Here is a 53,459-nt window from a genome sequence, read left to right as displayed (position 1 = left end):
TAGTTCATTTGCTATAGTAACAATAAATGTGGTATTTTGTTCCCAAATAATATTGGCCAACGGCAAACTGAAATTGGGCATTTATTTTTCTCAGAGATAGGAAATCACATTTCTGGTCATATTCCTCATTAGAATGCTCCGTTTGACTGACTCAAGCACTTTAATTACATGCACAGGTTAAGCGAAGATCAGCGTTTCAATACTCTGTCCTGGAGTCTGACCTGAGAGCAGTGTGTAAAGATCTCCAGCGGTGAAAGGTAAAGGTGAATCCCTCTGACTCTCACAGGATTGTCAATTGCATGTTCTCCTTCTGAGGTGAAGAATCGATTCCTCCGTAAGCCCCTCAGAAGTTCCCAGCTTCACATTTGGTTTCTCATCTCTATTTCTACACCCACAGTACTTGTGATGCCCTGGGAACTGCGGAGATGTGGTCACCGCAGACCACCTCGTCCACAGACAATCATTTGGGTTACAAAGCACATCAATCTTGCTTAATAGGGAAACATTGCCAACACAGCTGTATTAATGGTCTAGAAAGTTCTCAAAAGAAAAATTAAATCCCAGAAGTTTCTGATGAACTGAAAATGCAAATTCTGTCATTTACTCACCTGAATGTCACTTAAAACCCATAAGCCTTTCTTTCTCACATGCAGCACTATATAGAAACATGCTCTTTTCTATTATAAAAACAGTGTATGTAAGTCTTCGGAATTGCTTAACTTTAGTAGTGACAAATTGAAGTCACTGCTACATGAAACTCTTCCGCTGTAGCTCTAAAATCTCATTTTTGAGTTACACTCAAAATACGTTTGCATTCAGGAATAAGCTTTTGTGTTTACATTTCTATCAAAAATGACAAAAAGTCATTCAAAAACGATAAAAAATGTAATAATATCAAGTAACCTAATCCAAATGATTCACGCACTACAAGACTTCTGAAGCTGAACAACAGCTTTACTGTGAAAATGTTCCTCTGCTGACGCTCTTAAATCTCATTTGTGCATAAAGTCACATTTTTGCCACACTCACATTTAAATAATGTATTTCATCAGCAGCAAAATCTGACATGAGCTGTCCCATAAACATTGTTTCTTACGAACAAAAAAAGCTTGTATTTTGGACTACATCAGCCATGCGCATGCACTGCCCGAAGCGCGCGTTTTAGAACCGTTTATTGCACTAAAAAAATTGTTTCATGACGCACTGACTTTACAAACTGCCGATTGGCTCTTTTAATTATAAGGCGGGACTTAATTCACCATTTTGCGCTTTCTCCCATTCGTAAGTAATATGAGTGCACCATCTTTTAAAGTCTTTGTTTCAGCTCAATCGTTTGAAATCTTGCCGAGCAGTTTGTTCAAGTTAGTTAAACTGTTGACATGTTTACAGCAGCTGCCTGAATAACAGCACACCAGGTCTGATGGCACCGCCAATTGCAATGTCTCTAGGTATCTATTAGCAGTGCCGTCCTTAGCTTACCGAGGTAGGGAGCAGGGCCCCCCTCGGTCCGTTCGTGATCGCGTTCCGGGAGGAGGGGGGGGGGTGTCCCTGAAGCTCGGGGCCCGGTGCGATCGCACCAGTTGCACCCCCCTAAGGACGGCCCTGTTTAATTAGTATTCATAAATTAAAGGTATTACGATAACAGCAAGCAAAGAAGTCATTACATGCAAATTCCAGACAGCTGCACTGATTCATTTTCAAATTTAGATTAGTTATTGTCGGTTCGTCTGTAACAGGTGCTTATGAAGGATTTGTGCAGCGCAAGCAGTCTGAGTCGGGTTAAAATAATTACCCTCAGTCCTTTCAGTGTCATATTACTGGAAGCCGGAACATTTCACATATCACGGTTTATTATAAAGTAGCATTTACACCGAGCGATGCGCTGCATTATTCATTAGTCTCTCTCTCTCTCTCACCTCCTGGATCTATGGATCAGACCAACTTGGATCGAGATTCACCGGAGAAAATCACTGCACACAACAAAAACATGATCAGCATTGATGATAAGTGAGCAGCAAATATGTATATCAGAGTGATTTCTGAAGGATCATGTGACACTGGGGACTGGAGTAATGATGATGAAAATTCAGCTTTGATCACAGCAATAAATTACATTTTAGCCTACAATATATTCACATAAAAAACACTTATTTTAAATTGTAATATTTCACAATTTTACTGTCTTTACTGTATTGTTGATCAAATAAATGGACTCGGTAACAGCAGTCATCATATCTGTGGCCCATTTACAGTACAGCAGTGAAGAATTAGAGCTCACAGGTATTGTTCTCGTGTCCGGAAAGATGTATCACCCCACCATCACTGAGTGCAAAGGGACGGAGGTGTTTGTGTTGTGATGGAACGGGAGCAGCTGTCCTGCTGTTTTCACATTCGTCTAATACTTGGGCTCTTAAAGGGGTCACATCATAAAAAAAAAAAAAAATGTTTGAAATAAGAGTTCATTGAACCTACTGTAAGTTTTATTCTTACTGTAAGAGCATGTAGTCTACTGAAACCAACAGCAGTGGCTTTAGGACTGCACAAAAGTTTATGCATTTATTAAATTATTCATGCAAAAATTACATACAGTATATCATTTTCAATTTCAATATTCTAGCAAATAAAGGCACAGTGATAAAGTGCCTTAGTGAAGAATTATTTCCATTTTATTTTTTTTAATTTAAAATTAATTTTTTTTTGTTTATGGCAGTTTTTGTATAGTATCAATAAATGTGGTATCTAATAGCATGTTTACCATAGTCATTTTTGTCTGTTTTTCTTAATTTTTATTGCTTTTTTTTCTGTTTGTGGTAGCAGGAAATGCGGTGTTTTGTACCAAATATTATTTTTTATATTATTTTATAGGCTATTCTAGCACAATAATATGGAACCTCATTAAAAATCACAACTATCCATTTTATAAACATAATTAAAAAATAAAATACTTCCAGCAAACATCTGGTCCTCATCAGCCGACAGACGCGTTCCTAAGTAAAGTTGATGATGTTTCTGTTATTATGAATAATTTGCACTACAAGACCCGCCTTCCCTCTGAACACAGACCGGAGAAAACACAAACAAAACCGCCTTAAAAGAAAGATCAAACTATCGCATCAAAGGGAAATCAGTGTTTACCTTCTGTTCCTGAACAAAGACTTTGTCATCACTTTTAGCGAAGCGGCGGAACTCCAGAGGTGTTCCAAAGTCTGTTTTGATGTCCGTATCTTAGCAATGCAAATGTTTAAGCTAATGGCTTCGGGAATGGCCTATCTCCTACAGCAGGCTTCTCAAAACACGGATTGTAATAATTTGATGGAGTTAATCTGATTGTGGCACTTCAGGCCGTTGAGAATACGAGCACTGATCTCGTATTCATGAGAGGAGCCGAGATTACAAAGCATCCAATCAAAGACACACAAAACATCTGTAATACATGATCCAACAACCGCTCTCCATCAGAAACGAGAATCATTAGCACAAATGAATAATCTGCTAATGTGTGAACGTGTTTGCTGAAAACCATTTTAGAGATTGATCGTATCCTGCAAGATCCGAGATTTCATTTAGGATGTCTTTGAATGGTTTTGTTTTTTTTGCCTTCCCGATAATAGGCGATAATAGTGGCCATCTGGCCATCATGCTGATCATTTAACAGCTCAGACAGAGTCCTTTATCCTTATGATGTGTCAACAGAGCTGACGTCCAATAACTTTGTTCAAACACAAAGCAAAAATAACATTAGTCGTTGCAACCGACTCAAATCTGTTTCTGTTTGCAGTCTGAAGAGCAAAAACTCAAACCCAATCCAGAAAGCACCCATATGTGAATTAAATGCAATTAAAATCTGATTTTTGTAAATGTGTTTCCGATCAGATTTGGTGTGTTATTTTCTTTTTATTATTATTATTTGTTTTTTATGGGGGTGAGGCGTGTGGGCCTGCATTCACTCACATGTGGCTTTCGCTACTGAGTGATAAATGAATGAACGAGTGAGCGGTTTTAGATAAAACATGAATGTGCAAACAAAATGAATACTTGTCAAGCACTAAACGCAAGTAAAATGGCTTTGTTAAATTAAAATGGAGCCAAACTGCAAGAATGACAGTTTAATCATTCCACGCATAAACACGTTTATAGTTATACATGAGCAATATCCCACGAGTACCCGTGCAATATCGCTCTATATCAGAATGGCTGTGATTCGGCCGTAGGTACTGCGTTCTTACAACAGTTAAATAAATAGTTAAACAGTTAAATAAGTGTGTAAATAAATAAGAAACAACCACGGAGTGTCTTAAAAAAACATTGTGTATGCAGAAATACCTTCCGCCACGGATTCAAATCTCAGTTTGACAGTTTAACAGCTGAACCCAAGATCCGTCTAATTCAAAAACGTCACTTTAGAACTAGTAACGAAGGAACGTTGAGTTGCTTCATTACAAGCTTACTGTATCACTGACACTGTATCAAAAGCTCTCTGTATTGTGTAGAGTCAAGTATTATGAGAGAGAGATGAACTTAGCGAGTGTGATTGCCTGCATCTGATACAGCATTCATTCTTCAGCTCAATCTCATATTCACAATAAAACATGAGTTTGACTGTCCGCTGAGGAAAGTGATTTGTCGTACTGTCCTTTCATCTGTTAAGGGTGATTTCCGATGACAGCGCTGCTCACTTTGTTGGCTGTGTCTAACAAAATGTTGAGAGTAAAAATAACTGCCTTGTTTACAACAGCGTTTTTGTCTCTTTCAATATAAAAGTCTTTACTGCTGACTCTGTCGCCATCTAATGTAAATACTAATACTCAATAATAATACTAATACTAAATACTAAATACTATTATTAAATAGCCTGCTATTCATATAAAATACAATTTATTCAATAATATTTAATAAACAACAACAACAACGGCCATCATAAAAGTTGCTAGGCAATTCAGTCAAAAGTACAAAGGCAGCACTATGATATACAGCATTAAAGATATAAAGTTATGAGACTTTGCCCTCAGCCACAACTATTTACTCTGCAACAAATAATAGATTAATAAGACGAAAGACTGCCCGTTAGATTGACCCAATACAAATTATATCTCATGTTGAACCACTATAGAAACACCAGAGCCAGGGCAAATTCCAGAAGATCTGGCCGAGGTGAGGCTGCTCTCGACAGGTTCATGAGCGCTGAATGGCCGCTGACACCCTGGAGCTCACATCTCCGAAAACGTCACATTTTCAAATAGACGTTATCTTTATTAACAAACCAAACCGCATATTTGAAGTCTAAACAAGTACATTCTCACCTAATGAACTCTTAAAACTACATTCCGTGACACAAAAACTGTATTATTTATAAAATTGTTGTGGATTTGTGCGTCCACCATGACACTCCCTGTGAAATACAGGAAGCGGAGTGATACAAACAGTGAAACGGCTCCCGTGTGATATTGGGTGAATATTTCATGGGTGGAAAGACCTCTCAGGTCCAGGGGCCTCATTTATAAAATGTTACGTATAAACCATCCTAAATTTGTTCTAAGATCATGTCTAAAAAGTGTGATTCAGAGAAAACGAACGTGCAGACAAAAACACGTGTGTACGCCTCTCTTCCAGATGTGACATTTATAAATCGCAAATGATCTTGAAATTGTGCGCAGCTGACTGGTGTCAGATCTCCGCCTTGTAAACGCCCTCTAATTAATATCATTACCATATAAAAGAGCACACGCTAATATCCTAATTTCTATGCTTGAGAATGACAAGCACAAAGAAAAGAGTCTGAAATTGAGGTCCTGCTGGCGGAGGTAGAGGTTTAAGCGGGGATGCTTTTTGGAAGTCTCTCCAGTGGGATTTCACACAAAACAAAATTTGTGGCATGGCAGTGTGTAGCGCAGGTTGTGAATGAGGTAGGGGGGGAGCAAAGGTCCCTAAAAGAAGTAAAAAAAAGGTCTGACTTGAAATTACAGTCCAAAAAGCGTGCTGCACGACACAGAAGCAATGTGCAGGCCAAAGGAGGTGGTAGTGGCACTGTACCCCTCACACCGGAGGACAACCGAATAGCTGCCATCATGGGTGAGACTTCTGTTGTTGGCGTTTGTGCAAAAGGTTATACAGATATTTTGTCTGCACCAGCTTCAGAAGGTATGCTGGCATGTGATAAGTTATAGATTCTCGAAACCAAGTGTGGTTTTGATTGTGCAATTTTATTACTTTAGACGATGAACATTTACAAGGGAAAACAGCCCCTAGTAGATCTGTCTCCCAAACTGAGACAGCATCAAGTAACACTCCCGTTCAGGAGGAATCTCCCAGGCCATCAACATCCACCTCGAGCTGTCCTTGCCAGGGGAGAGTGCCATCTGTGGCCATCCTGCAATCACAGAAAGAGCTGAATCAGTCAGTTTATGATGTTGTGACTGAACTGCGCCATGTGCGGCAGTCCCTGCTTCAGATGGACCAGATTCCGTGCGCTCTTGCTGATTGTTTGAAAAAAATGGTGTGTGTGAATAAAAGTTTCGAGTTTGAAATACTTTTAAAGTTTGTTTCTCTACTGCTTCTCATAATTTTGCATTGTTGCAAAGCAACTGTAGGCCTATAGAACTACACAAACTGGTATAAAATATAAAACATAAATAATGTAATGTAGCCTATTAGATTATGTAATGCAAGGTATTACTAGCATGGTGTGGTATTAAAAAAAATATATATATTTTTTTTCCATAAAACGGGTAGTCTTACCTGTTGAAATAACCTGTGGATTAACTGCCGTCTTCTCATGATCGCAACAGCATGTGCGTTCCAGTCAGCGGGTAGTGGAGGGGGATCCTCTGGAACATCCATGCGCATTTGCTCTTCTGGCAGCCCAACCCCATAACTCAAGCAGATATTGTGCAGAACACAAGAAGCCAAAATAATTTGGCAAACTTTGCCTGGATCATATAGGAGTCTCCCGCCCGATGCATCCAGACATCGCCACCTTCCCTTTAGTAGCCCAATTGTGCGCTCCACGACTGACCGGGCGCAGGCATAGGACATGTTATAGTAGGCTTCTTCAGCTGTCTGTGGGTGCGCTATGGGGGTGAGAAGCCATGGCTTCAGAGGATAACCTCTGTCACCTGTAATTGTATAGAGAATTATTTTTGAAAATGAAAATGGAATAACAGCTAAACACAAACAGTTATTTACCTTGAAGCCATCCATCTCTACCTGCTCCTGCCTCTAGACGATTGCCCACGCTGCAGTTGCGCACAATGAAGGAGTCGTGCGTCGACCCTGGTCATCTTGCAACTGCATTAAGAATTGCCATTCGAGCAATGCAAATGAGCTGTACATTAATTGAATGGAAATTTTTCCTGTTAACATACACATATTCATGTGCATGAGGTGCTCGTATGGCAACGTGAGTGCAATCTACTGCACCTAGGATATTGGGGAATCCTATTTGGCACACAAAATCATCCATAACATGCTGCTGCTCGTCGGCAGTGTATGGGAACTTTATGTATCAAGTGGACAATCGGACGATGCCTTGAAGCTCAGTTGGCATAAGTCTACTCACAGATGGCTGGGATATTCCTGATCGGTCATCGATCTCTCTTTGAAATGTTCCCGTGGTCAGGAACCCAAGCACGGAGAGCACCTGTACCTGGTTGCAGTTGGTGCGTCTCTGTATATTAGGGCCTATCTGGGCACAAAGATGTAACAGTGCAGCTGTTGGCAAACAGTACCTGCTTATCAACCATTTGTCGCCATATGCAAAGAAATCTGCCCGATTTCTAAAAATGCGTTGTCTTCTCATTGTGCGGTTTGCAATATCTTTAAGAAGCGCTAATGCTGCCATTCTGCCTCTTGCAAACTACTTCATCATAGGCCATTTTATAAGCCATAGATGCATAGAAATTATTAACACGCGTGGACCTAAATTATTTAATAATGTGTAATTATTCTGTGGACAAACAATGTGTGTGTGGTTATATTTTTTCTATTGACTATTATCAAAATTACTACTTCTAGAAACAACAGAAATAATAATAATAATAATAATAATAATAATAATAATAATAATAATAAAACAATTAGGTTTCCAAAAGTAAGAATATAAATCTTCTTATAAATCTTATTAAAAGTGAGCCATCCTACTTTTAAAATCACTTGGTATGACAACTAATAAAAAGTTTAGTATCACGAAATTCTTGCAAAACTTTAAAAAACATTATTGAAAAAAAATGACGTTTCATATCATAATAAAATAAATTATTACACGATTATAGTCTCCGGTCTGAAAAAACCTGCATGTGATTTAGCATTTCTTTATATTTACACAGTTTACTAATGCTGCTCAAATGTGCCATTAATGTACTGACGCAAAAATATATAGTGTATTTTATACAAATATAACTGATGTACATGGCAAAAACAAAGTTTAAGGCTGATGTCTCTATTCATTTTCACAGAAGCAAAGCAGCAGATGTTATAAATAAAAATAGTTAACAATGTTATTAAATAGAATATATTAAAACTGTTATTGCACGATATAGGCCTATTCTTATAGGCTACACAGACAAAACAGTCAGAGATGCGTTTATGCATTTCTTTTCTATTTTACGCATTAGTAGTAAATCAAGACTTCGCAAGTTCTCTTGTAAAATAAAATAATAATAAAAAACAACATGGAATAAACTATGTAGGCCTACAGAAAGCGAGTAAAGAACTCTCAACATTAGGCTACTAAAAAGGTCAGTTTAATTTCGCAAAAACTCCCGTTAATAAAAAACCTGACAACACTGCACAATTCATCTCTTACACTGCATCTTTGTTGTTTATGATGAATTCGGTGCTTGCACGTACACCGCTTTTATTATTATTGCAGCTTAGATGTTCAGATAGCGGCAGTACTCCGACTTTGCCACAAGGAAAAGTGCGTATGTCTGCTCAGACCCTGACGTGGCGGTAAGTACTTTTGCACGTCAAAGACCGTTTTTATAAATATGGACGTTTTCGTGGATTTTAGTGTACGCACACTCTAAGATCAAATCTGTGCGTATGCATGTTTTATAAATGAGGCCCCTGATATGTATACACACTATAAAAATTTCCACCTACTTCAGCTTAAAAACTTCATAATGTGTAATAATGTAAAATGAATAATATACCAGTAATTTCAACTTATATATGTGTGTATTTCTATAACTTTTATTATATGCACTCTTATTAAACAAAGATGCATTATTGTTGATTGCAATTGTTGAAAGTGACAGTAAAGACATTTGTTAAAACATTTTTTATTTCAAATGAATTCTGTTCTTTTGAACTTCCTATATATCAAAGAATGCAGATGAATAAAATGTATCAGTTCCAGAATACATTTGAGAGTATGAGAAAATGAATCAGCACAACTGTTTTCAACATTGATGATAATCAGAAATGTTTCATATCAGAATGATTTCTGAAGGATCATGTGACACTGAAGACTGGAGTAATTATGCTGAAAATTCAGCTGCGCATCACATGAATACATTACATTTTACAATATATTCACATAGAAAACAATTATTTTAAATTGTAATAATATTTCACAATTTTACTGTTTTTACTGCATTTTTGATCAAATAAATGCAGCCTTGGTGAGCTGAAGACATTCTTTCAAAAACATTAAATATGAATTATAATTAGTCTCTTTTCTCTTTAATTTGCAAGAAAAAGACTAAATAATTCAAATGTCATATATAGGGACAAAAATGCTTTTGTATAAAAACTATACAAATAAGAGTTCAGGTTGGTAGGGAATAATGAAGGTCGTAAATACTCAGTACTCAGTAGTTGTACTTATTCTGTCAGACCGTGGTGGGATGTCATGATGTGCATGACCAGAGGCAAGATTTCCAGTTTTCCATCCTCTCTTTCCACACTAACAGCTACTCTGACAGGTTAGTCAATATTACAGCAACTTGTGTTGATATCCAGATATTGACCACACTGAATAAGGTCCGATTTCATCACCTAATGACTGCGTGGACAGTCAAAACTAAAGATCGAAATCGGAAAAAAAAAATGCAGTGCCTGTTGGTAGACGAATCTGCCCACAAACAACTGGATGACACAATTTACTGTTTCTAGTAAAGGAGCGACAGCCGCAGTCCTTCAAGTTAACAGCCAATCAGAGGAGGATCTTTCCAGCCTCTGAGAATCACTGAAATACGTCTCATACGAATCCTGCTGTTGAAGATTAAAAAGTGAAGAAGCTGTCACAGTATCTCTTCCCAGCAGCACAGTTACGCTGAAACACAGCCGGGTCATAAATAAATCACAAACACAGAAAAACATCAACTACAAGGACTGAAACACAAATACATGTAGTCATCATTGACAGCTTTTGTAAAACCACATGGAAACTGAAAAGCGGTTGCCTGGAATAAAAGGAAAACAGTGCACAATAATCAAATTCTGATTGGATATAAAAAAATAATAGTGTTACAGTAGAACACAATGGAATTAAGTCTATAATAAGTGTTAAAATACACATTGTTTCATGACTTTTGTTAATATGAGATTAGTGCAATAAAATCACGTACCTAACTTTCCTTTGCGATGTTATAGCAATTTGCCACTCATCATAATCATGTAAGAAATGCTAAATAGCAACTGCGAAAATGATTTACACACTTTACAGCTTATGTGCACATTGTAAAAGAAAAAAATTATGAAATTGCATTTAACTTTAAAACAAATGAAAGATAAATGAATACAAATAAGAAATTGTTTTCTGTCGTTTTATTTTTTTAATTTCTTTTAAAGACACTCCTTGGTTGTTTCTTATTTACAGGTACATCTAAAAAAAATTAGAATATCATGAAAAAGGTCAATATTTTTTGTCACCCATTTCAGAAAGTGAAGCCCATATATTATATAGATTGATTACACATAGAGTGAAATATTTCAAGCCTTTTTTTTCTTTTTTTGATGATTATGGCTTACAGATAATGAAAACCCAAAATTCAGTGTCTCAGAAAATTAGAACATTGTGAAAGATTGATTACACATAGAGTGAAATATTTCAAGCCTTTATTTCTTGAAATTTTGATGATTATGGCTTACAGATAATGAAAACCCAAAATTCAGTGTCTCAGAAAATTAGAATATTGTGAAAAAGTTCAATATTGGAAAGACATGGTGTCACACCCTAATCAGCTAATTACCTCAAAACACCTGCAAAGGTTTCCTGAGCCTTTAAATAGTCTCTCAGTCTGGGTCAGTAGGCTACACAATCATGGGGAAGACTGCTGACTTGACAGATGTCCAGAAGACAATCATTGACACCCTGTCACAATGAGGAGTCTCGAGATCCAAGTGTGCAACGAGGTTTATTGAGAAACAATAAACAGAGAGAACAGCTGGAAAATGACCGCAAACATGAGCCTCAGCGAATATCAGTCAGCATGCTCTTGTAACAGTGAAGAGTCTCCAACCCAGTGCAGGTGATACCAAGGACTGCGGAACAATCCCAAATAGGCTGGACAAGATCTGGAACAAGCGGAGAGCTGACAGAGAGACAGGACATAAGTTAACGAACCGACAACACACACTGAAACGCCAGCCAATATATAGGCAGCGCGACAAGCTGCAGCTGGAGCGCTCTGATTAGACCGCCAGCTGAGGTTACTAGGTAACGGACATACACACACCAGACAGAGACGCAAGACAAACGCACAGACCCATGAACCGTGACACACCCTCCACAAGGAGGGTAAGCCACAAAAGTTAATTGCTAAAGAAGCTGGTTGTTCACAGAGTGCTGTAACCAAGCATATTTATATAAAGTTGAGTGGAATTTATAATATATGGGTTTCACTTTCTGAAATGAGTGACAAAAAATATTGACCTTTTTTGTCATATTCAAATTTTTTGAGATGTACCTGTATTTACACACTTATTTGATAAAGTTTAACTTGCATTGAACTTTCAACCTGTTTAAAAACTTTCAAACCTGTGTAAATGCAGTCTATTTTATCATCAGAAAATATTTGGTCATATGTGACACAAATATTTTAATGCCACTTTTAACCCAACATTTCCTAAACTGAAAAAACAGTTGTCAAAGCTTAAGATAGGGGATCTGTGGGTGACCTTCAGCAAATCATACATTTCATTAAAACTTTACTTCTTAAAGGGATAGTTCACCCAAAAATAAAAATTTGGTCATTAATCACTCACCCTCATGTCGTTTCAAACCCGTAAGACCTTCGTTCAACTTCAGAGCACAAATAAGATATTTTTGATGGAATCTGAGCGCTTTCTGACCCTCCCATAGACAGTAATGCAACTGAAGTGTTCCCAAGTCCAGAGACGTAGCAAGGAGATCGGTAAAATAATCCATGTGACATCAGTGGTTCATTCGTAATATTACGAAGCTACGAGAATACTTCTTGTGCGCAAAAGAAAAAAAAAACGACTTTATACAACAATTCGTCTCCTCCGCATCACCCTGTAGCACCATTTTGGAGAATATCCGCTGGACGTAAACAGCGTATGCTGTTCTGTGTCAGCTGCGTCACGCCGGATCTGTTTCCTACGTTGTTGTGATTTGATCTGAACGAAAACAGCGTATCCGTGTGACGCAGCTGACACAGAACAGCATATGCTGTTTACAGGGAAATGCGGAGGAAAATAATTGTAGAATAAAGTCGTTATTTTTTTTTTTTTTTGCGCACAAGAAGTATTCTCGTAGCTTCGTATAATTGCAGATGAACCACTGATGTCACATGGATTATTTTACAGATCTCCTTGCCACGTCTCTGGACTTGGGAATATTTCAGTTGTATTGGTGTCTATGCAGGGTCAGACAGCTCTCAGATTCCATCTAAAATATCTTAATTTGTGTTCCGAAGATGAACGAAGGTCTTACGGGTTTGAAACGACATGAGGGTGAGTAATTAATGACAGAATTTTAATTTTTGGGTGAACTAACCCTTTAAGAACCAACACAATGAAAACAGCACAAATCCCCTTTAGTGTTGTGCCACACTATTGCAGACCATCATCGCCGTGGCAAAGCATCATGGGAAATCCTTGATGGACTGATAGTGAGTATTATAGAGAGAATGCTGTTAATTAATATCCTTCTCAAGAGTAAGGGCCATTTGATTTTGTATAATAGCTTATTAAATGCATATCTTCCATTATCGTTAATTATCTGTAGAGTTGGGGTACTCAGACTCGAGTCCGGTCTCGAGTACAGTTAGTTAAAGGACTCGGACTTGTCATGGACTCGGATGGATTTTTACTCGTACTTGACTCGGACTCGGAAAATATGTCCGAGTCCAACCGAGTCCAGGGACAATCGACGGAAATGTCACTGACACGAAAGTGATATTCAGTATTTGCATGTGTTTTTAAGTCTTGTCCAGTACTTGAAAGTTCTCTTAAGTTCTGTTATTGCTACACACTTACACGTAAGGTTGTCAAAAGGCCCGTCTTGGAGACTATTCATGTAAATGCAGTCGGTTTTGTCTTAAGTGTAAAAATAATTTTTCGAACATCTTTGCAGCAATAGTTTTTATGGGTCCAAAATCACCTTGATGTGCACTATTTTCTAATAATTCAATGGCCCGTCATCAGTTATTCCTTACAGAATGTAATTTACTGTAATTAACTATAAATGCATTCAAAAATAAAACAGGTGTGAGTTGACTGTGACTTATGGAAAGTATATGTAGGGCTTTTATACACAGTGTCTGTACCATTGTACAGACTAGGTTTATCCCTCACAGCCTCATTTTCATCCAAGAAAAAATAAAAAATGCCCTGTCTAAGGGGTCTGTGTACTTTGGCGTACATTCATTTTTAGTTTTAGTTTTTACCCAGAAATTAAAATGTAGTTTCTTCTTTAATGGTTCAAACACTGATGAATAGAATAAGCAGACACAAACTAATTTTGATTATTCAAAATTCATATTTCATTAAAAATCGTAAAAATTATATAACGTTTTTTTATTGAGATAAAAGGGCCCATTCACCAAGATACCTACTCCTCTACCCCCACCCTTGAATTTATACATTTACTTTAACGATTAATAAAGTCAAGTCCCGCCCTTTAACTTTTCACGTTCTAAAACCTGTTTCACTCAATATGTCACAATACATAAATCAATTCAGCCATAACTTCTGTTATATGACTAATCACTAATTATTAATCAAAAATCAAAATGGCAAGATGCAATAGAGGTTTCCTTTTGTTACATTTAAATGGACATTGTGTTTTTCTAGTTGTAAAGGTTAAAACAATGTTAAGATACTAATAAATAACAACTCGGACTTGTCTCGGACTCGATTGGTTAAAGACTCGGACTCGACTTGGACTCTACTTTGGTGGACTCGAACCCAACACCAATTATCTGTTGCTCATTTCCTTATGATTACGATTACAATATTCTTTCGATTGCTTTTGTCTGTTTGTTCAACATGTTAGAGATGTTGTGTCAGATAATCATGAAAAAAGGTGATTCCTATTTCAAACTAGCAGACAATACGTACGAATGGCTGAATCAACCAAATTTATTCACCATTAGTCTACAAGTACAGATTAAAAAAACACACACACACACACGTTACTGTACACATTTGTGTTGTCAAATATACTTTGGGTGGGTTGATTATGCTAGAAAATGTCTGAATGGAACCAATGAAAATGCAAAAAGCAACCCATAACCCACAAAGCCAACTCACTGTTTAACTGCAGCTAACCGAGCGTATTTACAAATCACCTACGCCGAATGAAACATTCAGTCGAATCAGTCACAGGTGCCTCCGACGTGACGTCGAGAGTGACCGACTGAGAGGGAACTCAATGGCTGGCGTATCGTAGAGGAAACCCAGAAACGAAACAGAGATAACCCAGCTAACAAAGATACTTTCAAAGAATTTTGCTAACGTTGTCATTAAGCTGTAAAAATGTTATTTCTGAACGTTCTCTAAGTGTCCAGTTTTTAATATGTTTAAAAATGTTGTTTCCTGGTTGTATGAACGGAAAGGGAACATTCCATTTTGTAATTTTGAATATTACTTTAGAATATTCTTTGAGCATTCTGAAACAAATAGCATCATTTAAAAAATGTTAGCTGAACATCCAACCAAAACGTTTAGTTTTATCATTTTGCAAACATTACTTCTGAATGTTTTCCGACATTCCAAAGTAACATTTGAAAAACGTCCAACGAAAAATGTTTCAGAAAACATTCCAAAAAGTTTCAGAAACAAACGTTCCAAGAACAACGTATAAATAGTGTTTTTGTGCTAATATTTTGAGAACATTATTCAAATGTTTTATTAACATTACTGGAAAAACAACTACAAATTCAGTTGATAGAGCTTAATTTGAAAAACGTTAAGGGAACATTCCATTTTATTTTTTTGCAAACGTCATGGGAATGTTACTTTTGAACGTTCTCTGATATTCAAAAGTAACATTTAAAAAATGGTATAGGAACATCCAACTAAAATGTTTCATTTTATCATTTTGTAAAAATTATGGGAATGTTACTGTTGAATGTTCTCTGACATTCAAAAGTACCTGGTAGACAAACTTTCAACTAAAACATTTCAGGAAAAAATGTTCCATGAACAATGTATAAATAATGTTTTTGTGCTAACATTTTGAGAACAGTATTAAAGACCAGATGATGTTGAATGAGTGTTCTATTAACATTACTGGAAGAACAACTACAAAATGCAGTTGATAGAGAAAAACGTTAATGGAATATTCCATTGTATCATTTTTCAAACATTATGTTCTCTGAACATTCTAAAAACAACTAGTAACATTTAAAAAATGATAGACATACGTCCAGCTAAACCATTTCAGGCATAAAACATTACACGAATGGTGTATTAATTATGTTTTTGTGCTAACGTTTTGAGAATGTTATTAAAGTCCTGATAACTGTAAATGAATGCTGTTGACAGAACATAATGTTCTCAGATATTCAAAAGTAACATTCAAGAAATGTTTTACAAACATCCAGCTAAAATGTTCCAAACGTGCAAAAATTATAGGAACATTACTTCTGAATGTTCTTTGAGGTTCAAAAATAGCATTTAAAAACATTTCAGGAAAAAAAAAAGTTCCATAAATGCTTTATAATGTTCAAATTAATGTATAAATAATGTTTATGTGCTAATGTTTTAAGAACATTATTAAAGACCAGCCGACGAATGTTCTATTAATGTTACAGGTAGAACATTAGTTCATAACTTTTTCAGAATGTTAGCTAAAGTTCTAAAACGATCCCTGTTAGCTGGGAATGTGACAAAGGAAAGAAAAACAATGTCAGTCATTTATTGTGCTTTGAAACCCTTTCCCCACTTCGGTACATTACTTCTGAATGTTCTTTGAGGTTCAAAAATAGCATTTAAAAACATTTCAGGAAAAAAAAAAGTTCCATAAATGCTTTATAATGTTCAAATTAATGTATAAATAATGTTTATGTGCTAATGTTTTAAGAACATTATTAAAGACCAGATAACGTTGAACAAATGTTCCATTAACAATACTGGAAGAACAACTGCTGTTGACAGAGCTTAACTTGAAAAACGTTAAGGGAACATTCGATTTGATCATTTTGCAAACGTTATGGGAATTTTTTGAATGTTCAAAAGTAACATTTGAAAAAATGTTAGACGGACGTCCAGCCAAAACATTTCAGGAACAAACATTCCATTAATGATGTATAAATATTGTTTTTGTTTTGAGAATATTTCACCAGATAACTTTGAACGAATGTTCTATTAATGTTACAGGTAGAACATTAGTTCATAACTTTTTCAGAATGTTAGCTAAAGTTCTAAAACGATCCCTGTTAGCTGGGAATGTGACAAAGGAAAGAAAAACAATGTCAGTCATTTATTGTGCTTTTAAACCCTTTCCCCACTTCGGTATCGAAATGGGACTTGTTTTGAGAAGAGGCACTAGCTAAAGTGCTTACATCAGTTTATATTCAACCGCTATCGCTATTGTTTAGGACTCAAGTTAGAAATCATAAATCTATATAGGTTCTGATTCACTGTATGTATAAACAGTGCAGGTTTTGCAGCAGTTCTGGAAAAATAGTTTCAGGTTTGTAGTCCAGCGTCCACGCATGAAGCCCTTGCGTTTGCTCTACGTGCGAGAAGAAAGTCTGGATCCTTCCCAAGCCGACCCGGAATTGATGGAGTGGAAAGCTTGCGCTGGAAGCGGGAACGGGTCAAGGTGGGACGCTTAAAAAAAGAAACCTGTTGAAGTGGGACACCGCTGCAAATTCCTCCAGTTGGATTGTTTGTTGACATCATTCGCTCTCTCCCGTCTCGCTCTCTCAGACAGTTACTTCAGTCTTGCTGGCGGTTCTGTACTGATGATGGTGATGTCCAGGTATATACTGCAGGTGGTCCACTGTATGCATGCGGCGGCTGGCGAATGCCTGCCTTTTGTTGCCCACCTGCGCGCTGTTCACAGTCAGTGTGTTGTAGGACTCGTTGTTGCTGCTGCTGGGGTGCGAATGCATCTTCATCATTTTGTAGTGCCGGTCCATGACCGGTGTGGTCGGCACGAACATGTCCGTATGTGACAGCGCCCGCGACATGGCCTTCTCCCGGAAATCGGAGCGCCGCAAGGACAACATCTTATCCGGTGAGAGCAGCGGGTCCTGGGAGTGCAGTCGGTCAGCTGACAGCAGCTGCTCCTCGGAGAGGATGCGTCCGTGGTACGGGGACAGACCGCCTGCACCGCCGCTGTACGATGTTAGGCCGTAGTCCCGGTGCGGTTTGGAGTGTGCGGGCGAGAGCACTTGGTCCTGGGACATGGCGCGCTGCACGCGTTTGGGCTTCTGGCGCTGCGCCGGTGGATCCACGTTCAGCTTGATCATGTGTGTCTGCAGGTTGCCGCCGCGAGGCGTCGGATCGGGTAAATGGTGCTTTCGGATGTAGTACTCGTCATCCTTACCGCCTGAGAAAGAGAGAGGAGAGCACTGTGGTTACCGGAAAACTAAAACTACTGAAAAACATTTATGCTTTATCAAATACAATAAACATTAATACTAAAATAATATTTAAAAAATGTTATCTTAGTTTTTCAGTTAGTTGCCAAGGAAACACTTGTCATTTTTCTTTAGTTTAAAACTTAAAATAATTAACTAATGAATTATATGAAATAAAATGATAAAAAATGAACATATACAGGGCCTAAAACTAACTTTTTGCCACACCTGCCAATGGCCGGTGACTTAAGGAAATTCACCGGCCAGAAATATTTCTTACCAGCCATGGAAAAAAAAACAGCAGCAGTGAGTGATTGTTTTTTTTCGTCTTTGTCCTATTTTCTTTGATCAACATTAAAAACGCAGACAACAGCAGGATTATTGGAATTCTGAGTCTATCACTTAAACACCATGTCTACACCGCAGCAGCTTGAAGTTGTCAACACTGGATGCGACAAAGTGGCCGTTGCTTGGACTATTTCAGAAACAGAACGGGGAATCCGTTTACTCTCAGGGATTTGTTGTGTCGCGCCGCATCCTGTGTAGACATTATCACTGATTATAATGGGTTCTACTGTCTTGTGACACATTGCGTCGTGTGCAGTTTGTGTTCGGTTTCTTTCTAAAACACAACACAACTGCTGACAATCATTTGTGATAGATTAAATAAAATGGACATTCACTGAAATAAAATCAAATATAAAAACGTTTTATTTCAGTTAACATGTCCAATTTAGAAATGCAGTTTAGTTTAAGTACTAAAAAACACATACACAAAAAAAACATTTTAAATAAAAAACCTTAAATAAAAAAAAAAAATCTATATTGAACAAGAACAAAAACTAATGAAAACAACAGAAACACACGACAAAGATACTTAAAATGAAAATGGAAAATATACAAATGTAAACTAATAAACAAATAAATAAATAATAAATACTATTATACTATATTAAGTATACTAAAATAACACTGGATCAGAGTCAAATAAGCAGAAAACAAACACAGAACAAACTCTGACTGATAAGAACAAAAGTCTGTCCTGAGTTGAATTTTATAACTTAGTTTGGAAGAAAAAAAATGCAACTGATGCCAAAGCTACAAGTCCAGCAGAAACTATTTTGCTGATGGAAAAATGCGGCACTAAATTGTGTTTTTATGTCTTTGTTTCCTCACTTTATCAGTTTTTATCGCTCTGTTAATCTTTTTCTTGTTTTTCTCAACAATGGCTCTGGAAACACAAAGTCGGAGTCTTTTGCTGCTATTATCCTGTGTAGACATTATCACTGATTATAATGGGTTCTACTGTCTTGTGACACATTGCGTCGTGTGCAGTTTGTGTTCGGTTTCTTTCTCAGCTGTTCATGTTCACTTAAGAACCAACTACTTTACTAGGATACTCACAGAGACGGGCATTTTTGACATCATTTTGTGTGAATTTGTCCGTTCAAGCGCGGGAAGGAAGCAGAGCTCAAGACGTGGCTTTCAGGCCGGGGCTTCAGATGTTTAAACTTCCCACAATTTCATATGTTCTAGCTCTTGAATATTTACATTGCAAAGGCTTAAACTTTTGTGATGAAGCAGCACTGACCTTTTAACTGTACAGAGCGTCGTTCATATTTGTTCACGTTTATGTTCTCACAACATTGCACAACATTTATACAAATATTACCGGCCATCTGGCGACTGACACAGTTTCATACACTCGCCAAAGCCAATTTTTACTTGCATTTGGCGCTTGGGGAGTGTAAATTTTAGGCCCTGTATATATATATATATATATATATATATATATATATATATATATATATATACAAAAACAACAAAAACACAACACAACTGCTGACAATCATTTGTGATAGATTAAATAAAATGGACATTCACTGAAATAAAATCAAATATAAAAACGTTTTATTTCAGTTAACATGTCCAATTTAGAAATGCAGTTTAGTTTAAGTACTAAAAAACACATACACAAAAAAAACATTTTAAATAAAAAACCTTAAATAAAAAAAAAAAATCTATATTGAACAAGAACAAAAACTAATGAAAACAACAGAAACACACGACAAAGATACTTAAAATGAAAATGGAAAATATACAAATGTAAACTAATAAACAAATAAATAAATAATAAATACTATTATACTATATTAAGTATACTAAAATAACACTGGATCAGAGTCAAATAAGCAGAAAACAAACACAGAACAAACTCTGACTGATAAGAACAAAAGTCTGTCCTGAGTTGAATTTTATAACTTAGTTTGGAAGAAAAAAAATGCAACTGATGCCAAAGCTACAAGTCCAGCAGAAACTATTTTGCTGATGGAAAAATGCGGCACTAAATTGTGTTTTTATGTCTTTGTTTCCTCACTTTATCAGTTTTTATCGCTCTGTTAATCTTTTTCTTGTTTTTCTCAACAATGGCTCTGGAAACACAAAGTCGGAGTCTTTTGCTGCTATTATGAGTCTCTCCGGATCAGGGATATGTGTGTGTGTGTGTGTGTGTGTTTATGTGGGATGTGTAGAGTTTGTTAAGGAGCAGATGAACTCAAGAAGAGGGCATTTCTCCTTTGGGATGCTATTGATGATTATAATGATGATGATGATAATCATAATAATAATAATAATTTTACTATTGTTATTACTAAATACAATATATAAAAATATTACTATTGTAATTATACACTGTAAAATAAAATTAGTATTTAGGAATGATAACAATAATAATAATAATTATTATTATTATTATTATTGATAATATATATATATATATATATATATATATATATATATAACAATCTATAATTAATCTTATCTATATTAATATCTGATCTATATGCTTTTTTCTCACAGCTGAATTTTGTGTTAAAATGTTTTAAGTTTTGGCAGTCCAAGCTAATTTGGACTCAAGAAAGGTTCATTCATCACACTAAAGATTAAATATTAAGTATTAACTTCTAACTCTAACGTAAAAAAAAAAAACTTGTCTAAAAATGAAATAAATAAATTTAACAACTTCTTTTACTAGCTTGTAGTGTAGCTAACAACTTTTCTAAAAGTTGTAACTACTTGAACTGATGACACGCTCCAGTTTTTAAGTCGCTTCCCCAAAATCGATGACATCATTTCCTTCCTGAGCAGCAGTGGACAGAGACTGCAGCTGCAGATGAATGTGTTTGTGAGCGTTCAGTATGAGACCAGCTATCGATTCTCCACTGAACTGTTTATCTTGGAGCTAATGAAGACAGGTTCAGATAGCTGGCCGGCTGGTGTAGTTCAGAATTACCATCACTGACAGCGCAGGCTTCTGGCAGACGCCGATGTGAGGGCATGACATTAGACGTGAAAAGGTCAGGCGAACTGCCTACGGGCCAACGGTCACTCCGGACCCCAGAGCTCAATTATCCGCTCAGATACGACGGCTTCAGATCAGCATGCAGTAATGCAATCTAATGCCACAGATGTCCAGTATGAGCTACTGGCCATCCGGGATGAAGTCCACTGGACGTCCCATCACAAGAGGAGGATGAATGCTAATCTCTCAGGTCAGCTACAATATGAGCCAAAGGGAGCAACCTTTTTATTGTCTTTCTCTTATTTATCATGCTAAATAACTGGAGTGGAAGGACCTGGGGGTGGGGGGGCAAGGTCGGGAGGGAGTTCAGCTTCCTGACTGCCTGATGAATGAAGCTGTCCTTCAGTCTGCTGGTCCTGGCCTGGAGACTCCGCAGTCTCCTCCCTGATGGCAGCAGCCTGAAGAAGCTGTCTCGGGTGGGGGGGATCACCTGCTATGCAGAGGGCTTTGCGGGTGAGACGGGTTCCATAAATGTCCTGGAGGGAGGGGAGAGAGACACTAACGATCTTCTCAGCTGCTCTCACTATGTGTTGAAGGGTCTTCCGGCAGGACGCGATGCAGGCGCCATACCACACAGTGATGCAGCTGGTCAGAATGCTCTCGATGGTGCCTCTGTAGAAGATGCACATGATGGGGACCAGGGCTCTGGCTCTTCTCAGTTTGCTAGAGACGCTGCTGTGCTTTCTTGGCCAGCTGGACCAGTTTGTGAATGAGCTGTTGAGGGATGATTGTGTTAAATGCTGAACTGAAGTCTATGAATAGCATTCTGACGAATGAGTCTTTTTTATCCAGATGTGTGAGTGCTGAGTGGAGGGCAGTGGCGATGGTGTCATCGGTCGAGCGGTTGGACCGATATGCAAACTGGAAGGGGTCCAGGGAGGGGGGGGGGGAGGACAGACTTGATGTGGTGCATGACTAGCCGTTCAAAGCACTTCATGAGAATAGAAGTAAGTGCAACTGGATGGTAATCATTGAAGCAGGATGGAGACGGCTTCTTCGGGACTGGAATGATGGTGGTAGCTTTGAAGCATGTGGGGACAACAGCCGGACTTAGCGAGATGTTGAAAATGTCTGTGAAGACATCAGTGAGTTCCACTGCACAGTCTCTCAGTACACACCCAGGAATGTTGTCAGGACCCGGAGCTTTGCGTGCATAGATCCTGCTGAGGGATCTCCTGATGCTGTCCGGGGTCATCTCCTGGTCGCCGGGAAGAGGTGGAGTCTTCTGTGCAGCGGTGCTGTTTTGTGCCTCAAAGCGAGCGAAGAAGGCGTTCAGCTCGTTCAGCAGGGAGATCGTGCTGTCACAGGTCCGCGGTGGGGGCTTGTAGTCCATATTGTATCATTGGCTTGTATCGTATTGCATTGCATTTTTCAAAAGATATAATGCAATGAAATGCAGTGATGACTGAGAGATGAACAAATAAACATTCCTCTGAAGTCTGATGATGATCATATTTTATATTTTAACATGATTTTTATAAAAACTGATGTTTGAATAATCAAGTCCAGTATGTGTTCATCCTGAACTATTACTAGCAATATTGATATTATTCTTACATTTACTTTATAAAAATCAGTAAAGACACACAGCAAAATGACACGTGAAGCACAAGCTGAAGGTGATGTTTGTACAATTATATTTAAACACTTTTTGCTTGCTAAAACTATAAATCAGACGACAGAAGGCATGTAGCAGATTGTGTGCAACTGGTTTTTCAGCAATGTTTCATCATGTTTATCATTTAGAGACCTTAGAAATGTGTGTATCAAATATGATACAGTAGGAATTATAGAGTTAAACCTATAAGCATTGCATATTCTCTTTCTCTCCCTGCTTTGTGATCCGTCTCCCTATTAAAAACCTGACTAATTGTTCTTCATTACTGGTCATTACTCTCCGGTCAGCTCACAGCAGGTGAAGCCCTAAATTACTCAAACAGCACTACAAACTGGCCTTGTGATTTAAGACACCAGAAGCACCATTATTTTACATCCCACAGCAAATAAAATCAATATTAATGCTCCAACATGTCTATAACAGGTCTATGTCTAATGTCTAACTTGTCTTTTTGTGATTTTTATAGTCTGTAAGTCATGGCAAGTTTATTTCTTGCTCTTAATTCATGGTAAGTTTGCTTTTGAGATCAGTCTCCATTTAAAACTTCATTATTAATTCATTTTGGTTTTCAATCTTGTAATTTTCTTCATTCTGTGTTGAATTTCATTGATTTAAGAGCTGTTGTGCCATCCATCTGATCATAATAGCTCTGGAATATGTTAACACAGCATGTCAATAATTTCATGTTTCATTTATCCTGCCCTTTGCATTTAATGAAAGCCAGTTGGCTGGTTATTTTTCATTTAGCAGGTGCTTTTATCCACAGTGCATGTATTATAGTCGCAGTCCCTGTGGGGATGAGCGTCCTGTGCAAGGGCACTGAAGTGACAGCAGATCACACAAACTTTCTAATTTAAGAAACAACCTCCAACGAGTTTAAACCTATAACCTTTGGATTGCCCACTGAGATATTGTGATGTGTGCTGCTGTCAAAATATGGGGTCAAAATATGTTTTTCAAGTCTCTTCTGCTCATCAAGGCTGCATATTTTTTATTAAAAATACAGTAAAACAATAATATTATTTAATACAATTTAAACTGTTTTCTATTTCAATATTTGTTAAAATATGATTTATTTCTGTGAACAAAGCTGAATTTTCAGCATCATTACTCCAGTCTTCAGTGTCACATGATCCTTCAGAAATCATTCTAATATGCTGATTTGCTGCTCAAGAAACATTTCTGATTATCAATGTTGAAAACAGTTTTCATTGGATTTTTCAGGATTCTTTGATGAATAGAAAGCTCAAAAGAACAGCGTTTATTTGAAATAGAATTTTTTATGTGATTAGAACTGTCACTTTTAATTAAGTTAATGCATCTGTCCCAAGATCATATTCATTTTTTAGCTCTATGCTCTTGCTGTATGACAATTATTGTGTCTCTTTTTATTTCTCCCTGTCCAGAGGAAGAAACAGCAACTTTTGAGCAACTGCAGCTCATATAAAAGAGAAATACTACAACTGAAAAAGATTTGTTTATGTTCTACCTGAAAACATATGCATAAATGATCATGCGATATTTCTTTGAACAAGTATCCAATTAGACAACTTGTATGAATATATATTTTGTATACTCACTGTCTAACTGTTAATGTTACAAAACATTTACAGACATTTATAATGTTACATAAGAGGTAAAATAAATGCTGTTCATTGAACTTTCTATTAATCATCCTGAAAATGTTGTATCATGGTTTCCAAACATTTAAAGCAGCAAAAGCTGCTTCTGAAGGAACATGTGACACTGAAGAATGGAGTAATGATGCTGAAAATTCAGCTTTGCACCGAAGAAATAAATTACATTTTAACATTTATTCAAATAAAAAATAGTTATTTTGAATTGCAATAATATTTCACAATATTACTGTTTTTACTGTAAATAAATGCAGCCTTGTTGAGCAGAAGAGACTTTTTCCAAAAACATACTATTGTGAATCCATCTTATACGACTAATTTTTCATGTAAATTCTGCACATAAATGTATGAAAAGTATGAATCTCGCTCTCGTCTCTCATACAGGATGGACAATAATGAAGGGAAGAGTATGTACTTAAGTCTACTTTCATGGCCATCTCGTAGGACGGTGGGAGGTGCGTGAGGTTCTGGAAGGACCGGGAGAACGACAGGTCGTACGGCTCTGTCTGAGATGTCAGGATGTTGTTCATTCTTGGCTTCTCTGCAGGGCAGAAAGGAAAAAAGAGGCAGAGAGAGAGAGAGAGAGAGACAAAGATGAAACACATCCCATACAAGAGAAAGCAGTTCCAGCTCCGTGTGCTCAGGCCACCGTGGCATCTGTCTGAGAGTGTGTGTGTGTGTGTGCTGGAATAATTTTTGAAGAACTTGTTTAATGAGGGTGAGTGTAGGTCCAGGCAGCTACTCAGCCAGTAAAACACTTGTTGGGAATGTCGTTCCCTCATTTTTACTGTGTGCTCATGGGACCAGGAACTGCCAGGCGTGGGATTTGCAGGCTATTTTCAAAGGCTTGTGTTTCTAGACTTGCATATATGACATTACATAGGCGCACATATACCAGACCGCATATACACTGCAAAAAATTATTTTCTTACTCAGTGTTTTTGTTTTGTTTTCTAGTAAAATTTCTAAACTTTCTTATAGGATTAGGTCACCCAAAAATGACAATATGCTGAAAATGTACTCAGCCTCAGGTTTGTTTCTACATTGGAACAGATTTGGAGAAATGTAGCATTACATCACTTGCTCACCAGTGGATCCTCTGCAGTGAATGGGTGCCGTCAGAATGAGAGTCCAAACAGCTAATAAAAACATCACAATAATCCACAAGTAATCCACACCACTCCAGTCCATCAGTTAATGTCTTGTGAACTGAAAAGCTGCGTGTAATGCTACATTTAATGTTACATTTCATTTAGTGCATCCATGTAATGCTACATTTCTACAAATCTGATGAAAAAACACACTCAGCTACATCTTTGATGGGCTGGATGGTATTCTTTTAAATGAATATATAATGACGTAAGATATAAAGTATCAAACTATCATAATTAAATAACTTTGTTATTATTTATGCTGAAATCAATAACAAATATCTGCCAATGGGGTAAGAAAAATACACTTGTTTCCCCTTTGAATTAAGTTTGTTTTTCTGACCCCATTGGCAGGTATTTACATTTTGTTTTACATATAAACTTATTTCATTCTTATATATTTTTTCAGAAAACAAGACTTAATACCTTAAGTAATTTAGCATCTTAAGTAAATGTATCTTGATTTAAGAGTGTTTAGATATTTGCACTGGACAACAAGAGACAAAAAAAATACAGAGTAAGAAAATAATTTTTTGTAGTGTAGAGACCAACAGAGATAAGCACAGAGAGACTGCACACAAACAGAGACCAACAGAGAGAGAGAGAGAGAGAGACTGCACACATACAGAGTCAACCCTACATTCACAGACATCAAAGAAATGAGAGATTATACACATGGAAAACATGTGTACTGCTTACCGTAGTACACTATTCGGTGTCCTAACAAACCCAAGTGAGAAAAACAAAATCAGTAACTTTCTTTTGCATGCTTTTGATTCACCGTGTGACATACTGCAGGGTCACTCCATGTAAAATCAATTTAGAAACTCATTCATTTTAGAAACTTCCCTGCCTAAAATTTTTGATTTTGTTGATATTATTTTCCGAAGAAAGACGTGCATAGTGATGAAAGCAAACATATTAAATGTAATGGATGAATATACTGAGTAATCCACTATTTTGTAGAGGGCATCCAAAATGACAATTTTGTCAAATATAATAAGTATCAGCTGAATTAAAAGTGACCCACAAAGTAATTGGTTTTCGACCATTGAAAATTGGTGAAATTTAACAATTTGCACATGGAGACACATTGGGATTGAACCATATAGGACCTTAAAAATGAAGATACCAAAAGAAAAGTTTGATTAGATCCAAAATCTAAAAGTTTATTAAGATATCTTTAACACTGCTTGCAGTACAGACATGCAAATTTGGAAAAAAAAATAATATTTTTGTCAGTTACGTTCTATGCAGTTGTTTTGACAGAAGGAAATTAGATACATTTCTAGTTTTAACATTATTTGTTCAGACATTCCTCTTTAAAAGAAAAGCTGTATGCAAAGGGACCACATTAGGTTTTTGACAACTGAAAACATGTACAATTTACTCCTGGAGCCACACTGAGATCCCCATATATCTGGGATTGAACCATACTGGGCCTTAAAAATGAAGATTACAAAAGAAAGCTTTGTTAAGAACTAAAATCTAAAAGGATATTAAGATATCTTTAATACTACTTGAGTTACAGGCATGCAAACTTTGGGAAAAACAACATGAAAAGTGCTTTTCCCCCATTTTTGAACTGTCACCATTGGCATACAATGCAAAAGAGATTACTAAAGTCGACAGATTTTACTAATAGACGTACCAATCTCTGAGTAAAAGTAACACAATGATGCTGCAATCTTTCTGAAGTCATTTTTCCTCCATGTAATTTGGCTCCAAATCCCAGGTAAAGCCTCTCTTTTTAACTCCCCTCTCTAAAATAGTGGATTAGTCAGTAAATATTCATCCATGGCATTTAATATTTTGGCTTCCTTTTCATTCGTGTATTTCTTTCACCAGAAAAAAAAAAGATCACAATCAAAATTCTTAGTTAGGGACCTCTGGTGGAGTTGACACAGAATATTATTAATGCAGTGAGCTGATTGATATTAACAGTTTTTTTGTGATATCTAGCACACAAGGAGCTTGATTTAACTGAGTGCATAAACTAATGGCAATGCCGTTCCACCACGAGAGATGTGACCGATGTGTGCTTACAGTCTGAAAAGCTTTTTCACACAAAATCAAATTTGGGAAGACGAGATATAGTCAGAACAATTACAACTGTGGCTTTTCAATACCGTCGGCAAACTGTGCAGATCCGATTAGCATACTGTTTAGTTACACAATCCTCCCTGCTAGCGGGGCCATTTACAGGCTAAGCTTTTAATTTCCTGTCAAGAGGCTGTTTTTTGTCAAAACCCTGCTTTTTTTAATCCCAATCAAATTTTGTGTGAAAGGCATCTCTGATCTCGAGGGCCGTCGGGGAGTTAAGCATCTTAAGTAATGGAAATTATCAGTGCTCATCTGATGAGGCTAATTATGAAAATCTTTTCTAGAGATAAAATCTTGCTCCATTAATTACTCCAATCTGATATTATACACCACGTTCTTCACACTTCAAACCATCTGGATGTGGAAGACGCTGATAATATCGAGATGTCGTCATAAATCAATTAAAACTCGGAGCCGCTTTTGAGCAGCATTTCATGAGCAGCATTTTCATACTGCAGATGAACGGGATTTACTGGAAACAAAGATATCGAACAACTCACCGATTTTGGGCGTGTGTGACCCAGTGAGATCCAGATGGCTGGTATAGTCGTGTGGATGGTTACCTGTCAAAAGAAAACCAAGGAAAAACTGGTGTGGTTTATTGTATTCCATACTAATTAATCAACGTGACAGAGTCTGTGCCATTTTTACGCAAAATCCCTGTAAAGACGCAGCATTCTCAACATTTTTTCAGACTGGCAGATGCTTCTGGAAGGCAATGTCTTTGTTTACTGTTGAAAACATCTGTACAGCACCCGAAGGATGAGCAGAAATCCCCCGAGACTTATCAGGAGCACGCACAGAAACGTTTTAGAGAGCAAAACAAGATCAAATCAACAAGTACACTGTAATAACCGCAGCTTTAAGCTTTCAAACAAATAAAGAAAAACTAATAAAAGCGATATTGCTCCATTTCTGCTAGACGTCAGCCTTTACTCTTGAAACTGAAATTAAACTATATGATCTCAGGGATACAGGGTTCATGCAAGGACTGTCTGAAAACAACTAGAGTTGTACATTTTCTGAGGAAGAATTGAATGTTGCTTACATTGCTTGTAAAAAGTTTTCGAAAGAAGTCTCTTCTGCTCACCAAGGCTTCATTTATTTAATTAAAAATGGTGAAAAAAAACTGTAAAATTGTGAAAACTTAAAATAATTGATTTCTATTTAAATATATTTCACGGCTTCATAAACCGTGATACAGGTAAGATTAAAATAATAATAATAATTTTATTCAGCAAGGATGCATTAAATTGATCAAAAGTGACAGTAAAGACATTTATAATGTTACAAAATATTTCTATTTCAAATAAATGCTGTTCTTTTGAACTTTATGTTCATTCAAAGTATGCAGAACAAAGGTTTCACAGTTTCTACAAAAAATATTAAGTAGCAAAATAACCGATCATCAATAATAACTGATAATAATTGAGGAGCGAATCAGCATATTCGAATTATTTCTGAAGTATCACGTGACACTGGAGTAATGATGCTGAAAATTCAGCTTTGCCATCACAGGAATAAATTACAATTTACAAAATATTCACATAGAAATCAGTTATTTTAAAATGTAATAATATTTCACAATATTACTGTATTTTTGAACAAATAAATGTGGCCTTGGTGAACTAAAGAGACATCTTTCAAAAGCATTAAAAATCATAATTGTAAGAGCCGATTAATATGTCAATAATTTATATATTATAACTGTTTGCTTAGAGTGTTGATTTGCAAGGAATGGCCTAAAGTATAACTTCTGTAACTTTCTTTGAGAGGCAATTTTGATATTTCCTATGTATATGTTTCAATATTATTTCTTATGTTTCTGATGTATAATTTCGGTTCTGTTTCTTTAACGGCCACGTCCATGTGCTGTTAGACGAGGTTGAATAGGTGCGGGCAGGGAAATAAGGGAGAAACAGTTTTCTTACCGTCTTGTTGTCATTTATGGATAAAACTTGTGTTTAAAAGTTACACGAGTTAAAGGAACTACAAGTGAAATATCATAGGATATAAGAACCAACTGGATTTTGTAATTTTGTGTTTTGATTAAACTCGCATTTCGGACTTTTGACTGATTTCTGTGACGAGTAAGTTAATCTAGTACTTTGGATCTACAATAATTATTCCAAAGTGTTTGTGGTGCAGGATGAGTTACAAATTTCAATTCTTTGGTTTATTTCGCTTATTTCATTAACCGTAAGTACAAGTCAAAGCAATAGTCATTGACATAGCAATCCCTCTTAATGATCAACCACAGCTGTGTTGTAATTGTAAATCAATTGATATTCGTATTTACTGAGTGCCTCAATGTTCAGAGGGTTGGAATCACACTTATGAATTTCCAAGGGCATGTCTTGGGGTTTTATATAACGCTCTTGCATTCAGTAGACAAATAAAATTTGCGTTAAATGCGACCCCGGGACACTTCAGTGTCATTTACACAATTATATCTCATTAGCAAACGACACCACTGATAACACCAGCATGAAAACCCGGTGTTTATATGTGATTAACATCAGCGCATTCGACCGGCTACAGTATCCGTACAATGCAGACGCAAATCAACACTGACTCGTTATCCGTTTACAATGATCTTAGTGTGAAATAAGCTTGTAAACAACAACTTGCGCGTGATTTCGCTTTAAAACAAAGGTTTACTTCTCTCTCTGGACGTCCCGACACACAGAGAAGAAAAACATGCCGTGTTTGGTGCTTTGTTGGCTCTCTTCTGGGATGCGGATTTGAGGGCCAAAGCAAAACAGACAAGCACAGATGATTAGGTGCACATCCACAGCAGAAAACACAGTCAAATTACACAAAGCAGCGCTGTATGCTAAACCGTAGGACCGCTAGCTGCTGTCCCGCTCAACCGGCCCGCTTTGATCAAGGGACCAATTATCCCGTCTTGAATGAACTTGTTTGGTGCAGCTTTCCTCAGCTTCACAAGGACACGTGTGAAGCCTCGCTACACAACCGAAACCCGCTTTTCGTTAGGAATGACACTGAAGAGGGAGTTTGAAAGAAGAAATAACTCTGCTGCAGATACAAAAAAGCTTTGCATGACGCCTGAAAACAGTTTCCTGAATGCAGAGTTTGTTAAAACCCATGGAGTGTGTTTTGTGTTTCATCGCAGGCACACACAGAGAATTGGCTTCAAATGGTGATCCGAAGCAACTTCAGCTCAACGTTGACAGAACAACACCACACGCTGTCAACCAACAGCAATCCCTCATTTTTTTAGGCCTTTCAGGGTTTCTGGGAACACAGATCAACTGAAAAACAACAGGGACTGTCCACTTGATTTTGGAAGTATTTTTCCCACTGATGTTCTGTGTAGTGATTTCAAAACATTTTTCAATAAAGAGTTATAAATGTTGAAACACACCAACCAGCTCTATGATAAATCACAACATCACTTCTTGAAGCAAACAGAATAGGAAAACTATAAAACTGTGAACTACAATCCAATCAAGAACTGCAAATAATCAGATAAAAAAGGTACAACTTAAAACGACCATTACAAAGTTTTGAAGCTGCATATTCTCATTGCAAAATACTGCGATACATACATGCTACTGGTCAAAAGTTTGAAATACGTACAATTTTGTTATACTTTTATTCAGCAAATATGCATTAAATGAATCCAAAACTACAGTAGGTGCATTTATAATTCTATTTCAAATAAATGCTGCTCTTTTGAACTTTCTATTCATCAAAGAATTCTGAAAAATAAAATGTATCTCAGTTTCCACAAAAATATGAAGCAGCACAACATTGATAATAATCAGAAATGTTTCTTGAGCAGCAAATCAGCATATTAGAATGATTTCTGAAGGACATGATTTCTGAAAATTCAGTTTTGATCAAATAAATCACATTTCACAAAGTTCACAATAGTAAATTGTAATAATATTGCACATATGACTGTTTTTACAGTATTTTTGATCAAATATATGCAGCCTTGGTGAGCAGAAAAGAGTTCTTTCAAAAATATTTTTAAAAATCATATTTATTTCAAACGTTTGACTGGTATATCAAGATCCTGAATTGGATTTGAATTAAAACTCCTCTTTTAATTCAATGTATCGTCCTATGCACTTTGGCATATTTAATTCTGATTAAAATGAATGAATCTGAGAATTTGCCAATTAAACCAAACAAACAAACAAATAAATAAATAAATAGAAGAGTATCCTCACTTTACTGCCTTACAACATATGGTAGGTCTGTTTATAAAAAATTGTTAAAATCACAAAAAATCAGTCTCAAGTTTTGGTTGCTGAATAAATGAATCGTGGCTCATGATTTCTGAGCATTCAGTGCATGATGACACATCCTAGAACGATGTCATAGGGCCCAGCAATACGCAGACGAAAAACAATGGTGCACTTTTAGAAGAAGAGTTCCCCTTCACCAGACACCAATTACAAAATGCTGCTCTTATACGTGACATGCACTATGCCTTTATGTGATGCATTCTCTGAATTTACATTTTTTGATGAAGTTTCCCAAGCCTGGTGTCAAAACAAAATGTCAAAGAGCCCCTCAAGCGCTGGAAGTTATTTCTACATCCTCTGGTCTCCTAAACAGAGGAAGTTTGCTGACAGAGGACTCGACCCTCGCCCTCTGAGTCAGTTATGCGAGACATACACCGCTAGGTCATATTCACAGGGAGTGAATTCATTATACAATCATGCTGAGAAACGTGAATTATCATTTTCATTTCAAGACTTTTACAGTAGAATCACGGCTGCAGAAGAGGACTGACAGACATTAGCTGCAAATGCATTTTGATAAACACTGTTTAAAGGAACAGTTCACCCAAAAATTTAAATTGGATGAAAATGTGCTCACCCTCAGGTCATCCAAGATGTGGATGAGATTGTTTCTTCATCAGACTGGTCATATTCACAGGGAGTGAATTCATTATACAATCATGCTGAGAAACGTGAATTATCATTTTCATTTCAAGACTTTTACAGTAGAATCACGGCTGCAGAAGAGGACTGACAGACATTAGCTGCAAATGCATTTTGATAAACACTGTTTAAAGGAACAGTTCACCCAAAAATTTTAATTGGATGAAAATGTGCTCCAAGATGTGGATGAGATTGTTTCTTCATCAGACTTGGAGAAATGTAGCATTACATCAGTTGCTCACCAGCGGATCCTCTGCAGTGAATGGGTGCCGTCAGAATGAGAGTCCAAACTGCTGAAAAAAACGTCACAAGTAATCCACACAACTCCAGTCCATCAGTGTACATCTTGTGAAATGAAAAGCTGTGTTTTTTAAAGAAACTAATCCATCATTAAGACGTTTTTAACTTCAAACCGTTGCTTCTGTCCAAAATACGAGTACATAATCCATAATAACTCACCATAATAACAGTGAAAAAGTCCATCCCCTGTTGTCCTCTCACATCAAAATCCACCCACACATTAGTTTTGAACTGTTTTGGTTCGTAAACTTGCATGATCTGTGCATATTTCTCTCCTGATTCAGACACAATGCATTTTTCACTGGAGAAAGCAATGTTATGGACAGAGAACTTGTATTTTAGCAGAAAGCAATAGTTCGAAGTTAAAAACATCTTAATGATGGATTTGTTTCTTACAAACATGCAGCTTTTCTCTTCACAAGACATTAACTGATGGACTGGAGTGGTGTGGATTACTTGAGAATTATTGTGATGTTTTTATCAGCTGTTTGGACTCTCATTCTGACGGCACCCATTCACTGCAGTGGATCCATTGATGAGCAAATTATGTAATGCTATATGTCTCCAAATCTGATGAAGAAACATACTCTTGGATGGCCTGAGTCATCATTTTTCAGCAAATTTTCATTTTTTGGTGAACTATTCCTCTAAGCAGGTTTAACATACCTGAAATTGCTATCTTCCCAAACCTGTATTTTCACAAAAAGCGTCATATGAGAGAGACTTTCAGTGAATAACAAATTAAATTTGGGTCTGTTTCTCAGACAAAACTATTATATGATTTCAGAAATGACTCACGTAGTGCACAAGTATTGACTACTTTTATGATGTGTTTTGTCCTTTTTGCGGCTTGCTTACCCATTTTAGCCATCACATACTTTTTTTAACAAGGTCTGACAACATTTCACTAAGACCTGAATATCATGCACCATTTAAATTATCCATAAAGCTCAATACATGACAGAGAGGAGGATGAAACTATTCCTTTAATAAAACACACAGTGCTGCTGTGTATATTAAATATATATCACACAAATTATGTGAATCACTCACAATCAATTCAGTCAAGCACATAAATTAATCTGTACCTAGAAAAAAGGCAGAGTTATTCAACTGACAGTGACAATACTCCCAAAGGCTGGAACACACCACTTTCTGAAGTGTCCTGTGTGCAGCAGACACTTAAAAACCTGCTGGTGGATGTTAATCAAACGCTGAGAGATCTCAGAGCGGCCACTGCAGAAACACACTCCTACTGACCTGATTAACATGAGCAGCGCTTCTGGGGAATTTATTCATCTCAATAAAACACTCAGATGAAAGTATGAAAGTACAGATGACAAAACGCCTCTCAGAAAAATCTGTTTTCTTCAATAAATAATTTCTCCTTCATACTGTTACTTATACCGTGGTAGAACAATGGTAACTTGATATTAGCTACCTATCATAAAAAAAATACTTATATTGTTATAATTACTGGACAATTGTGCTGAACATATTTTACACTAATAACTAAAAAAAAAAAGAAGAAATTATATTTTGCATAAGGAAAAATAAAAAGGTTTTTAGGATCACTAAGTACTTCACCATTTAAAATACTGCAAAATACATAAATAAATTAATATAAATAGTTTTAATGTGTCCTTGTTGAATAAAAGAATCACAAGCAAATTATATCAATCAATCAATCACATCCTTGCTGAATAAAAGAATCACATGAAACATAAATAAATAAATAAAATGTAATGCAGCCTTGCTGAACAAAATAATCCATTAACAAAATTAATAAATTACAATAACAAAAAATGTCACTATCAGGGTTATTAGCATCACTAAAACAAATAATAATAATAATAATAATAATAATAATAATAATAATAATTGAAATATAATAAACATGAACTGAATTAAGATAATATATATAAAAAACTTATTTTCCCATTTCAACTAGTTTTAAGTTGAAATGCTAAAATAACTAAAACTAAATAAACTAAAACTTAATAAAAACTATAAATACTAAAAATGTAACTAAAATTAAATTGAGGCCAGAAAATACAAAAAAATTTAATCAATTCAAAATATGAACAAAACCTATAATATTGTATCAATGATACTAAAGTAACACTGTGTAAAAAAATTTATAAACGCTCTTAAATATATAGGCTTCATTTTCTTAACGAAAAAACTTTTTTTTTTTTTTTTGGAGTGAAACATGGATATGATTTTCATCATGTTCACGCTTATGTTTGAGCATATGCGTCTGTCTTTATGCTAAGATGTTCTGGGTGTTTGCCAGGCAGTTCTGAGTGGTTTATAGTGTGTTGCTATGTGGTCTCGAGTGAAAAGCGCCCTCCACTCTTGAGTCTCAGTGATATTCTGTCTCTAGATTTGGCTCGGGTCGCTTCTTCAATGCAAATCACCAGCTTGCTCTTCTACCAGAGACAAAAATAAGTCCAATTGTTCATAAAATCAACAGCACACTTCTCTTAACAAGTTATATTTCATATTCATCCCACAAATGCTGCAGGACGAGGGAAGAGCGTTTAACTTCACATTGACACAGGAGTAGCAGCTGTCTGCGGCTTTAAGAGCAAGAGTTGAAGCGCAGAGCTCACATCCAGGCCGCTTTCTAAATGTAAGTGCCCTACATTGAGTGGTCTGCAGGGGGAACAGGCCATTTCACAGCTCTCAGCTGGCAACGGGGATCAAACTGCTCTGTGCGGCTCTGCAGGCCTTTCAGAAGAGCTCTAATTTCTGTCCCTAACAGATGGAGGAATCAACACACTTTCAAGTCAACAGCAAATCAAAATTGACCCCGTTTACTTTCTTAATGCACATTTCTGGTCACACCGTGCACAATTCGTCAGAGCGGCGTATTAGAGAGGAAAAAAAAGTTAATCACATAAACCCACTTAATCAAAGTTTATTTATCAATATATGAGAACAGATATACAATATATGTGACCCTGGAGCTCAAAAGCAGTCTTAAGTCGCTGGGGTATATTTGTAGCAATAGCCAAAAAAAACATTGTATGGGTCAAAATTATCGGTCGAAAAATCATTAGGATATTAAGTAAAGATCATGTTCCATGAAGATATTTTGTAAATTTGCTAACATAAATATATCAAAACTTCATTTTTGATTAGTAATATGCATTGCTAAGAACTTCATTTGGACAACTTTAAAGGCGATTTTCTCAATATTTAGATTTTTTTGCACTCTCAGATTCCAGATTTTCAAATAGTTGTATCTCTCCCAAATATGGTCCTATTCTAGCAATGGAAAGCTGATTTATTCAGCTTTTAGATTATGTATAAATCTCAATTAAAAAAAAAAATAATTACCCTTATGACTGGTTTTGTGGTCCAGGGTCAATACACACTTCCATTCAAAAAATTAGGGTCGGTAAACTGTTTAATGTTTTTGAAAGAAGTCTCTTTTGCTCACCAAAGGTGCATTTATTTGATCACAAACACAGTGATCAGCCTCCTTGCTGAATAAAAGAATTAATCTCTTTAACAAAAACCCTTACTGACCCCAAACCTTTGAACGCTTGTGCAAGTACAGAAATGCAGTACAAAACATGCATGTTATGAACATCTATAGTACAGCATCATTCATATTCCACAGTGAGTCAGGCTGTGAAGTGAGACTCAGCTCTGTTTCAGCCGTGTTATCCGTGATGGAGCTGGGACCCGGCTCTCATTGCCTTGCTTGTAAAGATAAGCACAGATTTAATTGATGTCTTCCTCAATTTGAAAGAAGTAACATCATTCAAAACTGTGTTTATCTCTATGCAGTGATTCCTCCGACCGCCGGGGTGCAGCGTGAGCCGATGTGACGTCCTGAAGGAGCTTGAGGAGATTGAGTCACGATGCAGGAGAAACAACACATGATGTACAAAACAAAGCAAAACAGTACAGTTTAAGATACTTGATTTGCAGCCTTTTGTGAATATCACAATGATTTTAAAGGAGCAATCCATCCAAAAATGAAAATTTGCTGATAATTTACTCACCCTCGGGCCATCCAAGATGTGGATGAGTTTGTTTCTTCATCAAATTTGGAGAAATGTATTGCATCACTTGCTCACTAATGGATGCTCTGTAGTGAATGGGTGCCGTCAGAATGAGAGTCCAAACAGCTAATAAAAACATCACAATAATCCACAAGTAATCCACACCACTCCAGTCCATCAGTTAATGTCTTGTGAAGAGAAAAGCTGCGTGTTTGGAAGAAACAAATTAATCATTAAGATGTTTTTAAACTTAAAATCATTGCTTCCAACTCAATTAAATGTCCACAATCCATAATGCTTTCTCCAGTGAAAAAGTCGTCTCATCTGAATCAGGAGAGAAATATTCACAGATCAAGCACCGTTTACAAGCAAAACCAGACCAAAACAGATCTAAACAAAAATGTGGGTGGATTTTAATATGACAGGACAACTGGAGATGGGCTGTTTCACTGGAGGAAGCGTTATTATGAAACACGGACTCATATTTTGGCCTGAAGTGACAGTTTAAAGTTTTAAAAACATTTTAACGATGGATTTGTTTCGTACAAACACACAGCTTTTCACTTCACAAGAAGTTCATTGATGGACTGGAGTGGACTGGATTACTTGTGGATTATTGTGATGTTTTTATCAGCTGATTAGACTCTCATTCTGACGGCACCCATTCACTGCAGAGGATCCACTGGTGAACAAGTGATGTGATTCTACATTTCTCCAAACCGGTTCCTATGAAAAAACAAACTCATCCACATCTTGGATGGCTTGAGGGTGAATACACTTTCAGCAAACTGTCATTTCTGGGTGAACTATTCCTTCAATGCACATTTTATTTGGCCACGTACAGTAAAGTTCATATCTCAGCAAGTTTTTCACATTTCAAAAGTGAGCTCGAGTGATTTCCATGGCCGCCTACACTGTAAAAAAAAAAAAAGATTGTAAATAAAACAAAGATGACTAGACCCTTTATACAAGAAAATACTATTTCCGTCTTCATGTTTTAAAAATTCCATGGTTAATACAATGTTTTACATGCCATTTCTTTGTAATTATTTGCAAAATTCACTAGTAATTTCTGAGAGAAAACTGTTTCCACACCAATGTTTTTTTAGTGCACATCAGATCTCACTCTCTCATTCAAACCGAGAGTCTCTCTTAAAATGCTCAGCACACAGAGCTGCAAGCTCAGTCTTGTTCCGTCAACCCTGCCGCTTCTGGGGAAAACAAAAAAAAATGGTCAAAAGATTGCAAACCGAGTGAATGAAACTCTACGGCAGCAGGGAATGATAAACTACTTTATTTCGGTGAGGCTTAATCAAAACTTTCCACACAGACACAACAAGTTTCCCATTCGGTTAGTGGCGCGTAACGGCACGAGGATACAAAAAATTCAAAGTGGATTATTTTCCTGAATTCTCATTGGCCCTAATTTTGTTTGATTAATTGCTTTGTTTCCTCCCAATTAGGCTGGTGTTTGCGGCACAAGGCTGCAGGGAAGAGGCATGAAAAATAAACCGCTCTAATGAGGGAGAAATGTCAGGCTTTGTGAAGACGCCACAAACTGGAAAATTGCACCACAGGTCTGTAAATGACTTGGCAATTACGAATCACACAAAACCTGTCAAGAACGTCAGGCTCTCTGAAATACTTCACTCGGATTGTGTGTCATAATATTTGTGTATAACGACGATAAAATAGAGTACTGCTCAAAAGTTGAGTTTTTGTGTATTTTTGAACGAAGTCTCTTCTGCTCATCAAGGCTGCACCAAAAACAGTACAATTATGAAATATTATTACAATTTAAAGTAACTATTTTCTATTGTAAGATATTTTAAAATGTAATTTATTTCTGTGATGCAAAGCTGATTTTTCAGCATCATTACTCCAATTTTCAGATGCTAGCAACATGCTAAAAGATGCTAGCAATGTAACGTGCTAAATCGTGCTAACAACATGTTAAATCACGCTACTAAAATGCTAAAACATACTAGCAACATGTTAACTCATGCTAACAAAATGCTAAATCATGCTAGAAATATGCTAGCAATGTGTTACATCTTGTTAACAACATGCTAAATTGTCAACAACTAGATAAATCATAGCAGCAAAATGCTAAATCGTGTTATCAACATAGTAAAACATGCTAGCAGAGTGCCAAATCATGTGTGAAATATACTAGAAATGTGCTAAATCATGCTAGGAATATACTAACAACAGAAATAATACTAGCAACATGTTAAATCATGTTAGCAATGTGTTAACTCATGCTACTAATATGCTAGCAACATGCTAAAAGATGCTAGCAATGTGGTAAATCATGCTAACAACATGTTAAATCATGCTAGAAGCATACTAAATGTTTTAGCAACATTTTATTGAATTTGCCTGACTTCTCGGAGTAAAACCTTCAAACTTCAAGCTTTTCAAAGTTATTTTACGCTTTCAGACAACACTTTGTCAGGTCAGCATCAAACTTTGTCATCAGACTTTATCTGTCTAATTTAATTTCTGTATCTTGAGTATTAAAAAAACGTAGAAGTTATATTCATTACACTGACGCAAAACTTCTGAACAATAGTGAATATATAACTGCTGTACTTAATAATTATGCAAATTATATTATTCTCAAAAGTAATTATGGAGAATTTGTGAATAAAATGCTTTTAATTGTAACGCAGAAAAACCTTACGCAAAAAATGTTTTAAGGTGAAAAGTAGACATTGGATGTTAATTAGATAATAAAGCTTTACAAATAACAATCAAAAGAAAATGCATTTTTAGCATTAAAATCTGTGCCTCTTTAACAACCATTTTCTAAAGAAAATCTTTCAGCCACAGAAGAGCTAAAAATCTCTCAGCGAGACCAGATTCAAAAAAGCTCAGCATGTTGGTCACTCAATAGATCCTTACAAATCTAGATCAATCATAGTATGTTTGATGGCGTCACTTTATTGTAATTTAGAGATGGACACACACAAGAGTATGTCCTGTCGCTATCAAATATTGATCAAACAACCAATGAAACATCCAGAAAAAACACTGGCAAGCAAACCAACAGCGTTCACGTCAATAAACCGCAATCAACACCAGTTAGTCCAAAGTTCAGAGTCAGGCCGCTACCAAAAAGGGATGAGTGGAGAAAGTCTGAAGGCCTGGACGACTCGCGTCTCTGGAAACGGGAAATCATCTAATTTAGCTCGGAGAGCGACTGTTCTAGAGACCTCACAGGCAGGGTGCGAACTACGGGGGAGCTAGGGGTTAGCTCGGCTCCCCTTAATAAGACACGGGCTCCCCTGAAAACGGGATTTGTGAAATTTTGTGGGGGTCTCAAAAAATATTGACAATGTGTTATTTTGACGTGCAATTTCAGTTTTGTGTAATGTGATTATCGTGGATTATTATGTGTAAAATAGCTAAAATAGCATTCATCCATGCATGACGGCGATTTAAACCTAATTCACTTCAATAAAGATAACTATACATGCTATTCTTGTCATGAGCATCGAGGTGTGGGGGCGCTGCGGTGCAAATTCCACTCATGTTTAGTACATGTTAACTCAAAGATTCGTAAAAAATATATAAACGTTGGACTCTGGTCGATTCTGTGTTAAGGTAAGGCATGTTATTCGCAATTATGTGTTGTGGCTGGGTTGTTATAGGTCTGCGTGACTCTCAATGTCTTAGGCCTAACTGAACGGAGGAATTATGGTATTCTTTTGTAGCCTGACGACGAGTAACTTTAACCGTTGTTCATGTGAACTCAAAGACAGCCTGATGTTTTGTTTATAGACTATTTGTGGGTGGCTGTTTGTTGTTTCACCTATCAATTTGTGTCGATAAAGTATAATAGGGTAAATCCTGTATATTGATTTATCCTATATAGTGCTTGCATAAAGCAAGTAGTGCATACACTTGTAGCTGTTATGTATCTTTGTAAGTCATTGTAAGCCTCTTTTGAGGCACGCGCCCCCAAGTGGGCTCCCCCAAAGTCCACGGTATAGTTCGAACACTGCTCACAGGATTTAACCTAGTTTGTAAAATTAACACCTTCCACCCTGTAGCTTTATGACAAAAGAGCAAGATGTGTCATTACTGTCAAGACACCTAATAATTAGTAATCAGGTCCTTCTGATGAGAACTGAGGCTCGAGTTTATGTCACTTCTGCAGGCAGGGATCTGTACGTGTGAGAAAGACAAAGGAAAGTGTGTTTTCTGATTCAGTCCACCTCCGACTGACGTTTCATTATCTGGGATAAATGTTACATGTTTTGATTTCATTTGGATGCATACAAATGTTTCATACATTTAGCACTGATGAAGGCCTGCGTGCCGAAACATGTTGACAAGACTTTGTCCCTAGCTCTATTTTTTTTGTTATTCTAGTTTCTAGCACTTTGTTTTTTCCATGCACCTCATTTTGTGAATATATGTAATATAAATATGAATATAAAACAATTAAAATTGTGAAGTTTAAATACTAATAAATAATAAAAACTATAATAATCATAATAATAATATAAAATCATTAAAATCGTCAAGACATTTAAATAAATAATATATAATAAATAATAAAAAATAATTACATAAAAAAAAATATATATATAAATGTAAAAAAAAACAATAAAAATAATAAATACAATATTGTGAATATGCAACAAAATAATTTTACAAAGAAGGAAAAAGGAAAGATTAATAATAATAATAATAATAATAATAATAAAATACAAATGTATGACGTTGTACCTGAATAACTCTATAATACATATATTTGGAAAAAAAGCTTAAAAATGTTGATCAATCAATCAATAATATTAGTAATAATACTACTAATAAAAAATACATAAATCTAAACAAATTAAATTCAATTTTGTGAAGTTGCGCCAAAGTAACTCAACAACATTTATACATGTTTTTAAAACAACATTTATAACAACAAAATAACTCATACATACATTTGGAAAAGAATGAAAGCTTTAAAAATTTAATTTAATATTTATGTAATTACAAAGAAATAAATAAGCAAACAAACAAATAATAAAAACATCTAAATACAAAACAATTCAAACAATTAAAAAAGCGAAAAAGGTCGTCTGCAGCGTAGACAGTGGCAAAGCGAAATGGTCATAAAGAGTCATGTCCGACCTTGAACAGAATGAAGCATTACGTTTTTGAGCGTCTGCCGTAATCTATCTGCTTAATAAATTACAATCGATTGCTTGGGACATTCTTTTAAAAGCTCTTCCCAACAGCTTGCCAAACAGCCCAATGTAAAAGCTTTTTAAAAGCCCCACACATTCGCGTATGACCTTCCCGTTACGTGCCTTTCCAAAAACAGGTATTTTTAAAGAAGCCAGGTTATCGGCCACCCGCGTATAGTGTCTGGTATGAGCCGATTGATTGGTGAGGCCTAATCGAGTGTCTCTGCGCCGCCTCATCGACATGGAGGAATGGAGCCAATTAACTCTGGCTTTGGGAACATGGTGAAATCCTGGCAGAGGCGTCGGACGAGCGTTTCCCGGCATTTATTATGAGTCGTTTGATTTATGTGCCATTATCAGGTTCCCCGGAGAGCGCGCATTCGTCCCGGACAGACACGCAGTGATGGAGTGGAGCGGCTGGATGAGGAGCTATACTGCGCTATTGATTATCTGCCTGTATTACCGCAGCCGCCCATAGAGATGAGAGACTAACACAAGCACTCCAGCACAGGTAATAACAGGCATTAATTAAAGGCTGCTGGCAGCAGATCAAGACTTTTGTCTGAGGAAGGGCCACTGAAACACCTTTATTAGCATATTGAGGGAAATAATGGGCATCTGGCGCTGTGGAGTGACTCACGATGGCCCGACGAGTTTAAGAAGCACCATGGCGGATTTCTTTAGAACAATAATACTTATTTATTTTTTTAAAAATGCTGAAAAAAGTGTTGTAGTATTTAATTTGAAACCATTTAGAATTAGAAATTGACAGCAAATTTGAAAAACAATTACAAAGAAACATCATGCAACATTCAATTTGAAGATGGAATTGTGAAGTCTAAAATAATAAAAAAAAGTATTGTAAAACATACACCAGTAATCTTTGTTGTGCTTACAAATTGAAATTAAGATTTTACAGTGTACAGTCACTACAATTGTATTTTTTTTTCATGAATATTACAAAAACATTTTTATGGTAAAACTCTTTCGCACTTTGCTTGCAAAAAATAACAAGACGTTTTCATATATATATATATATATATATATATATACATTTATTACAATTAAAAAGATATTAACTAATTTGTTGATGTTTTATGCCTTCATTTGATTACCACTGTTTTTAATAATACATATGTATTGAATCCTAAATCCAGAAAAAACATTTTTAACAACACAGAAAAAAAGAAGAAATTTACTTAAACCATTCAAGAGGAATCCAGAAAATTTCAAACAGAAAGCACAGAATTCAGGAAAAATAAAACACAATTTTAGAAATTTTGGATTTCATAATGCAAATTTTGTTCAGCTTAACACTTAATTAAAACTTAAATAAAAAATGAAACAGAAAAATGAATTTCTGTTTCACAGGGTCCTACAAAAAAAGTAATAAATTATTAAATTTTAACATTTTATGAATTTAATGAATTAAACATGCTTTATGATTGTCAACATTTAATTAAAAATTAAAAATGGTATACAGAAAAATTCAAACGAAAAATAAGGGAAAAAATGTATGATTTAAAAAAAAAACATTTTTCAAAAAAACAAACAGATTTCATAGGGCCTTATTTACAGCTGGGTGTTTGTCAAAATAAAAACAAACTATGAAGCTCCTTAAGCTAACAATGACAGCTGCTGGGTGGTCTGTGATGAAACAGATGTGTGAAACGCTTCAAGAAGCATTTCTTCGCCTAAAACCGTAATCAGGCGCTAAACGCTTAATTAGCCACCAGCGGCAGCTCACATAAACAAACAAACATGAGCGTTTGATTCAGCGTGACTACAGTCTTACTCTCTCCAGCAAGGGCTCTGGACTGATTCATGATTGCATGTGATTCTGACACACCAATAATTACGCCTAATCCCCAATAATAATAAAACGAGTCATTTTAGTTCCAGATGCTGATTGGTCAAGCCGGCGTTCCAGCTGTGCAAATACAGGAGATGAAAACAGCTGTGATGTGAAACACCTGTTGATCAGCTACTGTTTCTGCATCACTGCAATAAACTAATGCAGTGTTTCATTTTAATAATGATTCACAAAAAAACTTTTGTTCTAAACTTTGTTCCAATAACAAATCCAGCTAACAAAGATATGTTCTTAGAACGTTTTATTAACGTTAGCGACTAAGTTATGAAAATGTTATTTATGAAAGTTCTCTGAACGTTCAAAATGTCCAGTGAGCCGAGGCTTTTACAGTGTGTTTTCATACTACAATGAATTAAACATGCTTTATGATTGCTTTCACTTCAAAATATCAAGTAAAATTTGCTTTCTCTTGATAGGAGTTTTTCAGAGTCTGTGAGACATTCATTCAGAAAGCGAGTCCGTCTCCATTTACCGAAGGGCCACTCCAGAGCCGCTGATACAGAGACATGACAGAGTCAAAGAGCCAGAAAATGAGAAAATGAGGAGAGCGATGATGCATGATACAGATACACACAGCTGACTGCAGGATGCAGAGAGGAGGACACTGCTCATGATCGAAAAAGAAATAAATAAAACCCTTGCTAAAGTTAAGTGGATTTATGACATCCACCAAACTCAACAAAATCATTCAGTCTATCTTTCTGTCTGGCCTAGCAACCCCCACACTACCCAGTAATGCCTATAAATCAACCCATTAACACAATGACCAATCAGACCACCCTAGTAACTGCCTAGCAGCAGCCTAATAACACAACTCCCTAGCAATGCCTTAGCAACCACCCGCAACACCTAGTAACCACCTAATCAGAACATTCTAACAACTGCCCAGCAACAGCTTCACAATAGAGCTCCATAGCAACGACCCTAGTAACGTTTTTTTCCAGCTCTTGAACGTTCAACATTCAACATTGACAGTCAATCAGAATCCACCCGACTCAAAATAGCTTGAGTATTTAAAGCAGCAGACGACAACACTGCAGCATGCAGTTATTATTAACAAAAAGATAATATGTTTTGGTGTGGATAATATTGTTTTTGTAATAGTTCTCATTCTTGGTGTGAGCGAGTCTTTACACTCAACATTTTCACCACAAAAAATGTAAATAATTATTTGTCACATAAAAGTCTCAGAAAAATACATTTATATTCTCCACCCTTCCTCCAGACTTTAGGACCTTGGTTTCCAAATGAAATATAAAACTTGCTCTCATCTGAAAAGAGGACTTTGGACCACTGGGCAGCAGTCCAGTCCTTCTTCTCCTTAGCTCAGGTAAGACGCCTCTGGTGTTGTCTGTGGTTCAGGAGTGGCTTAACAAGAGGAATACGACAACTGTAGCCAAATTCCTTGACACGTCTGTGTGTGGTGGCTCTTGATGCCTTGACCCCAGCCTCAGTCCATTCCTTGTGAAGTTCACTCAAATTCTTGAATCGATTTTGCTTGACAATCCTCATAAGGCTGCGGTTCTCTCGGTTGGTTGTGCATCTTTTTCTTCCACACTTTTTCCTTCCACTCAACTTTCTGTTAACATGCTTGGATACAGCACTCTGTGAACAGCCAGCTTCTTTGGCAATGAATGTTTGTGGCTTACCCTCCTTGTGAAGGGTGTCAATGATTGTCTTCTGGACAACTGTCAGATCAGCAGTCTTCCCCATGATTGTGTAGCCTAGTGAACCAAACTGAGAGACCATTTTGAAGGCTCAGGAAACCTTTGCAGGTGTTTTGAGTTGATTAGCTGATTGGCATGTCACCATATTCTAATTGGTTGAGATAGTGAATTGGTGGGTTTTTGTTAAATGTGAGCCAAAATCATCACAATTAAAAGAACCAAAGACTTAAACTACTTCAGTCTGTGTTCATTTAATTTATTTAATACACAAGTTTCACAATTTGAGCTGAATTACTGAAATAAATGAACTTTTCCACGACATTCTAATTTATTGAGATGCACCTGTATGCATTTTAATGAAAAAATACAATATACAGCATTTACAACAATATATAATATATTTACAACAAATAATTTTTTTAGTAACATTTTTCTTTAGCAATATATTTAATTGTCAAATATAAGTCTAATAATCATTTATATTTTCATTAAACATTTTAATGAAAAAAAAACATGACAATATATTTACAACAGATAATTTATGTTTTCAGCAACATTTTTCTTTAGCAATATACATAAGTTTCAGAAAATTACATTTATACTTTCATTAATTCTTTGATTGAAAATGTTTAAAAAACATTTAACAATATATATTTACAACAAACCATTTGTTTAAGTAACATTTTTCTTTAGCAATATATTTAATTGTTAAATATAAGTTTTAGAAAAATTAATTTATATTTTTTATTAAACTTTTTATTGGAAAAAAAATATATGTTTACAATAATTTATGTTTTAGTTACGTTTTTCTTTAGCAAAGTATTTAATTGTCAAATACATGTCGTATATCATCTACAATATATTTAAAACAAATCATTTATGTTTTTAATTGCAGACAAATTGACAGTTAAAATGACAGCCACACATTCATGCTCACTTTTGCTGTAAAATCATTTTCAACCCACTCTAACAGATACTTCCAAGACCACATCACTTTGCAGATCACCATACAGACTCTTTTATTTCAAAACAGGGCAAAGAAATTAGCACGAGTGCTGTAAAGAAGGAGCGAGAGCCCAGATCTGCCCCATCTGACAGCTGAGATGAATGGATAAAAGCGTGTCTCTCTCAGTGTGATTTCATCTGTGTTACTGCGATTCATCTGACCGCGTCCCCAGGAGTCAAACACCTTTACCAGGACGCAGCATGAAGCGCCGGCTGCACACGACACACAATAATGTGCCGATCACTGTGCCGAGCTCAAGCCGATGGCCACAGATAAAGCACACGGCAGGAAAAGTCAGATCTCAGAAGAGCAGCGCTCTGAAACGCTCGTCCCTGATAAAGCCTGGTATTTCAGTCTGCGCTCAGGAGGGACGCCGTATGCTGTATGGTAATATATTTTATCTGCGCTTTTCAGAAACAAACATCTCTGACACAAGGCTGGGCTTCTGCGACCTCGATCACACGTTTAAACGTGGAAAGACAGCAACGGACTGATTTATGATTTATCGAATCGGACACTCTACTGAAGCAGAAAAATCACTAATAGATAGATACAACTTTAAAGGCGATATTTGTCAGTATACTAAAGTCTGTATACTGAAAGGTATCAATTATTTCTCAACAAATTCTCAAATTGAGACCTGAACCATGCTCTCCATATTACTGTCAAAAATATCTCATTTGTGACCCTGGAGCACAAAAGCAGTGTTAAGTCGCTGGGCAATATTTGTAGCAATAGCCAAAAATACACAGTATGGGTCAAAGTTATTGATTTTTCTTTTATGTCAAAAATCATTAGGATATTAAGTAAAGATCATGTTCCATGAAGATATTTTGTAAATTTCCTACTGTAAATATATCAAAACTTCATTTTTGATTAATAATATGCATTGCTAAGAATTCATCTGGACAACTTTAAAGGCGATTTTCTCAATATTTAGATTTTTTTTGTACCCTCAGATTCCAGATTTTCAAATAGTTGTATCTCGAACCAAACAATTTATTCAGCTTTAGGATGATGTATAAATCTCAATTTCGAAATTGAAAAAAAAATATTGCTTACAGTCCAATATTAGACTTAAATGCTTTTTACAAGTAGTTTAAAACAACAATTTAAAATAGTGATGGACATTAGACAAATGTTTCTTACAATAAACATTATACAATATGCTATTCATTTAAGTATACAAAAAAAAAAATTTATACACAAATATACACATATATTATGCGGCTCTGTGGAATACTTGATTCTGATTGGTCAGTCGCGACATTCCATGGTGTGTTATCCCTTGATAACAACCGGTAAAAACCAATAACACAGGCTTATCCAGGTAACTGAAGTCGGCACTGTACTCTTGCTATGAACAGTTTTTCTTTGAGGAAGCTTTGCGTTTTGTTAGCTAATTAATATTAAAACTCAATTCAATATTATGTGTGCAATTATTTAATTTCTTTGATTGAAAATGTTTAAAAAACATTTAACAATATATATTTACAACAAACCATTTGTTTAAGTAACATTTTTCTTTAGCAATATATTTAATTGTTAAATATAAGTTTTAGAAAAATTAATTTATATTTTTTATTAAACTTTTTATTGGAAAAAAAATATATGTTTACAATAATTTATGTTTTAGTTACGTTTTTCTTTAGCAAAGTATTTAATTGTCAAATACATGTCGTATATCATCTACAATATATTTAAAACAAATCATTTATGTTTTTAATTGCAGACAAATTGACAGTTAAAATGACAGCCACACATTCATGCTCACTTTTGCTGTAAAATCATTTTCAACCCACTCTAACAGATACTTCCAAGACCACATCACTTTGCAGATCACCATACAGACTCTTTTATTTCAAAACAGGGCAAAGAAATTAGCACGAGTGCTGTAAAGAAGGAGCGAGAGCCCAGATCTGCCCCATCTGACAGCTGAGATGAATGGATAAAAGCGTGTCTCTCTCAGTGTGATTTCATCTGTGTTACTGCGATTCATCTGACCGCGTCCCCAGGAGTCAAACACCTTTACCAGGACGCAGCATGAAGCGCCGGCTGCACACGACACACAATAATGTGCCGATCACTGTGCCGAGCTCAAGCCGATGGCCACAGATAAAGCACACGGCAGGAAAAGTCAGATCTCAGAAGAGCAGCGCTCTGAAACGCTCGTCCCTGATAAAGCCTGGTATTTCAGTCTGCGCTCAGGAGGGACGCCGTATGCTGTATGGTAATATATTTTATCTGCGCTTTTCAGAAACAAACATCTCTGACACAAGGCTGGGCTTCTGCGACCTCGATCACACGTTTAAACGTGGAAAGACAGCAACGGACTGATTTATGATTTATCGAATCGGACACTCTACTGAAGCAGAAAAATCACTAATAGATAGATACAACTTTAAAGGCGATATTTGTCAGTATACTAAAGTCTGTATACTGAAAGGTATCAATTATTTCTCAACAAATTCTCAAATTGAGACCTGAACCATGCTCTCCATATTACTGTCAAAAATATCTCATTTGTGACCCTGGAGCACAAAAGCAGTCTTAAGTCGCTGGGCAATATTTGTAGCAATAGCCAAAAATACACAGTATGGGTCAAAGTTATTGATTTTTCTTTTATGTCAAAAATCATTAGGATATTAAGTAAAGATCATGTTCCATGAAGATATTTTGTAAATTTCCTACTGTAAATATATCAAAACTTCATTTTTGATTAATAATATGCATTGCTAAGAATTCATCTGGACAACTTTAAAGGCGATTTTCTCAATATTTAGATTTTTTTTGTACCCTCAGATTCCAGATTTTCAAATAGTTGCATCTCGACCAAACAATTTATTCAGCTTTAGGATGATGTATAAATCTCAATTTCGAAATTGAAAAAAAAAATATTGCTTACAGTCCAATATTAGACTTAAATGCTTTTTACAAGTAGTTTAAAACAACAATTTAAAATAGTGATGGACATTAGACAAATGTTTCTTACAATAAACATTATACAATATGCTATTCATTTAAGTATACAAAAAAAAAAATTTATACACAAATATACACATATATTATGCGGCTCTGTGGAATACTTGATTCTGATTGGTCAGTCGCGACATTCCATGGTGTGTTATCCCTTGATAACAACCGGTAAAAACTAATAACACAGGCTTATCCAGGTAACTGAAGTCGGCACTGTACTCTTGCTATGAACAGTTTTTCTTTGAGGAAGCTTTGCGTTTTGTTAGCTAATTAATATTAAAACTCAATTCAATATTATGTGTGCAATTATTTAATTATGTCATCCGGGTATCGCGGACTCGCTCTCTCGTTTCATACAAACGCAGCTGCTGCCATTTTTGTTTGCCACGATTGTTTTCTACGCTGTAATGAATTATAAGATAACTAACAAACAGGTACGATTTTAAAAGACGATTTTTAACCCCCTTATTATTATTCTGTGATAACAGCCAGCTGGATGTACATTATTACATTATCCCTTACACATATATATATATATATATATATATATATATATATATATATATATATATATATGTGTGTGTGTGTGTGTGTGTACATACAATTAATCAAAACTGATAGTGATATTAATTTATAGTAATAAATGCTCTTATTTTGAACTTTCTATTCATCAACGAATCCTGAAAAAAAATGTCAGTTTCCACAAAATATTAAGCATCAAAAAATGTTTTCAACATTGATAATAAAATAATTGATCATCAATAATAAATGATAACAACTGATCAGCAATTCAGCATATTTTCATGATTTCTGAAGGATCATGTGTCACTGAAGACTGAAGTAATGATGCTGAAAATTCAGCTGCGCATCACAGTAATACATTACAGTTTAACAGATATTCACATAGAAATGTATTTCTTTTTTATAGTATTTTAACAATATCACTGGTTTTACTATATTTTTATCAAATAAATGCAGCTTTGTTGAGCAGAAGAGACTTCTTCCAAAAAACATTCAAATACATTCATAATTATTCTAAACTTTTTAACTGTAGTGTACAGTATACCTGTATCTTGAATAAAGAAACAGATCTAAAACTAAAGTTATCTAAACATAATACAACCAAGGACTCCCTTATGTGCAATAAAAGAGCACTATAAGTTGATATACGGCACACACGTCTCTATACGGGTCAGAATAATCTGCAATGCAGCTCCTCTGAACTAGAATCCTGAAACGCTGCTCAACTTCACACGCTTCTGAAGGGTAAAAACACATGCGTAACTGCACAGGTGCCATCAGATGCCACACGTTCCAGTTAAACACGACCGACTAATGATTCACTTGCAAACTAGAGCAGAATAAACTCACACACCTGCCGCAAAAGCAACACTAATGACAATTTCTTCTTGAACTCGCTGACACTTCCATTCACGTTTATGTTCGCTGAACGAAGCCACACAGGCGGAAAACATCACGTCCAATCAAATTCCTTTGGTGAAAGCCTGTCATTAGCGAACGGACGATATGGTGTGATTATAATCCCTTTGGCACACATCCTAATGAAGGCAGACGTGCGATGGCACAACCTTGTGGACGGCTTTTCTCATTCACTTAAACACTCCGGGCTGTTCGACTAATATCAGAAACACAGGCGACATGATAATAACCTCATTACATGAGACCTTGAGCTTTTGTGGGGAGAAGACGGGATGTAAATCAAGCATTTATCGCCTGTAATCTTTTTTTAAAGGATGAAGAGGGTGAACGTGATATTTTGCACAAGCCACAGCTGGTCTATATATCATATAATATGCTGTCCACTTCTACAGAGATTTGATGGATATTGAGTGCGTATTTAGTGCATATCGCTTCTCTGGACTTCTTAGACTGTGCTTAGATGCTGGAATAGAGAAAGAAACATGCACATTAAATCCCGTTTGTGGTCTAATAAACTGCATGGTAGTAAAATCAGCTTTGATTGTACAGTGAAATCATGCGATTTTAAGTTTTATCAATGACAAGGAATGTTAGTGTCTTTTTCAAGGACACTACATTTGATATGTAAACACAGCTCTCACCAGTGTTTATATGGGTACTTGAAAAGCTGGTTAAAACATGACAACGGTATGACGGACCAAAGCCATAATAAGAGATCAGAATATCATAGCGACACCTTAGCAACTGCATAGCAACACCATGGGGCAACCTGACAACATCATTAGAGATATTTTAGTAACACATTTTCACAAATATCAGAAAACTACAAAAACAATTATAAAAATTCTCATTTGCAGTAATAGCTGGAAATCTGAAACCAGAATATTATAGAGACACCTTAGCAACCACATAGCAACACCTGGACCACCTAACAACACCCTAGAAACATAATTGATATATTTTAAGCAACTTATTTTTGCAATATATTTTCATAAATAAAAAAATATATCAAATATGACAATATTTTACAAAAGAAAAAAAGAAAGATATAAAATATGACAATGATATTTGTAGGACAGTCCTGAGCCATAATTAGAGATGAGAATATCATAGCGACGCCTTAGCAACTGCATAGCAACACCATGGCAACCTGACAACATCATTAGAGATATTTTAGTAACACATTTTCACAAATATCAGAAAACTAAAAAATATAAGTATTTTTTTTTTGTTTTAATTTCCAGTAATAGCTGGAAATCTGAAACCAGAATATCATAGAGACACCTTAGCAACCGCGTAGCATCATTTTGGCAACATGACAACATCCTAGCAACATCATTAAAGTATGTTAAATAACATATTTTAGCAATATATATTTTTTAATATTTTAAGGACAGACCTGAGCCATAACTACATACCACAATATCATAGCAACACCTTAGCAACCGCATAGCAACAGAGCAACAGAACTGAGCAATGACTGCAGACCAGAATATCACCTTAGCAACAGCCTAGCTAGAAACATAATTAAAATATTTTAAGTAACCTAAATTAGCAATATATTATATATTATAGCAATATATAAGACAAAAGAAAGAAAGAAAGAAAGAAAGAAAGAAACATGATAATGATATTTGTATGACTACAAAAAAACAAAAAATGCAAAAATATTTACTTTTTTTTTTCCCTCATTTGCAGTAATAGCTGGACATTTGAGACCAGAATATCATAGAGACACCTTAGCAACAACATAGAAACACCTGGACCACCTAACAAAAAAAATAAAAATAAAATATGACAATGATATTTAGCAACAAAAAAAAAGATTAAAAATATGACAATGATATTTGTAGGAGTCCTGAGCCATAACTAGAGAACAGAATATCACACCCTAGAAACATCATTCAAGTATTTTAAATAACTTATTTTAGAAATACAGCTTATAATATTTGAAGGACAGACCTGAGCCATATATGAGACAGACCAGAATATCACCTTAGCCACACCTTAGCAACTGCATAGCAACACCTGGATGACCTGACAACATAATTTAAAGTAACTTATTTTAGCAATATATTTTATAAATACAAAAGAAACAAAACATGATAGTGATATTTGTAGAACAGTCCTGAGCCATAATTAGAGACCAGAATATCATAGCAACACCTTAGCAACTGCATAGCAACACCATG

At 36.0% G+C, this 53,459-nt stretch overlaps 1 protein-coding gene across 2 annotated transcripts; it reads right to left on the bottom strand.

Moving 5' to 3' along the window:
• Positions 1-17,129: 17,129 nt before the first annotated feature.
• LOC107571538 (protein shisa-6 homolog) lies at positions 17,130-28,434 on the bottom strand. 2 transcript variants are annotated; one of them, XM_016257858.1, is made up of 4 exons: positions 28,370-28,434; positions 26,466-26,486; positions 25,031-25,156; positions 17,130-17,968 (listed from the first exon to the last, which is right to left on the bottom strand). In XM_016257858.1, exons 3-4 carry the CDS (start codon positions 25,143-25,145, stop codon positions 17,340-17,342), a joined length of 744 nt encoding a protein of 247 aa, XP_016113344.1. In that variant the 5' UTR covers positions 25,146-25,156; positions 26,466-26,486; positions 28,370-28,434; the 3' UTR covers positions 17,130-17,339. The 2 variants fall into 2 exon arrangements, with proteins under 2 accessions (XP_016113344.1, XP_016113345.1); XM_016257859.1 differs by lacking the exon at positions 26,466-26,486.
• Between the last annotated feature and the right edge of the window lie 25,025 nt (positions 28,435-53,459).

The sequence above is a fragment of the Sinocyclocheilus grahami genome, unplaced genomic scaffold (assembly GCF_001515645.1).
Source record: "Sinocyclocheilus grahami isolate Dianchi unplaced genomic scaffold, SAMN03320097.WGS_v1.1 scaffold1608.1, whole genome shotgun sequence".
Taxonomy (NCBI): domain Eukaryota; kingdom Metazoa; phylum Chordata; class Actinopteri; order Cypriniformes; family Cyprinidae; genus Sinocyclocheilus; species Sinocyclocheilus grahami.
Note: the sequence above shows the minus strand (reverse complement) of the source record. Positions and strands in the feature narration are given on the sequence as shown.

Coding starts and splice junctions, on each gene's coding strand:
- LOC107571538 (XM_016257858.1), bottom strand. CDS start 25,145: ATGAACAACATCCTGACATCTCAGACAGAGCCGTACGACCTGTCGTTC. Junction 17,969..25,030: donor GGCCATGAAAGTAGACTTAA/GTACATACTCTT, acceptor TCTCTTTCTCAG/GCGGTAAGGATGACGAGTAC.